The sequence below is a fragment of the Mytilus galloprovincialis genome, chromosome 5 (assembly GCF_965363235.1).
Source record: "Mytilus galloprovincialis chromosome 5, xbMytGall1.hap1.1, whole genome shotgun sequence".
NCBI lineage: Eukaryota > Metazoa > Mollusca > Bivalvia > Mytilida > Mytilidae > Mytilus > Mytilus galloprovincialis.
This window is the reverse complement of record NC_134842.1, coordinates 96634849-96706937: the sequence shown is the minus strand read 5'-3', so window position 1 is coordinate 96706937 and position 72089 is coordinate 96634849. Positions and strand designations below refer to the sequence as shown.

General features: G+C 32.3%; 5 protein-coding genes and 1 long non-coding RNA gene across 6 annotated transcripts in view; 2 read left to right on the top strand and 4 right to left on the bottom strand.

Moving 5' to 3' along the window:
- LOC143076810 (ubiquitin-conjugating enzyme E2-17 kDa-like) overlaps positions 1 to 9943 on the bottom strand; it is a 10030-nt gene extending 87 nt beyond the window's left edge. The window contains exons 1-6 of the mRNA XM_076252685.1: positions 9876 to 9943; positions 7279 to 7342; positions 4324 to 4355; positions 2815 to 2892; positions 1320 to 1431; positions 1 to 224 (exon numbers count right to left, since the gene is read on the bottom strand). The exon at positions 1 to 224 is cut by the window's left edge and continues 87 nt beyond it. Coding sequence (XP_076108800.1) covers positions 85 to 224; positions 1320 to 1431; positions 2815 to 2892; positions 4324 to 4355; positions 7279 to 7342; positions 9876 to 9899 — 450 coding nt within the window. The 5' untranslated portion in view covers positions 9900 to 9943 and the 3' untranslated portion in view covers positions 1 to 84. The remainder of the gene's footprint in view (positions 225 to 1319; positions 1432 to 2814; positions 2893 to 4323; positions 4356 to 7278; positions 7343 to 9875) is intronic.
- Positions 9944 to 15117: 5174 nt separating this feature from the next.
- LOC143076812 (uncharacterized) lies at positions 15118 to 25065 on the bottom strand. Its single transcript, XM_076252687.1, has 6 exons — positions 24989 to 25065; positions 23113 to 23176; positions 21140 to 21171; positions 20447 to 20533; positions 17045 to 17153; positions 15118 to 15398 (listed from the first exon to the last, which is right to left on the bottom strand). The coding sequence occupies exons 1-6, from the start codon at positions 25010 to 25012 to the stop codon at positions 15271 to 15273; spliced, it is 444 nt and encodes a 147-aa protein (XP_076108802.1). The 5' UTR covers positions 25013 to 25065; the 3' UTR covers positions 15118 to 15270.
- Positions 25066 to 31374: 6309 nt separating this feature from the next.
- Positions 31375 to 33163, bottom strand: LOC143074869 (uncharacterized). The gene is made up of 3 exons (XR_012978137.1): positions 33098 to 33163; positions 31898 to 31929; positions 31375 to 31460 (listed from the first exon to the last, which is right to left on the bottom strand). It is a non-coding gene; the product is annotated as an uncharacterized LOC143074869 (long non-coding RNA).
- Positions 33164 to 38249: 5086 nt separating this feature from the next.
- Positions 38250 to 46359, bottom strand: LOC143076807 (ubiquitin-conjugating enzyme E2-17 kDa-like). The gene is made up of 6 exons (XM_076252681.1): positions 46081 to 46359; positions 44158 to 44221; positions 42221 to 42252; positions 40935 to 41012; positions 39223 to 39331; positions 38250 to 38532 (listed from the first exon to the last, which is right to left on the bottom strand). The coding sequence occupies exons 1-6, from the start codon at positions 46102 to 46104 to the stop codon at positions 38393 to 38395; spliced, it is 447 nt and encodes a 148-aa protein (XP_076108796.1). The 5' UTR covers positions 46105 to 46359; the 3' UTR covers positions 38250 to 38392.
- A 7556-nt stretch (positions 46360 to 53915) lies between these two features.
- LOC143074216 (toll-like receptor 4) lies at positions 53916 to 56072 on the top strand. Its single transcript, XM_076249765.1, has one exon. It carries the CDS (start codon positions 54147 to 54149, stop codon positions 56070 to 56072), a length of 1926 nt encoding a protein of 641 aa, XP_076105880.1. The 5' UTR covers positions 53916 to 54146.
- Positions 56073 to 67779: 11707 nt separating this feature from the next.
- Positions 67780 to 71310, top strand: LOC143074868 (toll-like receptor 4). Its single transcript, XM_076250095.1, has one exon. It carries the CDS (start codon positions 67810 to 67812, stop codon positions 70378 to 70380), a length of 2571 nt encoding a protein of 856 aa, XP_076106210.1. The 5' UTR covers positions 67780 to 67809; the 3' UTR covers positions 70381 to 71310.
- The last annotated feature ends 779 nt before the right edge of the window (positions 71311 to 72089 follow it).

Here is a 72089-nt window from a genome sequence, read left to right as displayed (position 1 = left end):
CCTAAAACAAACAGTAAGATATGTCGATGTTTCGTAATACAAAATTAAAGGAAAACGATTTATATAACATATGTGATGACCATGTCACATGGCAGCAATTCGTGTACATTCTGCTGCTTTTTCATTGTATTTTTGTCTATTTAATTTATATAAATCTGCAGCTTCTTTGTTCAATCGACAATCAGGATGTGGAGAAGCTAACAACTCTGCTACACATTCTAAATCTGCAATAGAAAATGAAGTCATAAACAAATGTAATAATACAATATATTTTAGATATATCTCAAATAAACACCACGCGCTTGCATATGTTACAACCAACGAACTAGTACTGCAAGGGCTATTTAATGTTATTTCATATCCAAACAGTCAAATCTTTTCACAACCTGTTTAAACTCGGAGTGATCTAGAGCACGACGTAAGTAAAAATAGAAATAACAAGATGTGGTATGAGTGCCAATGAGACAACTCTCCATCAAAGTCACAATATGTAAAAAGTAAAGAATTATAGGTCAAAGTACAGCATTAACCATTGGGCTCATACTAAACAGCAGGCTATAATGGACCCCAAAACAGGATTTAAGACAAATGACAAACAATAGTGTTTACTGTAGACACAACAAAGACAATTGAAAATTAAAGTACAAAATATAGCACTTAAAATTTTAACCAAAGCAGTCACGTTGAATAAGATCGACTGGGGAAATGTGGTGATTATGCAACTTATTACTTATGCTTGGGTAATTTATATTGTCTCTCTTGTCTAACTATAAGACAACAAAAAATTCTTAAACTGCCGACATATTGACATTCCCTGACACTAAGCCCGACCGATTTAGTACGTTTAAAATGAAAACTCGGGTTTCAGGAAAATAAAAGACATGTCTGTTACTAGAAAAAAAAACCCAGATACACTTGAAAGGAAAAGAAGAGGACACACAGCACTGTAAACTTCATAACAAATCTAGTGGCGAACTAAAGTGATCCGGAAGTGTTTGCATTAAGTCCTGCTTTTCTGGCAGCATTTATCGTTTTGCTTATGGCAACTTAAAATTCGATGATAAATGTATTCTATGATTCAACCATCGAGTAAACGGGAGAGCGATTTCGGGCTGCGACTTTTGGAACAAAGCAGTGGTGATCTGTGACAAATATATTTCATAACCGTCATGGAGACAGCAAAAGTTCAAATGTATCTTGTTTTCGAAATCCTGTTTGTCCCCTTGGTATTTGCGACTTTATGTTTTACATTGTTTATACGTCTCTCTTAGATTTCTTTTAGAACTATAAACAAATTTAAGCAATAAACATAATCTTACATTTTGATATATTATACGCTGGTGACCATGGTGTCAGTATGCGCAGATGTAGACAACAGATTCCCCCATTTTCAGTAATATTTGGATGGTATATTTTTGTTGTAAAAAATACCTGAAAGTCACAAAAAAAGATCAATCAAATCGCAGTAACCGAAAACGCAACGTTCCTTAGCATCAGTTCATATATATATATATATATATATATATATATATATACAACTCGTCTAAACATCAACCCAACAATGTTAGATCTGTAAATTTGCTTTCGCAAATTTTTGTTTCTTCCCTCGCCGGGATTCGAACCCATGCTACTGTGATATCGTGACACCAAATCGCCTGCACTGCAGCCGTCCCGCTAGACCACACGACCACCTGGGCTCTCATAAAAAGAGCTTTCGCTGTCCGTGTGTTACCTTTCCTCGTCAGTTTTAATCTAGCGGCGTACTGCAGTACATGATATATTAAGGCATGAAGATGTTATTGTTACATATCTGCTAAATTATCTATAGTAAAGGATCCTACAAATTAATGTAATATACAGTCACAGAAAATAATTATATTTATAAGTACGTCTGAGTCAGTGACAACTCTACAATAGATGTATCCATCGGATCGCCATCAATGATGGTGATACATGGCTGTGTACATAATGTATATACAACTCGTCTAAACATCAACCCAACAATGTTAGATCTGTAAATTTGCTTTCGCAAATTTTTGGTTCTTATATATATACAAAATTCTTTTTCTCCCTACAATTTTCACAACACTAAGGTGTATTAACTATGAATAACTGGTTAGAAGTATTACAATACAGATTGATGCATGAATGGCCCGTTTTTGTGAAAACAATATGTATCAATTTATGCTTGTTTTACTACTTTGAAAAGAATAATTTTACTATCAATTTTACTTTCGCTGTTTTTGATGCTTTCTTAAAACCACCTATTTATCATTCAACTCTTTCAAGCATTGGGGAGGGGAGTAGATTTTTTTCCTGACGGAAATAATCATTCATAAATAAAATTAGAATATGACTGAAAAATGGAAGAAACTGGGTTGTTTTTTTGCCTAAATTCAGATCGTATTCGATGAAATCGTCAAAAATCTACTGCATCATTTTCAATATCACCGTAATTCTGTAATGGAGCTAAGTGTTTGATTAATGTCCATCGTCAACTTTTATTAATTCATAATCAGACAATTACAATTCTGTTTGTAGGTTATTGAATTTTTCATTTATTAATGCGTATTTGTTTGATATTTTTAATGGTATGAATGCTAATAAATAAATTGTTTCTATATCTTTCCCAATAACTGTTTTCTTAGTCACAATCAAGATTCTTCCTAATAACTCACAACGAGAAAACATTTCTATTTTTATCATTTGAATTTAGTCAATGGTACAATTCCCATTTTTTTTTAAATAGAAAAAGATGCTTATATCGGAATATTTTCATCCATAGCATAACAATATTACAATAAACATATCTACCTTTGGAGGTTTGAAAGGATAATCTCTTGGAATATCTATGACTACACAAAATACCCCTCCAGCGTATGGACTTCTGTCCTGAAGAGAATTATTATAATTAAGATCATTATTATAGTCCTAAATCATTTTGTAACAAATGTATGAATACTTGATTTCCAAGAATGCAAAAAACTTCTGTGTCTTATTGACACGCTGAGAATATAGTTTTACTGACACAATTTCATTAATTTGTGAATTACCTATACTGTATACTTACTGGTCCTGATATCATGCCTTTCCAAGTTGAATAAAGGCAACCGTAGTATTCCGCTGTTCGAAACTCATAAATCGATAGAAAAAAAATCCGGGTTACAAACTAAAACTGTGGGAAACGCAATAAAAATAAGAGAACAACGACACACCATTAAAATGTAACACACACAGAAACGAACTAAGCATTAGACAAAATCCGATGACAATAACAAATATAACATCAAAACTAAATACATGAATTTGGGATAGAAAAGTACCGTGACACGTCTTATAGTAATGTGAATTCACACTCAAATATAAGAAAAAAACAAACGACACAACAGAAACACAACTTTAAAATGTAACACACAGAAACGAACTATAATATTACAATGGCCATATTCCTGATTTGGTACAGGGCATTTTTTAAAAGACAAAATGTTGGGTAGAACCTAGTTTTGTGGCATGCCAAACCTCCCGCTTTAATGGCAATGTTAAATATAACATTAAAATGACAACATAACATTACAGGACTACAATACAAATAAATAGGAGAACATAATGGACAAAGAAACACACGAATAATAGCTAACAAAAGGCACCAGGTTTAAAATTTAATACGTCAGAAGTGCGTTTCGTCCACACAAGACTTACTAGTGACGCCCAGATACAAAAGTTCGAAAGCAAAAACAAGTACAAAGTTGAACAGCACTGAGGACCAAATGTTCAAAAAAGTTGTCAAAAATACGTCTTGGGTTTTCTGCTTGGAATAAGAACATCCTTATTATTTAGAACAATTTATACTTTTGCAAACAGTAAATTTTATAAAATGACTATATAAAAAATATACATGATAAAACTGAAGTATTAACTAATTACAGAAAAAAACCCGATACATTATATTACACAAAACAACATAATTCAACACAAAAAAATAGACACACGCGAGTTGGTCAAGGCCTCAACGCAAAAAGTGAAAAAAGTGACGTCACATTTGAAATTGTAAAAAAGCACAAAAAAATGACGTCATATTTGAAATTCTAAAACAGCACACAAAAACTGACGTCACATTTGAATGACTAAAACTATTTCTCAAACATAAGATAGAATTAGGATTGATTTAATAAGATTATATTTGAACTAAATAATGATATTCCATTTAATAACAATGAAAATTGCAATACTTATTATTTTTGCATAGCAATATAATATTTCCTACAGAAAGTAACCAAAAATATATTTATATAATTTTGTGAATTACCTATACTGTATACTTACTGGTCCTGATATCATGCCATTCCAAGTTAACACTGAAACATACAAAATACCTGCTGGTTTAATAGTTTGTTTCAATACATATACTATACTTTTAATATTATTTATAGCTTCTTATCATAATTGATTGTTATTCTTATTATAGTTGATTTTTATGCTCCATGTTTCAACTTTCGACTGTGTTGATGTATTACTACATAGCTTCGTCCTGTCGGAATTAGCACGCTGAATAACACACGTGCAACAATTTTTGAGGGATTTGTAGAAGGTCTGATGCAAGACAAAATTTCCTCAATCGAACAAATCCTCTTTTTTAATGGCAGTTGGGGTCGATCTACTATGAAAGAGGACACTGACTAACTTCTAGACTATAAGATTACAGAAACATGTTTGTTATAATTTGTTTGCTTGAAACTTACAGAAGATTGCACTTTTCTCCACACAATTACAGACCTTTCTTTCTCGTCATCGGTCAATTGGTTCTATAGAACTAATAACAAACCTACGTCTATTTATACATCAATTTAACAAATTCCTTGAAGCAAAAGTATTTTTTGCTACTATAATGTAATACTTGAAACATATGTTTGATGGTGCAAGCTATTTTAAAGTCATATGAAACGAGTGACCGGTTAAAAATAATATTTATCAAATGCTTCAACACATGCATACATATATAATAAACTTAGGCTATATGCACGATTTTATCAATTTGTTTTCGCATAAATTTCGTATAATCGTCAAAAAATATTTCAATCGGACAGTGTTGTTGCGAAAATATGTCAGCGAAATGTTCGTGTTTAGAAGCCGAAGTGTAACGATTGTCATCCATTTGTAAACAATCAACAAAGAAGCATATATATTCAGGTAAGCACGTGTACAATAGTATAGTTTATCTTGATGACGGAGCGATGATAACGTTTTGCGTATTGCGATCAACGGATTATTACGAGAAAGGTCACGCTGCATACGGAAAACATGTCGGTGAATTTTTTACTGGAAGCAAGCAATTAAAAAAAGTAAACTTCTTCTAGATTTGGACAGATTACAGAATTTTCTAGAGCAAAAGTTATATGTACATAAGTTTTATAATTAAAACTAGCCATTTAGTTATAAAAGGAATATGCATTATTTTTTTTAAAACTTGAAGTATCATATGAGTTAAACAGTATAAATTTATTCGTATAAAAACAACGAACTAGCTGATTTAAAAACTGGAAATTTTCGACGACATTGGGATTTTCTCAAAATTGAGACTGTGTAAGTTTTTTATTTTTAAAATGAAATGAAATTTGCTGTTTTCATAATTCAAAAGTCGAATTTCTGAAGATGTTTTAAATATTTTTATAGGAGCTATAAAATATAAATGGTAGAGTCCATATTTATTCAATTGTAAAGTCCAATATAGGTTTTAGTATTACTCAATTTTGATAGAGCTCTTTATCATAAACCAAGACTAAATAACATATGATTTTTACTGTATGATAATACCATTAAATTACCGTTCATTCCATATTTTTCAAAATGGTGCTTAGCGGGCTGATATGAAAAGTTTAGCACATGCTTCGATTGTTATCACATGCCTTTCCGTAACGGTATCCCATGGCATTCCGGCGATACTCGGTAAATTCCGGAAAATACACCTCAATGCTACGTTTTCAGTGAAAAACATTACAAAATAGTGTACAAAACAATTATTTGGAAACTGGAAAGTACATTTCGTAAAATAATTAAAAAAAAAAACAACAAAAAAAAAATCCAACAAATTATTAAATAAATGCATTGTATAAAAGTTTCAAACATAATTTAGATAGTTACTTTAGAAAAAGATCACTTTTCCAACCAGTCTTCATTATGTATGTTGTTGAAATATTTGTTTTGTCGATTCGTCTATATTAAAAAAACGTTTCTTCTCTTCTGAGGAAAATGATACAACTATTTGTTATCGAATGTACTAAATTTGGGGTCTGACGTCCGTGAACTTTTCACTCTTTGAACTTCCATTTGAGAACCACGTACATGTAAAAGGATCAATATACGAATCAGTTATTTTTCTACATTATTGAAGCATATGATAAAAAGATCATAACATATCATTTTTCATATCGCATGTATTATCAGCCCTCGGTCAATATCAGCCCTCGAGCCACTTTTATGATGTTTTTTTGTCAAAAATGAAAGAGGCCACACCCGTGTTCATCCTCAACCTTTATATATATTATGTATTATCATCAAATATAACTTACATTTCAATATTATGAATGAACACGAATGCGGCCACTTTCATTTAAGACGGAAACAGTCTAAAATTTAACTAAAATGCTACAATTGTGAAGATTTCAGTAATTTAGCATGACTTAATGATGCTAGTACCCGATATATGTGCATTGTATTGTCAAAAAACAGCACATATTTATGTGACAGAAGCATTCTACTTTTAAAAAATATCTAAACGATTACATTTTCACAATTTTCTAAAACTGCTATATTTTGGGACCAAAAAGGGGTCTTACTGAACCTACTCCTTTGACGGAAATGATTCTTCTATTTTTGTTTCGTACAGTTAAAATTTAATCATGTAATTAAATTATAAATAGGAAAGTAGGAATTATCGGGCAAACTTTTATATGGCACTGCATGGATAAAACCGGAGTAATTCCGAATGTCATAGAAAACATATCTGTCCCTATCAAATAATCTTTCATTTTAAAATGACAGTTAAAATTGCCACGATTTTAATCTCGGATTGCCTCTATAATGAGACCTACCAGTCGTATTTATTGTGAATTTGTTTTCGTCCTGAACATCGATAGACACTTCATTGTTTTGTTTTTACTTTAATAAAAGTTCCAAAAAAATATTCAATTACATACAAGTTGAATCAACCCGCCCTTCTATTGTTAATATGCTTGCAGTATGCAGCGTTTGTTGTGATCACGGCCATATTTGTAAACTTACTCTCATCGTCAATTGGACCTGCAGAAATGCCTGGTGGAGGATTTTGGGAAATGTCTAAAAACTCCTATAAAGTAAAAATTTCACAATAGATAATTGTAATGCAAGTTTGTGGTTAAACCGTCTCTATTATCAATTTTGATTTGCAAGGATAAGAAACTACACACTTCTGTAAACATGTTTATGACGAAATTGCGCTAAGTTACGCGGATATCAGAATGATTAAAGCATGAATCTTTGCACAGTGTTAGTTATGAATATCCAGTATGGACGCCAATTTAACGATAGCCGACATAAGATGTTGAGATTACAATACCATACACTTAATGAGAACTACCAATATTCTATAGTTCAGTACCTTTGAAGGTTATCAAATGGAAGCCCAGGTTAAGTTATAGGCTTTCTAATATTACAAGGTTTTCAGTATTTTTGTTCACGATTATTCCCACAATTTAAAGACCCTACCAAATCAAAAAATCAAAAATGCAAAAAAAAAAAGTTCTTTCAATTATTAACAAAAACCGAGTTAGATATCGATGTCAAAACTTGTCCAAACGTTCAAACATTTACTTTATTTATCATCAGTACAAGGACATCATTCATACACATAAATGAACGTGTAGACATCGTTTTCATCTTTCATGGCAATATTCTATACAAAACAAAAATGTCGTCATTCACATCAAAGCTAGCCAAAAACTTTAATAAGACTGATTCAAAAGGGAAATAGTTACGATACTGTTGTAAGGTCATTAAATATGGCATATTTTTATATTGGTATTGATTCACTGGTATATTCTTTGCATCGGAAATGAAATTATTTATTCAAAATATAGTTGTTGGCATGTTACGGGTTCTGATCTTTTCGTATATTTTATGATGGTATGATAATAACCCCCTTACGGGAGGAATATCGCTTGATTTTCATATGAATAGTCTATCAATTAGTTGTATTAAGTTTTTTTTTGTTAACGGAGGAAAAAAACTGGAAAATTTTTCTATTGCAGATTATCCTGATTTAGGAATAAAATGTCATATATATCAACCTAACATCAACATGCTATCATTAGCTTCAAAGGTATTGGTTTTTATAAATGCTATGATGTATTTATGAATTTTACCTAGTAGACTTCCATTTTCACTACATCTTTTTCGGAAGTTAATACTTATACTAACATAAAATATGAGGACCTCTATGAAGACCTTATTTATTTGCTTTCAAAACCTTGAATAATTCTACTGATAAAATCGCAGATTAATGGACTATAAACCTCTATTCTAAACATTTGTGCATAAATCAACAAACTTTTGACAAAATGTAATATTTCAAATATTGTTGTGATTTACGCTACAGAATAATCAAGATTTTTGTAATATTAAACTCAAATACAGTGCTGATTCATTAAGACCATCAATTTTTTTTTAACAAATGTACCTTAGAGAAGAGAAAAGGTCAAAGGTGATACTCTGAAATTTTCTGTTTTTTTCTCCACATGTATAAAAATTCTGCCGTTTCATAAATAGCTTTAACATATCTGGGATGCCTTGTATATACTTATTACATTTATAAATGAAATGAACTTCGACAAAATTAATACTTTTTATTTCAAGCTTTTCTCAGTCACATTTATACATTTATGTTCAAATTTGAATTGGTATGGTATTGTTTTCCGTTTCGATGATATTCTTTTTTACATAAAACTTGGTATACTAGGCTTTTAAGACGCCTTATACAAAATTCACAGAAGAAATACAATGTCAAAAGGAAAAAATATATAATGATAAAATTCATAAGTTCTGGAAAATCTATAAATCCGAAATTTCCATGTTTTCAAAACTGAAGCAACAGTAATGGAATTAGGCGAGCCAGAGTCTGTTTTTATCTTTTGGATGATTTACACCAGATGATTATTAGTGAAATGATTACAGGAGTTCAAGTTTTTGATATTCATGATTTTTAGTTTAAATAAGTTGGGTAGAAGTAATATTTTCAATATTTTAAAGTTTTCTTCTTTTAAATTTTCCGTGTTTTGGTGTTCATTAGAAAGCTTCAAAATTGTTCCATAAAATGATAACAATCAAAATAATGAGTAATATAATAATTAGGTAAAAACATCCCATGAGGCAACAAATTGAAAAATCTTCATCATGAGTTTTTGTATTTCATGTATTTGGGAACAACGAATACATCTGTTTTAGAATTTTGTCTTTTTTGCATCGGTAAGGGGTATATCTTTCAATAGCATGTTGAAAGACTTCTTGAGTGTATTCACATTATATCGTTTTCTTAGTAGGGTGTTTTCAACTTCAAAAAGTATACGAAAGATGGATCGTTTTGTTGTAAATTACATAAATAATTTTACATCTATTTTTTAGTCTGTAGTGGTTGTATTTGTCATGTATTTCATTTTTCATTTTTGGAGCATTTTAGCTTCATAGTTTGCATGTCAAAATATTCACACAATCTTATTCTCTTGACGAGGTAGAGCTTGACATATTGTATATACACTTGGTTATAGTTCAAGGCTGTATATTAGCCATATTAGTTTATTTATTATTTGTGTCGTTTGGTTTCTGTCTAATTGACACTGATTCCTTACCTTGTTCAGTCTTAGTATCGACATTTTGTGCGATATACTATAACTATATTTTAAACTTCCTTGATCAAGTCTTTATCTTGATTATCAAACGTTTAGACTACATTATTCTTTATTCAAAGTCAGATCTGTATTATAGTACAAAGTATTCATTCAACTGTTCAAGGTAAATGCAAATTACAGTAACCGATTAGCTTATAGCATGTATAATGTTATAATGTATTTAAAATTAGATTATAAAATCGCCGGTGGTAATTTTAGTATGTAACTTGGATTTAAAACAAAAGAAGTACAAACAAATTTAAATGAAGTTTCAAATCATTACATATTGACTTCATATTGAAAAATTGTGAAATGAAAAAAATGTAATGTTTTCACCTTTTATCAGAACCCATCAACATCATTCAAATCAGTTTTCTAAATAGCTTTCTTGGATGCATTTTATCATCCATAGATTATTTACTTTCAATTTCGGTCATTTTTTTCTTGTTTAGGAAAACCTGCGGCAGATATTTTCAGGTTTGTTTGAGACATGTGATTTGTTCATATGGGATCCATTAGTAGTTTCCATTGGAAACTATCAGACCTTTCATATGGAGTCTGAGAGTTCTTACTGCATGTTCTCCTAATGGATAGGTAGCCTCTTTCCGTGATCCTTTTCAGTAGGATTTTCGGTTTTCCTCTACCATTGATGCAGCAGGGCATTTTGCAGTTTCGGTTTTGATATGTATTTTGTCCTAACAGATTCCTCGTTATAACCTTGGACGTTTTTTGCCAAGGCATTTGTTGGCATCCGGGGTGACCCTGTTCCATTTTATTGATAAACACACAGATATTTAAAAAAAAATTGGTACATAAGAAATCTGTTAGAGTTTTGCACTTTTTTTACTTTGAGGACTGAGCGAATCAGGTGAGTGTGTGAGAAAGTATGTTTTATTTTATTTCATTACATTGCATTATGTTTGGGGAAGGTTAACTTTCTGGTAAAAAAACCCGTCACGGCCTGTTTGGTAGGCAAATGCTCACTATAATCTGTCCCGATACAGGCTCCAAATGTCGTCCTTTATACGCCATAACTCATGGTGGTGCTCCTTATAACAGAGGCTCATACGGAAAAGTAGGAGGGGGGGCTTGACAATAAAGGGGTCTAAGGTCCTACCCAGACTTAATAAAACGTCATCAGTGTCTTACCAGAAAGTTGATAAATCAGGGTGATTTCAAAGTATGTGTGGTCCATTTTTTAAATATTTCATCGGAAGATACCACGACAAATATTGATAAATATTCATTATGAACTTCACAAATAATACTTCATGGTCATGAAGTATAGGTTCTGGGTACTGACGTTGTTTATCATTAGTTCAGTCAATCTAGCATAAATTTGACCCTTAACCTGAAAGTAATTGCAACAGAAGATTTTTAAGTTTTAATCTTTAGCATTATACCCCAACTATACACAGAAAAAAGTCCCATAAAATCTAACTTGAGGAAGACTAAAAAAATCACCATTTAAAATTCCTATGGAGATTTGCATTGAAAAGGGAGATAACTCTTGCAAAAAAAGGCTGAAATATCAAAAAAAATTGATACAAAATTATTACTTTACCGCTTCTATTCATCAGAATGTATTGATTCTTGATTTTTTAGCGGTCTTTAGAGTATAACAAACAACTCTAAAGTTGTTTTCATATATTTTATCAAGCTATAATCTAGATTTCGTAATTCATTAGTTGACAATTTATTGAATTTTTCAACATGTCAAGGTAAAGAACCTGAAATTTAATCAAAATAATTAAACATGTAATCTTCTTTTTGTGGTTTAAAGTTTCTTTAGATAAGTTAGTTGCTGAAAAATATGATATACAGATATAAACAATACCAAATTTTCACATTATTTTCTCTAAATGGTCACAAAGCTTCATATTTGCAATTTCTTTAATAAAAAATGCATGAAAAAAATAAAACTATCCACAATACTTCGGTTTTGTACATTTCATGAGCAGAAGATTGTATAATTTAGTCAAATACAAACTTATAACCCAATCAAAGTATCATACTTTACATAAATTTCAAGAAAAACAACAAAAAACTGACCAAAGAACACTCATTTTTGCAAGAGTTATCTCCCCTTCCAATGTTAATTTCCATAGGAAATTAAAAATGCTGATTTTGAGTTTTCCTCAAGTTAGATTTTATGGGACTTTTTTCTGTGTATATAAAGGACATAATGCTATAGATTAGAACTAAAACATTTTCTGTTGCAATTACTTTAAGGTTAAAACTTAGTTTGACTGGACTACATCTTTATAACGTTTTATAGTGTTTCTCTACATTTTCACTACATCTTTTTCGGAAGTTAATACTTATACTAACATAAAATATGAGGACCTCTATGAAAACCTTATTTATTTGCTTTCAAAACCTTAAATAATTCTACTGATAAAAAAGCAGATTAATGGACTCGAAACCCCTATTCTAAACATTTGTGCATAAATCAACAAACTTTTGATAAAATGTAATATTTCAAATATTGTTGTGATTTACGCTACAGAATAATCTAAGATTTTTGTAATATTAAACTCAAGTACAGTACTGATTCATTAAGACCATCAAATTTTTTTTTAACAAATGTACCTTAGAGAAGAGAAAAGGTCAAAGGGGATAATCTGAAATCGTCTGTTTTTTTCTCCACATTTATAAAAATTCTGCCGTTTCATAAATAGCTTTCAAATATCTGGGATGCCTTGAATATACTTATTACATTTATAAATGAAAAGAAACTTCAACAAAATTAATACTTTTTATTTCAAGCTTTTCTCACTTATACATTTATGTTCAAATTTGAATTGGTATGGTATTGTTTTCCGTTTCGATGAGATTTTTTTTATATAAAGCTTGTTATACTAGGCTTTTAAGACGCCTTATACAAAATTCACCGAAGAAATACAATGTCAAAAGGAAAAAAAATAATGATAAAATTCATAAGTTCTGGAAAATCTATAAATCCGAAATTTCCATGTTTTCAAAACTGAAGCAACAGTAATGGAATTAGGCGAGCCAGAGTCTGTTTTTATCTTTTGGATGATTTATACCAGATGATTATTAGTGAAATGATTACAGGAGTTCATTTTTTTGATATTCATGATATTTAGGTGTTCATTAGAAAGCTTTAAAATTGTTCCATTTAAGGAACGAAATTCCATGTAATATTTTTTCTGTCTATGAAGAAATAACATAAAAAATTTGGTGCACACTGAATAAAAAGTTGATGACGTCACGGTCACATGACTAAATTATGACTATGGGCTCATAACAAAATAACGTCAGCCAATCAGAAGACGCGCTACATCCAAAATTAAATTATAAAATGATAACAATCAAAATAATGAGTAATATAATAATTAGGTAAAAACATCCCATGAGGCAACAAATTGAAAAATCTTCATCATGAGTTTTTATATTTCATGTATTTGGGAACAGCGAATACATCTGTTTTAGAATTTTGTCGATTTTGCATCGGTAAGGGGTATATCTTTCAATAGCTAGAATAATAGACAATGCTGAGAAATTGTTACTTTTTAGAAAGCTATATCCCTAGGCTTTTATTTAATACCCTAGCACGCTAATATGTACTGTACTCTAGCATGTTGAAAGACTTCTTGAGTGTATTCACATTATATCGTTTTCTTAGAAGGGAGTTGTCAACTTCAAAAAGTATACGAAAGATGGATCGTTTTGTTGTAAAGTACATAAATAATCTTATATCTATTTTTGGTAAACACCTGTAGTGGTTGTATTTGTCATGTATTTAATTTTTCATTTTTGAAGCATTTTAGCTTCATAGTTTGCATGTCAAAATATTCACACAATCTTATTCTCTTGAAGAGGTAGTTTGCCATATTGTATATACACTTGGTTATAGTTCAAGGCTGTATATTATCCTATATTAGTTTATTTATTATTTGTGTCGTTTGGTTTCTATCTAATTGACACTGATTCCTTACCTTGTTCAGTCTTAGCATCGACATTTTGTGCGATATACTATTACTATATTTAAACTTCCTTGCTCAAGTCTTTATCTTGATTATCAAACGTTTCTACAGTATTCTTTATTCAAAGTCGACTGACGTCAGATCTGTATTATCACTGGTATTAAAGAGATAATCGTAACTGAAATTACGATTATCCCAATATGGCGACAGTAGATATAGGTAAAATATTTACACTCATTTTTCTTAAATCTAGCATGTTTTTGTCAATAGTTACTCAGCTGCAAGGTTTATGTTGTTAATTTCTGTGTCATTTTGGTTTCTTGTGGAGAGTTGTCTCATTGGCAATCATACCATATCTTCCTTTTTTATAGTCTTGGTATAAAGCTGGCATTTAAGGTAGCGCCTTCCTCATATTAATATCTCATTTTTTTTTAGAAAATGTGGTTTGAGTGCCAATGAGACAACTCTCCAACCAAGTCCCAATGTATAAAAGTAAACCATTATAGGTAAAACTACGGTCTTCAACACGGGGACTTGGTTCACATCGAACAGCAAACTATAAAGGATCCCAAAATTGACTAGTGTAAAACCATGCTAACGGGAAAACCAACGATCTAATCTATATAAAAAAGGAAAAACAAACGACAACTTCTGAACATCAGATTCCTGACTAGGAATAGGTGCAAAAAACTGCAGCGGGCTTAAACGTTTAAATAGGTACAAACCTTCACCATTTTCTGAAACAATAGTGTAACAGTACAACATAAAAAGACGCACTTTAAATTATTAATTGAAATGAACAAAAGATGGACAAAGGGTAAACCATCCTTATGAAATTGAAGAGTATTTTATCAACGAAAAAGTTTTAATCACGTAGCTGTCATTGTTAGATGAAAGTTAAGTGTATCAACTGTATTTAAGATTTGACGGGATAGATACTCAACATAGTCACCAAACATGCCAAACGTTGAAATATTTATCGTCAGGACATCATATAGATTACTTTTAAACAAATCCTGCGCTTTGAAAGGGAGGAAAGAGAAAATAAAAGTTACCTGATTTAGATGTAAGAGATTTTATTTGGTTTCCTATGAGAAAAATACTACATGATACCAAATAACTTAGAAGTTTAAAATTTATTCTCTAACATAGGGGTATGAAAGTCACACAGAGCAAAATAGGTAAAGTTAGCAACTACATGTATAAGTCACAATTCAAGCCCATCAACATACAACAATAAAAATAAGAACAACTTTTGTTAAACATAAAATTTATAATCATATATTGATATGACAGCTTTCTCAGCACAATAAACATATCAAATACACTTAATAGATGTACAAACATAATCTGAGACGCGCATTACAAATTTAAAGGAACACAATTGATATAAAATATTATAATATTCATTTAACATCGGCATGTTTTCGTGTCCATTTAGCCGCCGTTTTATTGTACATGAATGCTTCCAATAAACTCAACTGTCCACCATTAGGATCTGGAGAATCCAATAATGTTTTTATACATAGTAATACTGGAAAATAAAATAAATCATACAACACCATACAAAATGTGTATAAATAATCTCATCCTAGACACCAGGATTAAATTTTGTATTTACACCGACACGCGTTTCTTCTACAAAAGACTCACCAGTGACGCCCAAATTCAAATGATAAAAAGGCCAAATAAAGTACGAAGTTGAAGAGCATCGATACAGTGTTAGTGGTTCTGTAACGCCCCTTTATAAAAACAACACGGTGTTGAGGAAAAATCGTAAAGGTTTCAACAGAAAAAGTTAAAGTCATATGAAACGAGTGAGTGGTGAAAAATAATGTTTATCCAATTCTTGAACCAGTGCATGTATATATCATAAACTTCGTCCTCTGTTTCACGAATTTCATCATTTTGTACGCGAATATATCGTTTAATCGTCAATTTTTTTTCTCTTTGTCTTATAGTAAACAAATAACAAAAAGCATATGTATTGAGTACGTGTTTCACATGTACAATCAGGTAATTGTTTATTGTAATGACAGATCCATGCGTATTGCGATCACCGGATTTTTACAAGGAGGGTTACGCTCAGGTCACAATGCATACGGAAAATATGTCGGCGAGTTGCTTCCTGGAAGGAATCAATTAAAAATAAGTAAACTTCTTTTAAATTTTCCTCAGAAAAAAGTATTTGTACATAAGTTGTATAATGAAAATTATCTATTTAGTTATGAAAAACATATGCATATTTTTTTTTTGATTTGAGGTTTCTTATGACTTTAATGAATGATCGAAATAAATCCTTTAGAGACATTTGAAGCTAAAAAGTTGCTTTTATTGGCATATGTTTTTGTATAGACCAATGGAAGCAGGCTCACTTTGGTAGTATGTACAAATATTAAAATTTGTTTACAATTTTTTTATTCATCATTCTTTTTTTTTTATATCAGCAACAAAATAATAAAAATAAAACCAAATAAGACTACTGCCTGTTGATGCTTCAAGCATAACATCAACTCATGTAAAGGCTTAAATGCCCGAAATTACACTATGTCGTACCATGGTTTTTAGATCGGCATTCAAACGCACACTTTTGAAATTACCAATATTTGGTCACTCGAGCTCAAGGTCAATTCAATCATAAAGGGAAACAATAAAAGGCGTTTGTAAATACTTTCGAAAAGGCTTTATGTTAAGTATATCCCGTGGTCTAAACGCTTAGATTTCATATCAAGATTTATTAGAGAGAAAATATTTATATTATCCTATTGGTCCCTATATTACATAATGCGCTGCAGTGGTAGCGATCTTTGATTTCTAACATTACAAACTATGTATAGAAAATAACACATTCTGTCAATTTTGTGGCCCTTTATAGCTTGCTGTTCGATGTAAGCCGTGACCTATAATATACCTATATACACATTGTGACTTGATGGAGAGTTGTCTCCTTGGCACTCATACCACATATTTTTTATCTATCATATTTACAATTAGACTGTCTGTTTTGTAATATGTTATTCTATACCTTTGTGTGATATTGTGTTTCAATGAAGATCGTCTATAACAAACAAAAATCACAGATATATACGAATATATCTATCAGAAAATAGTAATGTTTTGATCACATGGTAAAGTCCCCCCCAAAATAACCAGAATGTTAAATTAGATTTACCATCTTACATTTTGATATAGTAAAATCTGGTGACCACGGTGAACTAAGTCTATTTAAAAACAATTTCCCTGTGCTCTGTTCAACAACTGGATGGTAAATATCTGTGAGAAATTTAACCTATAATCATAAAATATATATCAGGAAACATAATTCATCCCTTAATATTCTGGAACAAAAGGTATAAATGATGATATACATATTATTGCTTTATTTCATGTTCTCTGCTCATTTAAACATGGATAAGCATTAAGATCCTTATCAAGGATAAAAATGAAAATAACGGGGATACCGTATAGCGAGTTATTTTCGCGGGGTGCAAATTTTCGCTTATTTTCGCGGACAGAACTAAATCGCCAAAATAAATTCCGCAAAATTAAAGGTGTACATACAAAGGTATTAATAAAAGTTTTTAATTCGCCAAAATAATAACCGCCAAAATATTTCGTATACCTTGTTCAATGAAAATCGCGAAATTTTACACCCGCGAAAATAACCCGCTATACGGTATTAACAAAGTGAACTAAGGTTCGTATATTAGAATCATATTTGTATGACTGCAACATTCATGTGTAACCTCTCAATTATGACAGTTTATGTTTAATGAATTAAGATATCAAAGACGACTGTATTCAGCTTTTTTTCTCTGTATTCCCGTTTCATGCATCATTCAATGGTTTAATTATTCAGATCTCGACTTTCTTTGCTGAAAAAAAACGCAAACCTTTACTCTTTACAATAAAAAAAGGACTTGTATTTTTATCGAGAAAGTGAACGTTTTGGCCTTTAGATATCATTTTTTTTTTCATTGCGAAAATCATTTCAGGAAATAATCTTATCACATTTGAAAATCATGTATTACGTAGTCTAGCCTTCTAGTTATTAGATTGGTATCTGTTATGATTTTTTATTTTTATAAAAAAAGATACAAATTAATGAGATAAGCAAAACAAAAAATCGGATAAATTCCAACGAAGTGAGACCGCTTTCAGTCATGAAGCTTTCGTGATTCTTTTCGTATATCATTATTACTGTACAGTTGGGGAATCCTTCATCAAAATGCAAAGATTATATCCGACCGTATGGAATAACTGTTACTCCAGTTGTTTTAAAATCATTTCTCTTCTTTATTTAATCGGTTTGTGAAATAATTCATCTCTTGCAAATTCAATTATGTTTCCCATTTTGCATTGACGGTATAACTTTTGCATATAAATGAAATCCAAAACACGAAAATTATGTCTCACCAATCGGGTGTTGTTCTTACTCGTTTATTTACAATATTAAAAAAAAGATTACGAATGATTTTCATGAGAAAACTCTTCACAATAGACAAAATGACACAAAAATTAACAATGATAGGTCACCATACGGTCTTCAAAAATGAGCAAAGCACATACCACATACTAGTCATATATCAAAGGCCCAAAAATGAAAAATGTTTATCAATTAAAACTAGAAAACTTAATTACCTAATTACTGTTAAAAAGAATTGAACGAAAATACAATACAATCATTTAATACTAAATTACCAATGTTGTTCATATCTTATATCAATAAAATGCTCCACAGCGCACAGCTGATTACGACAGCAGAGGTTGAACTCTGAACAGTTGAGGCAAGTATGGACATAACATTCAAGCTTGATACAGCTCGGAATTTGGATTGTTATTAAATTTTTGACAAAGCTAAAGTTTCTGACACAGAATAAATTGGGTCTATAAGAATTCATACCTATTATGGTTGAATAATAACATCAGATGTATGTTTCATTATAAAACGTTATTTTGATTGGCTACACTGCACTCTCGTGTTAATTCTTAATCAACTGCATTACTCAATAAAATTTATCATTTATGATGACACGAGGTCCCACAATAACGTGCACAGGGAAATTAAATAGAAACTTGATAAAAATCGTTTTTTTCTCATTATCCTAGCTAAAACATGTAATTATAAAAGAAGGACGAAAGATACCAAAGGGACAGTCAAACTCATAAATCCAAAACAAACTGACAACGCCATGGCCAAAAATGAAAAAGACAAACAGAAAAACAATAGTACACATGACACAACATAGAAAACTAAAGAATAAAGAACACGAACCCCACCAAAAACTAGGGGTGATCTCAGGTGCTACGGAAGGGTAAGCAGATCCTGCTCCACATGTGGCACCCGTCGTGTTGCTTATGTGATTACAAATCCGGTAAATAGTCTAATTCGGTAGGTCACATTCATGAAAGGGAAGGGGATTGTAGTTACAACGTAAGGAACATATCCGATATCATTTGTGAAACGGTTATTCCATAACGGTCAACCAACTCGTGATGGCGTCCGTAAAATTTACGAAGGGATGATTTCAACTTCACCATTTGGAACTCTTGGTTTAATAGCTTCCTTGTGAGCAGTAACCCTCTATCAAGAAAATAATGATAGGAAATGCAAGCACGGGAATATCGTATCAATTGGGAGATATATACCCGGTATACAGGTGCTGCTGGAATGTTGGTACTTAGAAATGGAAAGTTCACAATTGGAAAGCTGAAATCATCTCTTTTGTCGTAAAGTTTTGTTTTCAACCGACCTTCATTGTCAATTTCTAGATGTAAGTCAAGATATGAAGCCGACTTAACTGTATCTGTAGTATCCTTTATCTCCAATTAGATGGGATAGATGCGTTCCACATAGTCACCAAATTTTGAATTGTTTAGTGAAAGAACGTCATCTATATAGCGGAAAGTAGAGTTAAAGGATATTGCTAACTTCTTATCTTTCTTCCTAAGAAGTTCCTGCATGAATTCAGCCTCATAATATTAAAGAAACAAGTCGGCAAGTAGAGGGGCACAGTTTGTTCCCATTGGGATGCCGACAGTCTGTTGAAAAACACGTCCTCCGAACGTTACAAATATGTTGTCAATCAAGAAATCAAGCATCTTGATAATATCGGTTTCAGAGAATTTTTTGTTTGAATCAGAGTGATTCTTTAGAAAGTATGATTTATCCCTCCCTAAGACAAGATACATCTATCTACGTTGGCCATTCTTTTTTATGAAGCAAAGTAATACCAACTCTTTCAATTTGTCTTTTAGTTTGGAATGTGGAATACTTGTGTAAAGAGTAGAAAAGTCAAATGTTTGAGTACTGTTACAAGATGAAAGATAGTTAGATTGTATGTACTCTAAAAGATCTTTGGAATTTTTAAGTATCCACATCTGATTCACGCCACCTCTAGAATAGGCAGTTTCACAATAACTTTGAATAAGTATTGAATGCTTCTTCTTCTACCTTCATAGGGTTGTAAAAGCGTTGACCGTATGCATATTTTTAGAAAGAAAAATGTACTTCGTTCAACGCTTTTACACCCCAATGAAGTTTTTAAAAGAACCTTCAATTATTAAATAAAACAAACTCACCGTTGGGGGTTTCCAAGGGTAGTCAGAGGGAAACGTCATTTGTAAGAAGAAAACTCCTCCCGCGTAAGGACTGTTTATATCATCATACTACAAATAAGATACATTAACTGTAATCAACATAGTAATAAATTCCACAGTTAAGTGTTTGCAAACTTGATATTTTAAACTTTAATTAGAAAGGTTTCCATTCTTGAATTATTTAATTTTAGATGTAACACGTCTTCTGATTTGCTGACAGTGTTTTGTCTATCAGCTCATAGATAAAATTTTGTCATGTGAGGGTGATGCCATCAACGTTTTTTCATGATTGACTCCAGTCTAAAATGAAATTTAGAATTTAAAAGTCATAAGGAATGACTGTCTATTCAAAATAACGTTTTAAAATGCAGGTTATTTATTGGGCACCACATTTGTGATGTTATTTCTTCATAGACTGAAAGAAATATTACAGCCATTTCTTAACTAATATCGTACAGACTTCTCCATCGATAATCAAGCAATACTGATGTTGCATCTACACAATGCATGTTTTTTTTAAAGTGAAATTATCATCTTGGTATTTCTCTTATGTATTTTATTTCCATAAGACAATAAATGCATAGAAGTTATCCAATATGACATTTATAAATGTATAAACAAGTACTATAACGATTTATTTTATTTAAACTTATTTTAGACAAATTCTATACTCACTGGCCCTGCGATCATGGCTTCCCATTCAAATACTGAAAAGAAGAAATGCAGAATTAATACTTTTATCGTTGGGCTGAGGGTCTCTTTTTGTGATATTTATATGACTATTCATTAAATAAGTTGAAAAACTGTGGTTAATTTCAATTCAATACAGATTCTTTAAGAAAGGTGATCATATAATTGGCCGTTTCAGAATCTAAAGAATCATGGGTTATTTCATTGTTCGTAACCCAAATAAAAATAAAGTCACGTCATTGGTTAACATTCCATTGTTTACGAAATTTTCAGGACGTTTTGGTGTACGCTTTTCAAAATATTACCCAGAATGCATTAGAATCTGAAACGGCAGAAGAATTTGTGTAATAAATAAAGATTTATTGGATACTCAGAATCAGAGACAATTCAGATACTACAAAAATGTCTAGAACTCTATTAATAAAATTAACGGTACCAATTTTCTTGCACCAGATGCGCATTTCGACAATACATGTCTCTTCAGCGATGCTCGTGGCCAAAATATTTGAAATCCAAAGCTTATATAAAAGATGAAGAGCTATAATCCAAAAGGTCCAAAAAGTATAGCCAAATCCTTGAAAGAAATCAGAGCTTTGCATGAGGGAGATACATTCCTTAATTTATAATAATTTCTAATATTTTGTAACAGCAAATTTTAATAACACAAAAAATCCGTATTTTCATGCCAGTACCGAAGTACTGGCTACTGGGCTGGTAATACCCTCGGGGACTAATAGTCCACCATCAGAGGCATTAAGTTGTTCAGAGTAAAATCTACACATATTAGTTATATCAAATATCATGCTATTACATCTAATCACCATTTGTCTGATTAAATTTATCATAACTTATCCTAGTAGCTCCAGATTCAGCAAATATTCATTTTATCATTATCGCAACCATGTCTGTTCCAATCAATGAACGTATTTTGTACGCGGTCGTGTTATGCACGTACGAATAATCAATTATTTTGTAGTGTTATGTTGTTCTGTCGTAAATTCATGGGAAGTGTCCATAGTCCAGCGGATATCAGAATAATTGATCACTTTACCATTGTTAATTTGTGGTTCACATATGTAATGTACGTTCATATTATTTGTCTATGTATTTCTCTGTCCTTGGAGCTTATATGTTTATTTGTACTGTATTTACGTCACGTATTGTTGTCATTTTAGCGGTATTTTAAACACCGCCATATAAGTTCGAAATAATAAGCAAAAATTCGGGAAAACAAGCCACACATTGTGTTTGAAGTCCTAATACCTTTCTGAAGTAATATTATAATAGTCCCAGTCATATTAGAACTTTTGTGACTCGAAACAGTTTGGAAATGAATGTGTCAATCAGAGATTTTATTGTTTGAGCCGTTAAATTGCCCATTAGGTGTCTTTTTTTTTATATATGTGTCGAGAAGTTGATGTTTTAGAGACCGTTTTGCTGCGTATGAACAATCAAGAATAGATTCAAATGAACAATTTATAGAAGAGAGTTGAAAGATACCAGAGGGACATTCAAATTCATTAGTCGAAAAGCATCTGATAACCCCATGGCTGAAAAAGAACAAAAACAAACAAAAACAAACAAAAACAAACAAAAACAAACAAAAACAAACAAAACTCAACATTAAAAACTAAAGACTGAGCAACACGAACAGCACCAGAAACCAGGGATGATGATATGGACGGGTAGGCAAATTCTGTTACACTATGTGTTGATTATGTAATAAATTAAATTCTGTAGGTCACATTAAAAAAAGTGGACGGTTTTGTAGTTGCTACTTTTGATAAATAACCGTTATCATCTGTGAAAAACAGGTCGTGCATCTGGCGTACTAAATTATAATTCTGGTACCAGTACCTTTGATACTATTATATGATACTAGGATCAGACTAAGTTAATCTAGAAACCCTCTCAAAAGTATGTTGTCTATAATAATGAAAATAAAGACTCTAACTTACTGTTATCCTCTAAGGGGCCGGCTGAACAACCTTGAGGAGGATCTTTAGAAATTTCTATAAATTCCTTGAAGACATATTGCACATCATATTAACAAAGTATACAATTATTGAAGTAGAGTTACAGCAAGAAGAGCGTGCACGGTTGGACAGGAAAACGATTCTACATCGCTCACCATTCCAAAAAAATAAATATAAATGGTTGTCATCAAATAGTCCATTTATATGTATGTTAGCGTTTGTTTTTTTGTTGCAGTTCAGTGTTTTCTGTTTTTGTTGATATTTTCCCCTCGGTTATGGTTTGTGATCGGGATTGGGTTTCGACTAATCAATTTATGACTATTAAACTGCCGTATACTACTGTTGCCTTTGTATGCAAGGATAAACAAACAATCGAAAATAACATATTGTTTTTGAGTGTAAAATGACATCTTTGAATGCGTATTCTAATGATCTCAGTGCTATAAGAATTTGTGTATACGTTTGTTTTACAATTATTGTTTTATTAAATCGTTTGTTGTTTTCAATATAGTTGAAACGATCTGTAAATTCAAAATGTGATATACTATCTTATATTCCTGTCTTTTAAGAGCAAAATTTCCTACAAGGAGTTTTTTTTACTGGACATATTTGTCAATATATATAAAAGGGGGTTTTGTTCATTGTATAATTACTTACATTTTATAATCGAATTACCTCCATTTGTATACATTCAAGAAAAATTTAGTATTCCCAAATGATATTGAAATCATACAAGGATGAAGGTCAGAAAGCAATCGATATAATTGTTAGAATTGATACACAATATTCCAAGTTGTAGATATAATTGAGAGTATTCATGAAAAAGGAAACTATATCGCATTCGGATAAACTTTATTGTATCCCTTAAAATTCTTGCCACTTCAGCTAGCGTTCTGTTGTTCGTTATTTTTCTCTTATAGTTGATGTGTGTCCATCGGTTTTATTTTGTAACCCGAAATCATTTTTTCTCAAACACCCATTTTTTAATTGATGAGGTTGTGCATTTAATTAAAAGTGTATATTATATTTACTTTTTAAAAGTGTACAAAAATAGAAAAAAATATAAGATAAGTCTGGAAAGTTTTTGACGTTGCAAAAAGTCATACTAGATGGAAGCACTTTTTTATTTCAGTTGTGTTTAAGTGTTCTTAAGTCTAGTAACTACATCATCTTAAATCCGTTTGTTTCCTGTGTAATTACTGCTTACTACTAACAGTTAACAAATACGTAATTTAACAATCACGTTTAATAAGTGGTGTGTTCTTGTTCGTCGACCCACTTAATTTAATATGATAGTCTGAAATACATGTACTTCCTCATTGTGTCTTTGTTACACATGTACACGCTTACACATTTATAAATAGAAATAGATTAATGACAGAAATATCTTTTAAATTGTACAGGCTAATATTATACAGATTAGTTATCATATATCTCTCAAATATCATGGTTTTTCATTTTATCAACCGTTTTTATCTTATTCTATATACAAACGTGTTTTTATTTTTTAAAGTTTCTGCCACTGCAAAAACAAAGGTGTTTGAAATAAAAAGGCAAAATATCCAAAAAGTAATCAAAAACAACAAACCCTACATAATGTGTGTTTTTTTTTAAATTTTATCAGTGGATTGTCAGTTTATTATCGATTTGGTTTCTTTCGCCCCTCTTTCCCCACCCGTTTAAATGTATTATTATTTAATAAATATCTTTAAAATGTTGACCGTCTTTCATACACAATTGATATATACGGTACTACATGATGAAAGAAATTGTAAGTTGGTAGTATAGTGTTTTTGTTTTTTTAGTAGAATGAAAAAGTGATGTTGTTTACAATCATTATGTGATAACGTTAACTTACCCTTTGTAATCGAAATTTCGCCATTTGTTTACATGAAATTTTTCTGAGAAACAAAATTAATCATGATTCAAATCGTATCAAATTGTATCAAATCAAGAATCAGGAATTCCCCGGTATTATTTTTAGAATAGGTATATACATATTTCATTAGTAAATCAGATTCACAGTAATATTAAAAACAAAGGGGGAAAGACCGAAACGCGATTGGTACTTTTCTCAGTCGGAATTTTTCTCTCTCACGCAAACACATTTTTTTTAAATTAAAACTATAATGTATAAGGGGAATATGCATTCCAAAGGCAAGAGGGTGTTTGTAAAGATTAAATTAACGACAAGATAATAAAGAATTTTCAGCCCTAGAAAATGCAGGAATATTTGTGTACAAAGGTAACGTTATTTTATGTATGGCAAAAAACAAAGCCGGACTAGAAACAGGTATAAATGGGTATTTCCTTCCCTAAAAACCTACATCCCCAACTTCTCGGCCGAATATCAAGAAGTCTTTCTTCATCATGTTCAACGAAGGTATTCTTCATGCGCAGATTACTTATTAATGATTTAAAAAAAGAATACACCCGCAAGGTGATAACATGATTACAATCGCTTTTACTATTCTTTTTAGGTATCTACATATGTATACTGTGGTTTGTTTTTTCAATTGGCCGTTTCAGAATCTAAAGCATCATGGGTAATTTCATTGTTCGTACCCCAAAGTGAAAATAACGTTACGTCATTGGTTGAATTTTCATTGTTTATAAGGTTTTAAACCAATCAAAACGCTTTGATGTACGCTTTTGAAAGTATTACTACCCAGGATGCAGTAGATTCTGAAACGGACAATTGGTCATTTTTTTCCGTTTCACTTAATGGTGTTGTAAGTTTGTCATCGGCTCATAAGTTAGAATATCCCTAAGCTGTTTTCGGTCTCTCTTACTAATAATGCCTACGTTATAGGGAACACAGTAGTAATAATTTCCCCAGTATTAGGTTGGCCATTTGTGTACCCAAGGCAGATGAAGAAGGTCAACTTAGAAGAGCATAGATTGGATGGCCGAAGTGAATACCAGTTTTTCAAAAGTCAATAAACCTCATATATACCGAAACAAAAGACAGCAATTGTTTTATTACATATTCTGTGAGAAATGTATGTAATTGTTATTGTTTACAAAAGACAATTGTACATCAAACATGTTTTATTAAAATTATGCCCGTATTCCATTACAATAAACACGGCAATAGTATTTATATCAACAAGATAAAAAAAAAAATAATAATATAATTTCTTTCGTGTGAACGTAGTGAATAAGAGTGAAATTATTTTCTCTTGTTTGTTCATGATGTATGTAGGTGTCGTGCTTATCGCACGGTCATTTTTTCCGCCAAAACGGGGGTTTTGGTCATTCAGCACGACAGCGCCGAACCGTCAAAACACATTTATCTAAAGTTTAATTCTTAGGTAAGTTGGTAAATTTTTTGTAATGTCGGACCCTGAAGAGAGGGAAACCCCAGAACAGGAGGTGTCTCTTAGAGACGTTATGAAAGCTGTTAAAACCCAGGGTGAATTTAACGAAAAACTTAGGAAAGACATTTCCGAATTAAAACATGAAGTTCACGGGTCTACCGTTGCAGTTGCTTCCCAGGTTAAAAGTTAAAAACTGAATCTCAATATATTTGGAATTATGAGGGAAATAAGGTTCAATTTCTACTAAATACTGAATTTTTAGAAGACCTGACACAAGCTATTTGGGCCATTGATAATTCAAAGACCGACTACGCACGGGAAACTATTACTGAAGTAATTGACAAGATTAAAAGACGAATTAAAAACTTGTCAAGATTGCCGATAGTAGTGAAGGGGGTTGGGAGACTGTTAGGCAATATGAAAGTAATCCAGTGGCCAGTAACTCCGACGATGAGAGCAAATTAAATAAAGCTGATAGTAGGGCGATACGTAAACGTAATGCAAAAGGAAAAAAGTCAACCCAGCACGAGCGGATATCAACGACAAAATAGACAAGGTGCATGTTATGGTTGTGGATCGTTCCAGCACTGGAGAAGCCAGTGTCCCTTCAATCCCAGAACTATTCAGCCAAAATCGAAATAGTACAGACTTTATAAAAGATGAGTATAATTGTAGCATAGATTATTTAATTGAAAATAATACAACTAAAGTATCTTCGAAAAGTGACTCGGATAATCTCACTAATGATTACTACGAGTATGAACAGGGACAGGCACATATTTTTGTGAAGGACAGGCTTAAAAGTCACTATTCTTTTTGGAAAAATATTGGTTGTTATGATTATATTTTAGATACTATTTTGAATGGTTACAAAATTCCTTTTTACAGTACCCCTCCTTTTTTATGTTTAAAAAACAATCCATCGGCAATCATCCATAGCGAGTTTGTTACCGAAGCTATACATGATCTTCTTATAAGGGGTTTGATTGAGGAATGTGAATTTCAACCTCGTGTTGTAAATCCTCTTACAGTTTCAGCGTCGGACGGTAGGAAAAAAAGCCTTATTTTAGACCTCCGTCATGTTAACAAACATCTTTGGAAATCAAGTGTAAAATTTGAAGATGTTCGCATAGCCATGCAGTTTATCACAAACAATTCTTTTTGTTTCCAGTTTGATATTGCGTCGGCATATCACCATGTTAATATTTTTATGCCACATACAGAATTATTACAGAATAAACACGGCAATAGTATTTATATCAACAAGATAAAAAAAAATAATACTAATGTTTTTAACGTATTACACCGCTTATAAAAAAAAGTAAGACTTGTCTAAGTTTCGTTTTACAAAATGAAACTTAAACGATGTATATAAAAAAAAACTGTTGACCATATTACATAGCATATACTCGTGTCCATTCCGCTGCTTTTTCATCGTATTTTTCCTATCTGATATATATAAATGTGCAGCTTCTGATTCATGTGAATTATAAGGAAAGGGAGAACTCATTAACGCTGTTATACTTAGTAATACTGAAATAGAAAGTGAAATCATGAATGAAATGTTAAACAAATACTGTATTTTAGATATATTCCAAGTTGAAGTTATTCGCATTTTGGTTTAACATTTATCAAGAGGACTATTCAATATTATAATTTATAAGTTATTACATATATTCATACAATTTCGAAATATGACGTCCTTATTTCCCTTTGTAAACAAAGTCGTGTTTTTAATAAGCACGAAAAGAGAGAGAGAGAGAGAGAGAGAGAGAGAGAGAGAGAGAGAGAGAGAGAGAGAGAGAGAGAGAGAGAGAGAGAGAGAGAGAGAGAGAGAGAGAGTCATAACTTAAAACTTACAAAGCAAATAAGACAGTGAACAAAACATTACATAGTAACAAATTCATGGAGCACCCTGACGCCCTGCAGAACAGGGACTGCTTCACTATATACACTCGCCGTGAAACTTTTGGTCAATACATTGATGAGTCACACCAGTAGAAGAGAGGCGAAGGAAACCATAGGATCATACGAAAAATACTTTATTTATGAATGGTCATGTCTAAGTCGTTTAACCCTTACTCATGGACATAAGTACTTTCTTAAACCCGAAACCTGACCAAATAGGGAGTTGTAGATGAAACATGTGTTTTTAGAACTTATACTAGTAGAAACATCAGCATTTTCAAATAAGACCTGGATAAGAGTACAAAATATAGAACTGATTACAAGAGTAAAACGAAAAACATTTAAACACACCAAAAAATGATCCGATAGGGTAAGCTGTTAGTCCTGTTCCACTAACGACACTAGATGTCGTTTCGTAAATGACACTCGACTTTTGATTTCGTTTTTCTTTGGTTATTGGATACACATATGTGTAATGTGACATTTCGTAAAATGATTTCTGTTTTGTGACATGTAATCATGTAAAATGTTAAGCGTTAAAATTTATCCAGTATGTTGTTTCAAATACGCTAATTCATCATAAAGCAGACATCATATAATATTATACAATTTAATGATAAAAATTTATTAAAAAAGTTTTGTTTCCTATGTTGAAACTTAATCAACATGTTTAAACCCATCATATTCTTTATGTGACTTTCCAACGTCAGAGGCTCCCGCAGGGTCAAAAACTAACTGCGACATCTGGGATTTTTAGAGGCGACTTCCGACCTGAGGGCCTTCTAAAAACGACCTGCGACCTGTAAAATTTGGAACAAAACCTACCTCCGACCGACTTCCGTCCTCTGTGTTGATAAAAACGACCTTCGACCTGTACATTTCCCTTAAAAACGACCCTCGACGAATTTAAAAGCGACCTTGCGACCTGAGGGGGGTACCCTGTGGGAGCCTCACGTCAATACCCTGTTCATACAATTTCGAAATATGACGTCCTTATTTCCCTTTGTAAACAAAGTCGTGTTTTTAATAAGCACGAAAAGAGAGAGAGAGAGAGAGAGAGAGAGAGAGAGAGAGAGAGAGAGAGAGAGTCATAACTTAAAACTTACAAAGCAAATAAGACAGTGAACAAAACATTACATAGTAACAAATTCATGGAGCACCCTGACGCCCTGCAGAACAGGGACTGCTTCACTATATACACTCGCCGTGAAACTTTTGGTCAATACATTGATGAGTCACACCAGTAGAAGAGAGGCGAAGGAAACCATAGGATCATACGAAAAATACTTTATTTATGAATGGTCATGTCTAAGTCGTTTAACCCTTACTCATGGACATAAGTACTTTCTTAAACCCGAAACCTGACCAAATAGGGAGTTGTAGATGAAACATGTGTTTTTAGAACTTATACTAGTAGAAACATCAGCATTTTCAAATAAGACCTGGATAAGAGTACAAAATATAGAACTGATTACAAGAGTAAAACGAAAAACATTTAAACACACCAAAAAATGATCCGATAGGGTAAGCTGTTAGTCCTGTTCCACTAACGACACTAGATGTCGTTTCGTAAATGACACTCGACTTTTGATTTCGTTTTTCTTTGGTTATTGGATACACATATGTGTAATGTGACATTTCGTAAAATGATTTCTGTTTTGTGACATGTAATCATGTAAAATGTTAAGCGTTAAAATTTATCCAGTATGTTGTTTCAAATACGCTAATTCATCATAAAGCAGACATCATATAATATTATACAATTTAATGATAAAAATTTATTAAAAAAGTTTTGTTTCCTATGTTGAAACTTAATCAACATGTTTAAACCCATCATATTCTTTATGTGACTTTCCAACGTCAGAGGCTCCCGCAGGGTCAAAAACTAACTGCGACATCTGGGATTTTTAGAGGCGACTTCCGACCTGAGGGCCTTCTAAAAACGACCTGCGACCTGTAAAATTTGGAACAAAACCTACCTCCGACCGACTTCCGTCCTCTGTGTTGATAAAAACGACCTTCGACCTGTACATTTCCCTTAAAAACGACCCTCGACGAATTTAAAAGCGACCTTGCGACCTGAGGGGGGTACCCTGTGGGAGCCTCACGTCAATACCCTGTACCTTCAGTTGTTGCCGTTGGTTGCTGCCTGTCATATTTGTATTTCTTTTATAACTTTTTCACAGATAAGGCTGTTTTTTTCTCTCTCGTTTAAATTCATAAACATACCTGTTACGTAGGTGTCTTTAGCTGACTATGCGATATTGGATTTGCAAGTTTTTGACGGCCGTACGGCAACATTATAGTTGTTTAAATTTGTTAAATTGGGACCCTGTTTGCTAGTTGTCGCTTTGGCAATCATTTAATGAATGGCTATTATCTATTTTGAATTTATTGAACCATAAAATCAAAATAAGTTATTGCCATTCATTATAAATAAATTTCTATCAAAAATAAAGCTCAAAGAACTTTTTACATTATTTATGTTTACAATAACAACGTACACACATGTTGGCGTATGCATACATAACGTCAGTGTGGGCGTGTCGCCATAAAAATTGACAACATTGAAAATAAAACTAATAATTATAACCAATCAGAAGACAGTAAATACACCAAATTTATTCATTTTACATTATTTTAATTTTATATCTTACTTGCTGATATACTTATAGCTGGTGACCAATAAGAATGCAGTATATCCAAATATACTTCTCCTGAGTTTCGATCAATGTTTGGATGATAAATTTTTGTGGTAAATTTCAACTACAATCAGAAAAAGAAGATACCAGACAATTTAAAGAACTTTTACTAAAAACTAAAGGTAGCATATCTTCTATAATTTTCACAATACATGTTTATTGTTACCATAATAAAAGGCAGTTTTGATTAAAAATTTGTCATTTTGATATTTTCTAATACATTTAGGCAAACCACTTTAATATTGAAAAATGCAAGTTGAATATCATATTAAAAAGACATCTACATTCATTAAACGAATAAAAGTAGAATAAGCAATCTTACATTTGGTGGTTTCATAGGATAACCACGAGGAATCAATATAAGTAAGAAGAATACTCCTCCATAGTATGGACTTTCATCCTGTAACAATAAATTAAAACTGGGTCGATGCCACTAATGGTGGAGTTTTTATTCGTCTAGTGTATCACCAGACAAGTAATTAGCACTTCTATGTTGACATGAATTATCACTGATATGGTCAAAATTATGAACTAAATGTAAGCAAAACTTTGAATTTTTGAAATACTAAACAAACGCTTTTTTTTACTTCAGGAATAGATTACCGTAGCCGAATTTGGCAAAACTAAAAAAGAGAAAAGAGAATTTGTGGTCCTCAATGCTCTTCAACTTCCTATTTTGATTTCGTCCCGTTCAAAAGCCGCTTATGAGTCTTTTGTAGACGAAACGCGCGTCTGCCACAAATACCAAATGCCAATCCTGGTATCTTTGATGAGTTTATTTCCTTGACCAATAAATCATTTAAGATTAAACTTATATATGATAAAGGCTATACTCACTGGTCCCGCTATCGATCCTTGCCACGTGCATACTGAAAATACAAAACACAGGTTTAATATTTTGTCGTTGGGTTTATGTCTCATTGACGTGTACACAAAAATATCATTTTATTCATGGTACTTACTTTTACCCAGATATTTGTACATTTATTTACAAGTTTCATTGAAAAAGTAAAATCACAAAAATACTGAACTCCGAGGAAAATTCAAATGGCAAATCAGATGATAAAACACATCAAAACACAGTTCCCTTATACATGTTATATGCAAACTGTATGTAATCTTTATTCAAAACAGATTCTAGCCAGAAGGTAGACAATTCATACGTTATAATTGAAGAATTTATGAGAGAAATAAATCCAATCGTTTAATGCGAAACAGTTCTGATATCGGAACACAAACAAAGTTTAAACAAAAAGTTTATAAATGTTTTTTTTTTAAACTCTCATTACAGTCATTTGGCTCAACCTTGGGTATATATGCAACATCTGAATAATATTGATAAGATTGTCGTTGGTCATCTCAAAAAGGTTTATTGAAAGACTTTGTTAATTTCATTGATATGCACCCTTAGTTTTTAGCGAGAATGTTCCATTTCACTCCTCTGCACTGTAAAAGGAAAGTCATTAAGATCAAAGGAACATTTCGTAAAATACTGTCAATTTATCTTTTTTCGTGGGTATAAATTTTCGTGGATTGAGGAAAATTTATATTCTTGTGCATAATTGATTTCGTGGTTTTGTAAATCTCTGCATACAAAGCCTATAGAAAATGTTTAATTCATTGAACATTTCAATTCGTGGTTCAACTGTACTAATGAAACCCACGAAAGTTGATATCCAACGAATAATAATGAATCCACAGTAGCGATAATTAAGGAATGACTGTTATATTTTTTCTGTTTATGAAGAAATAACATAAAAAAATTGGTGCATACTGAATAACGCGCGTAGTGGGTTAATTTACAGTGAGCACCACATTTTTTTTATGTTATTTCGAATAGACAGAAAAAAATATTACAGTCATTTCTTCTGATTTAATTCTTATTTCGATTTTAAATCGTAGAAAAACGTTGACGACGTCACAGTCACATGAATAAATTATGACTATGGGCTGATAACAAAATAACGTCAGCCAATCGGAAGACGCGTAACATCCAAATTAAATTATTATTTTATAATTATTAGAAATCTAGCTTACTATCCTCGCCGACTATTCCTGCCGAGCAACCTGGAGGAGGAAATCTTGAAATGTCGAAAAGTTCCTGAAAGAATATTTGCACATCTTATTAATGCAAAATAAGTATATCAATAAATGAAAACAGTTAGAACACTGTATAAATGAAAGAGCAACCTAGTTACCGTTATATACTATTAAATAGAAACACAAAAAATATAAAGAATCGTAAATTGAGGGCAAGAAATCGTCTAAAATGCCTGTACCAAGTCAGGAATATGACAGTTGTTATCCATTCGGTTGATGTGTTTGGACTTTGATTTTGCCTTTTGATTTTGGACTTTCCTTTTTGAATTTTCCTCGGAGTTCGGTATTTTTGTGTTTTTACTTTCTAATAAAGGGTATACGTATAGGTCATTAAGCATGTCTGAAGAAATTGTATTGTTGATATTTACTGATGTTTAAAAGTTTTTGTCTGAAATGTCTGATGTATTCGTCCCAGATACTTCGTATTTTGTTTGATAAACTGAATCGAATTCGCAGATTTTAAGTACTCAAACGAGAAATCAGAAATTTTATCAAGGTTGACAAAAAATGCACCGTGACTGCGAAAAGAAAAAAACTAAATTTGAATTCCTGTATTTTTTTCACGGTAAGTTTCTGAGTTTACTCGAAGAATTAGAACAATTAAAAACAAGTGATGTGAACTGTCTGTTTCTATATGGCCTTGTTAAAGATTCTCGAATAGCTGTATTGGCACTCGACTCACCAAGTATCTGGCCAAATACAGTTAACCTTGCATATATAAAAGAAGCAGCTAGTTAATAGCACTATATTAGGATTTTCGAGATTATAAACAAAAACAAAAAAAATCAGTCCAAAATCGTCATTAAAGGGCAGTAGTCCTCCGAAGGTTTAGGTCATAATTTACATTTTTTTCTAACTGTTTATCTATGACCCTTTCTGTTTTTTAAATTTTTTGTCTTTTCGTTGAATGTTTTAAGATAATATGCTAATGGTTTTTAATGGGACTAGGAATCATATTTTTATGTCCTGAGCAATTTCGCACCCTGTGAAAATTTCTCACTTTATTGTAGATTTTTGGACGTTAGACATTACCGAAATTCTATGTTATTTAGCCTTGTCATTATATATTAGGAAATGACATATAGTAATACAATGTCTTGTGATTGTTGTATGTCAATGCAATCAACGGTGTCTAATGAAACTGACATATAACTTGATTGGTGTCTATTACATGTATGTTTTCTGTTATACATATGCATATCTGGGGCCTGTTTATCGAAGCTCTCTTAGGATTAGGACGTGTCCTAAGACCAACTTAGGACTCATCTTAGTCCTAAATGGGTTTATCAAACATGTCGCAACTTAAGAAAATCCTAGGAATTGTCCTAACTTTAGGATACCAATTTAGGTGTCTTAGGACGGTCCTAACTTTAGGATACATTAGAATTTCGTCTTTTGTTCATTTTCACGCGTATTATTTTTAAAGCAGTAGTAAAAATAGTTGAAATTCTCCGTAATGATATGAATAATGCACGAGATTTGCATTTGAACTGTTAAGCTGGGGTCACACATTCACGATTTTTACTACCGTTCTTGACAGAACCATTCCCGATTAAAATTTATCAAAAGTATGATCAAGATCCTGTGAATCGTGGATGGAAATTCAAACTTAAATTAAAATTTGTAAAAAAAATAATTTGATCACGACAACAATCAGATAGTGTTCAGGAAGCACCGATATTCAACCGTTTCTAAGCGAATAAGTCCCGATAATCCCGTTCTGAATCCGCTTCTAATCCGATTTGTATTTTTCGCCAGGTAAAATTCGACCGAGTCTGTCACGACTGCGTCCCGACTCTACCGAATGTTATCCGACTGAGATCAGACAGTGACCAGACAGTGAACCGACGCTGACGGAAGTTATTTGTTCGAAAACTGTCGGCATGTTCGGGATGATCAGGTACTGTCGGAACGTAATCCTATCCCGGTCCGCTCTATCGCATTGCAAACGGCTTTGTCTGGTCTCAGTCGTATTGTATTCTGTAGTTGTCGGGACTCTGACGTGGGTATCATTGACGAATTTCGTATTAATAACGGGACTGTTTCGGAACGGTTTCGGCAAAAAACGGTTCGCAATCGACAAGATCTGGATGCAATCTTGACTCAATCGGCAGAAAAACAGCTATGAAAAATTACTCCGGATCATTCCCGTTCTACAGGACACCGTCCAGAATACACAAGACATTGTTAGGAATTCGATCCGATACAGCAGAATCTGTCACGACATAGCCACGATTGTAATCCGATTAGACAAAATCGGCTGAGTTGCCCCGAATGTTACGGGACGCACCTAACTGTCGGGATGCTTTGCCGAACTATTCGGACCCTTCCCGATCCGTAGGAATCTGTTACGAACTAAAACGAATGCGTTCAGACAATGATAGGACATTCCAGATAATTGAGGATACCAATCCGACTTTTTCACTTTTCGTATCGTATTGCTGTCTGATCTCAAACGGGAGCAATAATCGGCAATGTGTGAACCCCGATTCTAATAGGACAAATACGGCAATTTTTTGGATCGAAGCGCTCTAGGTGGAGGCCATTTTTTGCCGTTCCCATAAATTAACGCACTTTTAGATTGGCGTAAAAGAACAGACCAAACAGAATAAGTGACATGCTCAAACTATTCACAAAACTTATTTATATACATTTGGATGAATTTTAATGATAACTTATATATTTGTTCTATGCATATAAAAAAAGGGGGGTTATATCACATTTTAGCATCGTTTGTTAACGTTTCCTTGTTTTGATGATTTTCGGTATCAAAAGCGTGTATTTTCCCGTAAAATGCTTAAATTATAACGTCATCATTCTATGACGTCGGGTACTTCATTCATAAAAAACATATGACGTGGGAGTACAATCGGAACAGCCAATGCAATATATTCATATTTTACCACGGGTGTGTACTCAAAGCGTTTGAAGGACGTCATGTTAGAATAGATTCTAATCAACCATATTTGAAATAAAATAATTGATAAAATACATGTATGATATCATAATTATTATTTTTTTCATATTGGGTTTGTATTTTCTTTTCCGCCAATACTTAAGACATCAGTTAGGACGTCCTAGCTAAGATATTCCTAAGATAGCTTTGATGTGCATGCTGAGACGTGTCGTAAGTCGGTCCTAACTTTATCCTAACTTCTGTCCTAAGAAATTCTTAGGACCGATCTTAGGACAGTTTCGATAAACAGGCCCCAGGTTTCGTTAACTATGTTTAATTAATTACCTTTTTCAATCGACTCTCCGCCATTTGTAAATATTTTCGGTAGCTAAGGCGTAAGCATGACCCAACAAATATTAAGAAAAAATAATTTAAAGATCAGAATCAGTTTTATATTTAGAATACATAAATGTTATATAACATTTTTTCAATTGTTGTTAATCAAATTGATATATTGAAAAAAAATATGGATGTTAAGCGAACCGTGCATAGATTGCTTGATAGACCATGAAATATTGCTTACGTTGTACGTTATTGTTCTTATATATCTATTTAATATTAAAGGAACGAATTTTCAGGATTTTCTCGAAATCGGGTATGTCAGATTGAAAGATATATAGCTTATATTCTGCGGGTTAAGCTAGAATTAGAATACAAATTTTATAAGCATTTTTTATTTTAAAAACTATTGCATTTATTTACAAATTAATTTTGTATGCAATTATGAAAATAACAATTGACAACCATAGTAAATTCTGATATGTCGTTTACGTCACAAATACTCATATTAAGTACTTAGATTTAAGGACGTTTCCAGTGGTGTTTTTCTGTTGCTAAGTATGATAATTACAACCTATCAAAAATGACTCACAAATAACTTATTTTTTATTTCAATGATACGCTGTAATGCTATTGGTGTTGGTGGTGTCTTCTTTTGCATTGACCAAGTTCAACAATTTTGGAACTTAACAGTAGATCCTGATAGAAAAAAAATACAGGAGGATGTGGGATAAAGGTTAATGGAACAGAGAGTAATTGGCAAAAATATAAAGCATAGAGCAAATGGACCAAACAAAGAAAGAATCGAGATTAATGAGTTGATTATATATTAAGAATAAGAAAAAGGACAAAAAATGTAAAGCATAGAGAAAAAAGGAATAAAACAAATGAATACAAAAAAGAGGACCCCCCTCCCCAACGATAACCTAATACATGATGGTAATGAATAGTCTGGCCACATAAAGGAGGGAGCAGATATACATAAAAGCTTAAATAATTTTTTGCCGGCAAAAAACAAACAAAGCTAGCACCAAAATGGGTGAATATTCCGTTCTCCCCACAAACAAACGTATATTTCTACCCCTCCCTTCACGGCTGAATATCAAATGGTTGTTTCTTAGATATCCTGAAGGTGTCCTTCATATCTGCATTTGCGCAGATTGCTTTTTATTGATATCAAAGATGGATGCACGGTTATTTAATTGTTTTCCCTGTAAGAATTATCATCTACTTACCATGACATGTTAATAATAATTGCAGTTTTAAAATGCCTACAGTGAACAACATATGAACTAACAGAAAAGGATGGCCGAGTGGTCTGAAACTTCATATACAACGATCACTAACCTGTAAACCCTGAGGTTGAAAGTTAGAACCCCGCACTCGGCAGGTGCATTTGACGATGATCTTAATTGCAGGATTGCCATTTTTCCCGGCCGACTATTGATGTTCATTTTGGCACTCCGGCTTATTCTAACTCGGGAATAGATAACGTTAAATGCATTTGGCAAAACCGTTCTGATTATTTATTTGGTACCTTTATAAACCAGATGATTCGAGCGTCGCTGAAGAGTTTTCTGGCATGAACAATTTTAATCCTGGTACCTTTGATGGTATTTTTATTCCACTAATAAAAACTTGCAGCCACGATATTGCCAAAATGGCTAAAAGAGGCATTAATCATCAACAATCAAATAAATATAAATATACATACACATTCTTATTGAATTCGATCAAAAGACCACAGAAAGAAGACTGCGAGTTTTGTAAAAATTAAACGCAATATGCATGAAATATTAAATGTTCTACAATTTCTATTTCAAACACACAAAACAAATAATTAAGTCCATGATATCTTCGTTAACGAACATTTATTCGTTAAAAAAACGGAGTAATTTAACAATATAAAACGTTCTTAAATAAACGACAGTAAAATAATAAAGTTTCGTTATACAAAATTCAAGGTACTAGTCTATAACACATTTAAGTTGACCACATTACGTGGCATATTTTCGTGTCCATTCCATCGCTGTTTTATTGTATTTTTTCACATCTAATTTATAAAGTTTTGCAGCTTCCGGAACAAGCGGATCGTCAGGATTTGGACTTGTTAATAAAGATGTTATACACAGTAATACTGAAATGGGAAAAAAAACAACATATTTATTAAAAAAGCAATTGCATGTGTATATTTGAATTATGCAAGTTACAGCAATACAGGTACGTGTATTGGTCAAATATTCCCTGTTACCATTTGGCAATTATTAAGTAACTGAGTTTTTCAGTTCCTCCTGGCAAAGTTGACATTTATTTTTCTATTCAGTGTAGGTCTTTTCGGTCGTTCATATAAATGCTAAATTTCTACGTTTAGATTCCACCATTGCTTTCCAATGTTTAGGTTTGAGCATTCTTGGGAAAAGATATTCACTGTCCCAGGTTAGGGGAGAGTTGGTGCCTTCAAACATATTTAATTCCTTTATGTGCTTATCCAAAGTTAGGAACCTATACTTAAGTGGTTGTTGGTGGTTCCTGTCTGTCATACATATTTTTCGTAAATTGTTTTATTACAAATTATACCATTAGTTTTCTTAATTGAGTTATTTCATATTTTTGAATCTTTGATGGAGAATCATACGGTATGTTTTTTCTCATTGTTGAAGGTCGTAATATTGCTCATACTTATGAACATCCACTTCCATTTGAACTATTAGTATGAATTGCTTGTTCCTTTGGCATTTTCGACTTTAGGTTTTACATTTTTAATATATGTTTCGAAGATTTCTTAAAGAACTATAAAAAATAAATCAAACAATAAACACAATCTTACATTTTGATATAGTTAAAGCTGGAGACCATTGTGATCGCAGTAAATCTAAACAGATTTCTCCTGAATTACCATTAATATTTGGATGGTATATTTTTGTGGTAAATTTTACCTGAAAATCATAAAGATACATCTACTTATCGAAATATAACATTAGACATTAGACATTAGGCATTATTTTATTTTTCCAATCATGGGCCCTTGTCAGGCAAGATACAAAAACATCATAAAACAATGATTATATAAACATTAGTGAAATACACAATAAGTAATACACAAATAATAAATTGATAATATGAGCAATGTAGGACATAATTATAGTAAGAGACATTGAGTGCAATGAGGCCGATTTAATATTAAAAGGATATGATATTAAGTTTATTTTAAAATATGGAAACTAAAAAATAGCAAAAATAGAACCGGGAATATAGTATCTCAATCTGCAGTAGTTCTCCTCATGACCAGTGCACAGTAGTGAGGGACTTCATCACAACAATGCAAAGGTCATCAAGGGGGGATCCTTCAGAACTAGCTACAGATACATGAGATTACTCCAATAGTGATTCTCCTCATGACTAATGCACAATAGCAAGGGTTAACATTGCTACTGGACAATATTCATCAAGGGACGGTGCTCTAGAACTCACTATGGAGAAAATATAAAGTTCAAATTACAAGTAGTAGAGGGAAATAAATCTCATTAAAACTTTTCATATTTCTTAATGAACATGCATAATTCTGATAATAAATTCTTATCTTCATTATTCATTAACCATATCAGTTTTTGTTTAGGCAAGAAATGCAACCCTCTTTATCATTAACATATAAATTTACACGTTCTTTCTATAAATTTCATCACTCATTAAAAGCAGCTCTGAATGACGGTTTTTACGTGTTGTTGCCGGATTATATATCTATTGCTTTTTGCTAGTTTTATACTTTTTTTCTAATGTTATATCAACGTTGCGTTTGATTATTCATTTGTTTTTCTGAAACCATTATAAAAAAAATCACTAGGTTCTCATCAACCTTTTGAAATACTGCGTCTAAGAAGGGGGTGATGTTCGGAATGGAAAGTGTCCAATCTTATTGCAGGAAATCGCTATAAATCGACCACGCCCTGATTGCAGTCACTAATGGAGGTTTGTTATTCGTTTACAAACTCCGAAACAATATTAGTGGTGACATATGGCTACGGAAGTATGAACCGAACTATAGTGATGTATTGAGTTTGATTCTTTTATTGAATAATGCGTCATCCAATGTCAAATCCGTATGACGATTGATCCAATAAGTGTTTGCTAAACATTGAGTGGCTATTTTGTATATTAGTATTCCGATATTTTACTATCATTAGGTTTTACACTTATCTATCATTAATGCTCATGTTTAGGATAACATAAATTCTGTTTTGATTTTAAAGATACATATTTGAATTAAAAGAATCCAGGAATTTGAATTAAAAGAGTACAGGGGTAGTGTGTTCATGTCAATGAGATAACAAATCAACAACCTATAGGGTGTATTTAAATATTTACAACGAGCGCATTCAAAATTACAAAACACGATTCGTCTTAATAACTGTTATCTGAAAATCATAGACATTTTTATCATTTGAATTTAATAGTCACGTGGTGCAATTCTTACCTAATATTCTAAAAAGTGACCCGGATATGTTGAATCTACAGAATAATTTTGTTACAATAAATACATACCTTTGGGGGTTTGAAAGGGTAATCACTGGGAAACATTATTCGTACGAAAAATACCCCTCCAGCGTATGGACTTTTGTCCTGAAACATAAACAGATCATTATTGTTTTTGTTGTTTATGATATTTTAGACATTTTGTAACAAATGAATGTTGCAATACCGAGACAACGCAATTGTCGCTTCTGTGAACATCTTTAATGTAACATTTCAGCAACACAAAAACGTGAAAAACAACTACAGTCTGCTTTGGGTCGTTAATATACATTACATAGGGTTTTTAATAGGTCTATCTCTTAATCGTCCAAAGTTTAAAAAATACCGTTTTATGTGTATGTAATGTCGCTGTTCTCGTTGGTTGATGTCTGTCATATTTGTTTCTCGTAAATTGAATGCAATAAGCTAAATTGTTAGTTTCCTTTTTATTTTTTTTCCTTTTTATAGTGTCGGGGTCTATTACAGTCAACTATACGGTTTGAGTTTTTTCTCATTGTTGAAGTACGTACGATGACCTATAATTGATTAGCTCTACAGCATTTGAACTCTGATATCGGCCATCATAATTCATCTTACTTTCATATTTTGCTATGACGACAGCGTGCAATGATGAAAAGATGAAAAGCACACATTCCCGTATTTTTTCTTCAAACGAAAGATACTTATAGAAATACGCACGTTGAATTATAAAAAGTAAAAGCAGACCCAAATCACACACACACACACAGTCTCGAAAAACTTCTGCTTTTGAAATGCATCAGTAATGCAACAATGCGAAGGTAGACGATTCTAATTATGTTAAAATATCGTCATTGTTAGATAGTGGTAAATCAAACAAAAAAAACCAAAAAAAAACGACGAAATGAAGTAGGCCTTTTTAACATTTCGGTTCATATTACGTTAGAAAATAAATATATTTATAGATTATCGTTGGTTATCTCAACGAGATTGCTTTTCTCGCTTGAGCTGGTACAGCGAAAGTGAGAAAAGGAATCGAGTTGAGATGACCAATGATAATCTGTTTATCGCTATTTTACCTATGACGACGTTGTCAATTTCAATGTCAATTTCGTTAGCAACGGCACGTGGCCTCCTTAGTTTCCAGCAATAATTTTTCCATATCAAGCGAGAAGCATGATATGAAAATTATCACAAAAAAAGATCAAAGGAAAAATGCACAAAATAGCGATAATCATATATATTTTCTGATCTATCTTATGTACACGCAGTGAGTATCGTTTTATTAAGACAATTTTACTATTTTCTGACTTTCCCTATATTGTACATATACTTACTGGACCTGAAATCATGCCCTCCCAAGTGAACACTGAAAAATACAAAATTCATGTTTATAATTTTGTTTTAATATAAAAAAGAAGATGTGGCATGATTGCCAATGAAACAACATTCTATCAATACATATTATAGAAACACACACCTACTATTAAAGAGGACATTGACAAACTTCTAAACTATAAGACTATAGAAAAGTTAAAATTGAGAATGGAAATGGGGAATGTGTCAAAGAGACAACAACCCGACCAAATAAAAAAACAACAGCAGAAGGTCACCAACAGGTCTTCAATGTAGCGAGAAATTTCCGCACCCGGAGGCGTCCTTCAGCTGGCACCTAAACAAATATATACTAGTTAAGTGATAATGAACGCCATACTAATTTCCAAATTGTACACAAGAAACTAAAATTAAAATAATACAAGACTAACAAAGGCCAGAGGCTCCTGACTTGGGACAGGCGCAAACATGCGGCGGGGTTAAACATGTTTGTGAGATCTCAACCCTCCCCCTATACCTCTAACCAATGTAGAAAAGTAAACGCATAACAATACGCACATTCAGTTCAAGAGAAGTCCGAGTCTGATGTCAGAAGATGTAACCAAAGAAAAATAAACTAAATGACAATAATACATAAATAACAACAGACTACTAGCAGTTAACTGACATGCCAGCTCCAGACTTCAATTATACTGACTGAAAGATTATGATTTCATCATATGAACATCAGGCACAATCCTTCCCGTTAGGGGTTTAGTATCATACCATCATAACATATATGAGAAGAACATAACCCGTGTCATTCCAACAACTGTTTTTAGAATAAATGTGTTTAGTTCCGATGCAAAGACCTTATCAGTTACTCAATATTAACGCCAAAATATGCAAGCCTTAATGACTTGACAACAGTATCGTAATTATATCCCTTCTTAATAAGTCTATTCAAAGGTTTTGTTAGTTTCTGAGGTGAATACTGACACCTTTGTGCTTTATAAAGAATATTTCCATAAAAAAAATGGATGTCAAATACCTGTACGTATAAGAAGTCTGCATGTTGAGCTATATTTACGATTGGTGTCCTTATACCGATACCTTGTTTGTTTTATTTTATTTTATTTTATTTTTGTTTTGTTTGTTTTTTTTATTATTTTTTTTTTGCTTGTCACTTTGAGATATTTGCACCTCTCGAAACGAAAGTCTACCTAAGCCTCTGTAGAACTATATATCAGATATATCTTGAACAGTGAATTCTAGTACATGAACAGGTTAACTTGAATCAAATGAATTAGAATTGTGTAGGGTTTAGTTCTTTTAATTTCAAAATTGACTCAAACCATGCAGCTGCGTTAGGTCTATTTGAAAGTTTTCGAAATACTGTGCTTCACAATTTTAGTCCGGACGCATGCGTTAAAGACGATAATGGAACATTGAACATATTGTTTCAAATATTTTTTCACTGGTTTATTTCTGTAACTTAGTACATTGCATTATAAATAAACGCAAAAAAATCACATTTAAACAGATTATATAGTAAAGGGTGAATTTATTCATTTATCCATTGTTACAGAAATTAAACACAACATAGAAATATGCTTGTACCTAAAAATCAAAAACAGTTCTACATATTTGACACGGAACATGTAATATTGTATTGCATTTATTTTATTATATAGTCTTCCAAGTAAAACATACATTAATTGATTCACTTTTTTCTCAACATTGCTTTTAGTTTGTAAAGTCTAATATATGGGTTATAGTATTACATCATTTCATCTGTAAGAACTCCGATTATCGAACCACGTTGAAAAATTATTTTTGTTTAACGTTTCGTCCTTATCTTATTTGTAGTCGTGATGACATTAATTTGAAGTCCATTGTGGTACCACAATACACGTCAAGACTTAATCTATAAATATCTAAAATGAGTTTTGAAACTTACTGTCATCGTTAATTGGACCTGCAGAAATACCTGGCGGTGGACATTTTGAAATGTCTATAAGTTCCTAAAAAGTAAAATTTCACATTAGTTCAAGTATAAGTGAGCAATCATATAATTAAAAAAAGGGGGTATTGTTTTCTTTCCAAGAAAATTTTTTGTTAATTTGTTTTTCAACACCTATCAATCAAGATTTTTTCAAAATTTAACACTATAAGGTATAGGGGGAATCTGCATTCAGAATATTTGTCTTTGTCATCTGCATAATCAGAATACATTTTTACATCATATTGGGGATCAGAATATTTGTTTAGGAAAAAACATAACCCCTCCCCCTTGAAATTAAATGGCTGTTCTCTAACAAATACACTTATCATTGATACCGGGATTAAATGTTATACGCCAGACGGACGTTTCGCCTACAAAAGACTAATTAGGGAAGCTCGAATCAAAAATGTTAAAAATCCAAATAAATTACGAAGCAACGTCCGGTCAGAATGAGAACTTTAAATCCGATGCCTCGTGTAGAGGGAGTCACGCTGTCTGCCGGTTAAGAACCAATGCAACAACTTTTTGTGGGTTCCGTAGACGACCTGTTGCAAGACAAATTTTCTGTCTCATTCTTAGATATACCATCATTTTCCATTGATAGTCATTTTTTCCCGACCTCTATTACTAAACCTGCCTATTTTATTTAATGTTAATTTGCTCTCGTCTTGAACATGCATGAAATATTTGCCAAGGAATGTTAACAAGCAACAAATAAACAATCATTAATAAGCCAGTAACAAAAAATTGTGTACAGTACTACTTTGTTTTGCATGTGTTCGCCATTTACATACATCATGCTCAACTGTCAGTTTTTAATTGAACAAATTACTTCCGTTATCAGGTTTGTGAGGACCTTGAACTAAATGAAAAAGGAAGGTCTCACGTTTCGGAGAAATCATTATACATTTTCTGTAAATCACAATCATTTCCTTTTACTATAGGATGAGCATTTTATATGTTACCTTAATGACATTAAACTTGAATGCATAATTTTGTATTATAATATTTTACTTTTTATTTTAAATTTTGCGGTCCGAATATCAATTATGATTAGACCAACTAGAAAATATTGGACATGTATCGTGTTTTGTAGACTTTCCCAGGAAAAGCGAAACCGTTTCAAATGGTTAAGTCCTACTATCTAAATAGTATTATATCCTTTTACATGCTTTTTGGTTTACATCTTTTTAATAATAATAATGACAATTTTCATACTGTAACATCATTTTTATTTGTAAAAATATATACATACAGGAGGGAGGGTAGGGGGGGGGGGGGGGTCCTGATCCCAAAATCCCGAGCTTAAAAACACGGAATCCCGAAATCCCGGACTTAAAATTCCCGAATTCCCGAGGTCCCGAAAATCGAAAAAAGGATTCCCGGACCCCGAAAGGGTCCATCCCGAAATCCCGAGCTTAAAAACACCCGATCCCGGAGTCCCGATAAAGGTCCTATCCCTTCTCATACAGGTATGAAAAACAAACATATTATAATACAAGACACACAAACATACAAACACGCATCTATATATTGTCTATATATAATGCCAATAGACCAAAGGACACCGAAATTAACATATGTAGGTCACCGTACGGTCTTCAACAATGAGCAAATCTTAACCATATAGTCTAAGCAAAATGTGTCATATTATTCATAATATTTAAAATAGTATGCATGTTTAATTTATACATGTGATATTCGCAGCATTTTTATATTTTAGACACGTTAGAAAAGTTTGAGCTTGACGTATTGTATATACACCTGGCTATTGTTAAAGGTTGTATTTGAGCCTATGATTGTCTATTGGTTATTTGTGTCGTTTGGTTGCTGTCTAATTGACATCCTAACCAGTTCATGACTGATTAAAACGCTTACCTTATTCAATCTTTTTGTCGCCATTTTGTGAAGGTTGAATTTTTACTATAACAATAATTTAAACTTCCGTAATGATCAAGTCTTTGTCAAACAATATATACGCAGCGTTTCTACAATATCTTTTTACGAAAACTATTACATGTATAATGACGTATGGTTTTTATTTAGTAATTTTAGTCAATTGGAACTTTCTAGGTAATCTATTCAATCTTCTGATAGGGTAATTTAGGAAAACACCGGTGTTATTTTTAGAATACAGTAATTAATCGATTTAATAAATCAGATGTATATAAAGTTCATTTAAAAACAAACATTTCATACACGACTGAGCAGAAAAATAATAATAACCCTTTTAGAAAATATTTATTTATAAAGTTATTAGTCACACATTTATCATGTGCAGTCTACCTTGATCAATAAATTCTAAAAATATTCATTTATTTATAGAAAGCAATAATTTCTGAAGGAACACTTCATAATACTTTAATATATCTCTAAAAAGTTCCAAAATCTTTAAAATCATCTAAAAATAATCTTGACGAATCATTATATCTACAGGAATACTGTTGTTTACCAACCGGCAACACGAGAGGGGGAGGTATCTCACGATAAAAACCCTCTTTCAGTTGTGCTTAAGATTTAAACAGAACAAAATAAAACGGCCTAACCAGGTTACTTTATATATTTGTAGCAAAAACAAAATTTTCGGTCAGTATAAGTCAATGTTAATCAATGCAATTGTTTTGTTCTAAAAAAAAAAACCGACTTCTGATGGAAAGTTAATGAAAGTTGGATCAGGATAAAATGTTTGCTTTACAACAGGTATCTTACGTAATTCCTAACCCTGTCTTCACGAGACATCTTATATAGCGCTTGAGCATGTATGGTTGTGCATTTGTACACCCAACACAGCCAAATGTACACTTCTGAAAACAATATATTAAAATTGAAAATAAGTCAAGGTACAAGTAAGCAGATCTGACATAAAAAAAAATACCGTAAAACTGGATTTGGATCAAACAATTGTTCATGCTCGTACTATCCCTGTCAATATCTACATTCATGTCGTTTGGTATCGGGTAGGTAATTGTTTCATTTGCAATCGTATCACATCTCCTTTAATTTATAGTTCCTATAATGGTCAACTATTTTTTTTTAATCTGTTAGGTTTATGCGGGTCTATATTTTAGGGTCTGCGGAATATAAAAACGGACAATGGACCAACAATGCAGATAAATCAGCTTAAGAAATAATGAAGGGAAAAAATAGGTTGATATCTCACAATTCTTGCTTCACAAACTTTAACACGATTAAGATGTATTTATTGCTTTTTGGGAGAGAAAAAAAAATCTTATAATTGCAATGATTGAACTTGAAATTCATTGGCTACAGAAAAATAAGGATTATTTGTAAGCATTTTATAATTGCATGTTACCTATAGCTTTGAAGTTAATTACCAAAACTTTCATGTAAAGGACTTTACGGAATGGATTCTACTCATTTTGGCAACCGTACGGTTGGTCATTGGTGTATAGTTGTCTCATCGGCACTATGCCACATCTCTTTATATAGATGTTACATCAAAATCGATTTGATTTGAGCTAGAAATGATGACAGAGATAAAAATAAATTAAAAATACGAGTGGACAGAAAACAAGCTTAATTTTTATAAACACGGGTCCATCATTATTGCGTAATTGTGTTGATAAGTTTCTGTCCTATAAAATGGATATTCCAATGCCGAACACGGAATTACAAATACTATGTTAAAAATAGACTGACAAAATAAACAAAGAAGAAGAAGATAATTGGTATCTATACTATTAAACGAGAAGACCTCATTTTGGGTGTCGCTTCTCTTCTTTCCACAATAAATTAATCAACACGATTCTGTGTCCTATAGGTACAGTGCATATTGCAATTTGTCATCCATTTATATGATTATTCAGATTGAGTTATTTTTGGAGAAAAACAAGAAAAAAGGTATCCGGATATTGTCCCGTCATTGGACGAAATTTTAAGTCAGATTAGACTTCCGGTTTACGTTTTTCTGTATACTTTGAACATACATATACAAAGAATAAAAGTGTATTTTCAGAATTCTATGTGCTATCATTTTCAAGTTAACTATCCACGGCAGTCACAGAGTTTATTAAATAGAGAGGGTCTGTATACTATATCAATGACCACTATGGGTCGATTAGTAAACTTAGAATTGAAAGTAAATACACTATATTTATATAGTAATGAACATAATATACAGATAAGCGCTAAAAATATTCATGTGAACATTTGATACCTTTTCTGAAATGCTCCAGTCATTAAATCTTTTACAAAATTCATTGATTACAAAAAAAAGAAGATGTGGTATGATTGCCATGTTGAGACAACTCTCCACAAGAGACCAATATGACACAGATATTAACAACTATAGGTTACCGTACGACCTTCAACAACGAGCAAAGCAATTTCAAGTCAGATTATACTTCCGGTTTACGTTTTTCTGTATACTTTGAACATACATATACAAAGAATAAAAGTGTATTTTCAGAATTCTATCTGCTATCATTTTCAAGTTTACTATCCACGGCAGTCACAGAGTTTATTAAATAGAGAGGGTCTGTATACTATATCAATGACCACTATGGATCGATTAGTAAACTTAGAATTGAAAGTAAATACACTATATTTATATAGTAATGAATGTTCATAATATACAGATAAGCGCTAAAAATATTCATGTGAACATTTGATACCTTTTCTGAAATTCTCCAGTCATTAAATCTTTTACAAAATTCATTGATTACAAAAAAAAGAAGATGTGGTATGATTGCCATGTTGAGACAACTCTCCACAAGAGACCAATATGACACAGATATTAACAACTATAGGTTACCGTACGACCTTCAACAACGAGCAAAGCCCATACCGCATACTCAGATTTAAAAGGTCCCGAACTGACAATGTAAAACAATTCAAACCAGAAAACTAGAGGCCTTATTTATGTACAAAAAAATGAACAAAAAACAAATATGTAACACATAAACAAACAACAACCACTGAATTCCAGGCTCCTTACTTGAATGTTCATAACATACTAAATGTATGTTCATATTGAAATTGACATTGAAATTGACAGAAAACCAAAAAATGGGAATATTGGAAATAAAGGAAGAGGGATAAAAAAAGAGCATTTTCCTGTCCCCCGGCAATAAGAGGAGGGATATGACCTTTATCTGGACTCCGGGATCGGCTGTTTTTAAACTCGGGATTTCGGGATTGACCCTTTCGGGATCCGGGAATTCCTTTTTTTGAATTTCGGGACCTCGGGATTTCGTTTTTTAAGCCCGGGATTTCGGGATTTCATGTTTTAAAGCCCGGGAAGGCGGCATTTCGGGATCAGGACCCCTCCTATCCCCCTCCAATAACCTATGACTTATGATATTTTTGCTGAAATTTTCCAGTTCTTTAATATTTTACAAAATTCTTCCAACAACACTTTACATACTTTAAACTACGCTCTGAATGCTTCAACACTTTACATACTTTAAACTACGCTCTGAATGCCCGCGATTTCGCGGGTGTGTTCTAGTAATAAGTTTATTCTAAATATAAAAAAAATACAGGTAATGTCCTAAATTAGATTTTACATCTGTGTCGATCTTTCACCTTTAATACTGGAAGAGATCCAGGTTTTTAACCAAATCAATATTGGAAACTATACAAATTCATATACATTACTTGTATCTCAATTGTTTGTAAAACAAATTGAAAGGTCTTTCCTGTATAAGTGGTGTTTTTGTAATGTACTCTTTACGCACTTTCAATTGATACACGACAAACATACCTTCTGAAAATTTTCACTTTTTACACTTTATGACCCCATCCGCCTAAATTTTCTGAGATCCAAAGTATGATAATTGTGATGTAGACTTGATAACCATTCATTTGATATGCGACAACACCATATTCCAGAAAGTTAGATTTTTTTTGCACTTAATAACCCCATCCACCTCATTTTTGGAGGTCAGGAATTTGATATGTCAAATGTACACATCATGACCTTTCATTTGATATTTAACAACCTTACCTTAGAAGACAATCTATTTTTAGCACTCAATTACCCAACCCAGCCCATTTTGGGGGACGTCAACTTGATATTTGAAATGTATGCTTTGTGGACTTTCATTTGATATGCGACAACCTATCAACTGAGAAGTTTGATTTTTTTGCACTAAATGATCCCACCCTGCCCACCGGGATGAAAAGGGGGTTTAAAATTTTCATTTTTGAGTAGAGCTCATTAAGACCTTCAGTTGGATATATCAAATGACCTCATTTTGCAAAGCGCCAAAAATGACGCAATATCAATTATATAAATAGAACTTATACAACTTACAAAGTCTATGAGAAACATAAAAATTTCAATATAAAAAAAATAAAAAATAATGGAATGTTTTTGTTATTTGGTCAAACATATAACTATGTTAAAATCTTCAATATATAAAACATTTTAGGTAGTAACCTGTTGTTGATTCAGGAATTCTGGCCTCCGCTTGCAAAATTTCAAATTAAATTTTTCTCTAAAACGACAGCAGATTTGTCAAATCTGTTAAGTGATAAATGAAGTGCTGTTAAAGGACAACATTGTAAAAACACTTCCAAGGTTCATCAAGGTAACAAAGAATCATCAAATTTATGATGCAATACCAAACTTGAGAACCGGAAGTCGTAGAGACGTGGGACTATCATCATTCAACTCAAGACTACTTGGCCTTTTGAATATGACAAGGTCAAGGTCATAGTACACTTTGAAGGTCAAGTTAAAAATCTTTGCAGTTTATGGCAGGTTGATATCTGTTACCTTTTAAAAGATATACACATGTTACTATAGTATAAAGAATTATGTTGATGTAACTTTTGAACAGACGGTCGGACATTTATGGGCTTATCGTATAAAATGTAGAGCTCGTCTAGAGAAACAATTTACATGCTGTTAATATGCAGCAAAATCGTATTGTTTTTGCACTCGGTGACCTTTGACCTTGGTAGCATATTAAAGGTCACATGAATTAAAGATTATTGATGAAGATTCCAAGTCTCTATGACTTTTAGTTCTCGAAATAGAATTTTTCAAAAATTATTTATAATTTTTAAAGGGAAATACAAAATGTATCCCTTATGAGGCTTAGTAACAAATGAATTTTTTATGTTTATAACCATTGCCATATGTTCTTGTACATGCTGCCATTTACAAATCGATTCTATCTCTAATACTTTTAAAGAAAAATGCAAATAAAAGAAATTGCTTCAAGGGGACATAACTTTCAAAGGGGATGATGAAATCTTACGCAGCCTCATATGGTAACACATCATGATGAGATCTACATATTGTCCAGATAAGGTCATGATATCTTTAAAACAACGAGGGGGAGGGGGGGCATGTCGAAAAAAAAAGAATAATAAAAGAGAGATAACTTCTACAGTGGATGATGAAATCCTACAGAGCCTCATCTGGTAATACGTCATGATAAGATCTACCGATAGTCCATATTTGGTTTTGATAACTCCAATAGAAACATGGAAAAATGAAAAAAAAAACATGAGAAAAACAATAAGATATTTCCTCGCGTAGAGGAAAGACCTTTATTACGCCATATACAAAAAGTGATTTGACTTAGTTTTATAAAACATGGTAGTATCACCTCATTGAAAAATACCTATCGTGTTATAATTAAATGGAAGGGTTTACGGATACGCCAATAAAGGTTTAATATATATTCGAACGGATACGCGTCGCTCATATCATTTTGTATATGTAACCATGGCAAACGGTTTTTACTTTTAATTTGGTGGGTATTTTTTCATGTACCAAATGTGTAAATAATTAATGCAAGTCAGACGCGCATTTCGTGTACTAAAAGGACTCTTCAGTGTCACTTGAATAAAACAAAAGATTTGAAGGGTAAATAAAATACGAAGTTGGAGAGCATTGAGGATTCGAAATTCCAAACAGTTTTGTCAAATACATCTATGGTAAAACATCCTTAGTATTTCTGTATTTTAACTGCAGTTGTCTATCGTACAGACGTCTAAGAGCTTATTACGAACTAGATAAAAATAAAAACGCAAAACCCAAACATGTACCAAGTCAGGAATCTGACAGTTGTTTACACATTCGTTTGGTGTATTTGAGCTTATGATTTTGCCATTTGATTAAGGATATTCCATTTTGAATTTTCCACGGAGTTCGTACTAGAGTGTTAAAAGAAAATACGAGGTATATGCACAGAAGATTGTAAAATCATAAACTAGTTTCACATTGAATGAAACTTACTGTTAACTCGAAGTTTCAACAGTACATTTTAAATACCTAATTGATGGATTGCTTTTTGGTTGCTTTCCGTCCAGCGATTAAATAACTGATATTTGTACAGAATCAACCCGGCAAAACAAACTTTTAGCTCTATACTCTGTTTCACAAGCTTTTATAAATATTTTGCTGTATGACAACGTTTCACAAGGAAATGGAAACAAAAACAAAAATATCGAAAAAAGTGAAAAAATTAAAATCTAGTTCTCATTATAGGAAACAATGCTTTTTATTATTGCATTAATATCATTTAGATTTAAATGAAAAAAGTTTCTTGTTCCGTGTTTAATTATCATTGTCACTTATCATAACTACGTGGGAACAAAAATGAAAAAGTTTTTAGCTATATATATATATATATATATGCTTACTTCACCATTGTACATCATAGTTTGTTTTGAATACTTAGATAGCGTAAGTACTTTGTAAGAATAATTATAAATAGATACGCATTAGTTTTACGTATTCTTTCTTGGAACATCGAAAAACTAGTGTTAAAAAGATTTCATAAGATTCTTACTCTCAAATTAGACAAACCATTTTTCAAGTCTGTCGCATCCGAAAAATTGTTTAAAAAAAATTACATTATTATAAAAAAAAATGTGCGTGATAACAGTTTGTTAGGGAATTCGATGTTTGCTATACCACTGCTCATTTCAACGTATGTGGAGCTATATGTTCAAACGAGACCTGAAGAGAATTGTACATTAACAGACGATAAACTTTGTCCGATAGATTTGCAATCTTTGTTATCAACTTATCCAAGGAAAAATGAAGAAAGTTATGTTATAAATCATGTCAATGCTAAATAAGAACTGACTACAGTGCTAATAACTTCAACAAACATTTTTATCAAACCTAAGCATATATGAATTTAGACTACACGGATATAAAGAATGGCATACACTGTATATTAAAGGTATATGCTTCAGTTTCAAAGATATCGTAATGAAAGTAAACAAATTATTTTGAAATTAGTTGAAAATTTTAGATATTTGACGTTCAATACTCATCATTTTTATTTTCAGTTCATTTTTACCATTTCATATACGTTTTCGTTGAAAAAATGTCCAACAAAGTTTCAGTCTACTGTATTGCTATCCTTATCATCGCCACAAAAACGGTTAAGGCTTCAATGAGAAATGATCCGTGTCATTTTGAGAGAAAATGTTCATGCTTATATACGAGAGAAACGGTGACTGCCAACTGTTCTGCGAAAGGCATACAACATATTCCAACTATTCCTACAACGGTGACAAACATATCGTTTTATAACAATTTGATTTATAGCGTTGATAAGGAGGCATTTAAAATGAACTATAACCTTATATACTTGGATTTGTCTTATAATTTCATTGGAACTCTGTATCCAAGTTCTTTTCAAGGTCTTTCGAAACTGGAGACATTAGTTATGAGTAATAACCCTATCAATCATACCGCTTTGTCAATTTATGTTCTCAAGCCATTAGTATCCCTGCTGCATCTAACGCTTAAAAGAAATTTCGACCAGCCGTTTTTGCTCCATGTTGCACCGTTGGTAAGTCTTCAAACTTTAAAAATTGATGCTGTATCAAATGGAAATGAACCATTTGGTGTCGGATATGAGAAACTGTATTTTCTACAAGAATTGGATTTGTCTGGATTAACTGGTTACTGTATTTTAAAGGCTATAACACAAAATACATTTAAATATATGCCCTATATTGAAAGATTGGATTTGAGTAAGTGTCAAATTAATACCATTTCAATTGGTTCCTTTACGATATTGGTGCATTTGAAGTATCTTGACTTGTCTGACAACAGATGCCTTAAATTTAGAGGACTAGCAAATGTAACACGTGAACTTCCATCAACTTCAATAGAAATTCTTAGAATAAATAAAATGCATCAAACTTTTGATTTGAACACAATAATGACTAAATGTCAGGTTGAACCACTGCGTTGTACAAACCTAACAGAGATGCAGTTGGCAGGCAACCGTTTGCAGATAATAGAATCGGGTGCTTTACAATATCTCCCCAAAACACTGAAAAAAATTTCAATCGCTGACAACGAGTTCAGTTTTGGAGAATACATAAAGGATGTAAGTGACGTGACTGTCGAAGAAGTAAACGCGTCGTACATGGGATTGTCCCATTACTTGATGGACCCAGATGAAATATGTGAACATAGACAACCTGGTTATTCGCCTTGCAATGAATCTACGGATTTCTACAGAGAATTCAAAATAAAAAGAAACATTGAAGATCTTCACAGACAGAACGCTTTCCTATCTTTGTTTGGTTTTGTGCCTATCCCAATGAAACTTAGAAAATTTCACTTTAGAGAATGTAAGTTGAGATATTATATCCCTGAAATGAATTTTGAAAATAATATAGTTGAATTTATAGATATTTCATTTAATGCTTTTTATGACTGGCAGGGTCCCATCACGAATTTAAGATATTTGACATTCTTGGATATATCTAACAATTTTTGTTCAAAGGTATCAACAGAATTCTTTGAATACGGTACAAACCTTACAACTCTATTAATACAAAACAACTTATTAGGTTTCGTTTTACCAAAGGACATTAATGGGAAAATATTAGCAAAAGTTACAAAATTAAAAGTTCTTAATCTGGCAGACAACAGAATTCCAAGTTTACCAAAAGCAATCTTCAATAGTCAAACAGAGATTCGGATTTTAAATTTGAGCGGGAATATGTTTGAAAATTTAATATTTAAAATAGATCACATGACCAAACTGTCGTATTTAGATCTATCTGACAACAGATTGTCAACATTGGCCTCCTCTTTTACCAAACAGTTAGACATCCTTTCAAAAAATGTCCCTAACTTAACTGTTAACCTGCTCGGTAATCCTATTAAATGCACGTGCGAATCAATACAGTTAATTCAGTGGATTGCATCTACAAATGTTCATGTACTAGATATGATCAAACAAAACTGTCAATCACATCAGATCAATCTAAATAGTTCGAAGCTCATTTATGACATTTTGAAGAAGAAATGTTCCTCTTACACGACAACCATTGTCACCGTAGTATCTTGGCTGGTCATCTTTGGAATAGTCATAATTGCAGGAATTGCTTATCGGTATAGATGGAAGCTTCGGTATGCATATTATATTGTTAAAGGCAAACACCACGGTCAAATCAAACCTTTTAGAACAGATGACGATTTCGTGTTTGATGCATTTATTTCTTACGCTGACGATGATGGCCCGTTTGTCTATACAAAATTCCTTAAACATTTAGAGGAGGATCGAAATATACGTTGTTGTATTCACAAAAGAGACTTTTTGGCTGGAAATGACATCGCAACTAACATAACATCCGCCATTCATAATAGCCGTAAAACGGTCATAATAATGTCACAGCATTTTCTCGAATCTGATTGGTGTTTATTCGAATTCAATATGGCAAAAATGGAGAGTATATATGCAAGAAGTAAAGAAAACATTATTATGCTCGTGTTTCTTGAACAAATGTCATCAAAAGATCTACCGTTGAATATTTTAGAACTTGTACAATCAAAATCTTACATAGAATACCCGAACGACGAATATGGTGATGTCGTATTCTGGGATAAACTCAAGGAGGCATTGTCAGTCTAAAGTCTACGTGCTTATATATACTGCATTGATCAAATTAACTTTTAGTGTGGTTTAGTAAATCATCACTGGGCTCTTGTATTATATGCTAAATTAAACCAAACATTGCCTGTCTATTTTATCACTAGTGATCCAATTACATTTAATCAAATCGTCATTTTGAAATCGATACTACGTACTTAAAATGAACATCATGTGTAAATTGATTCTACTTTGCCTGGTGGAGATGAATCCTGGGTCTAATATCAAACATTGTCTAAGGACTAAAAGATGTCTCTGGATGGTCTTACAGTACTTATTATAAAAATAAGATGTGGTATGATTGCCAATGAGACAACTGTCCACAAGAGACTTAAAAAGTAAAATCACAAAAATACTGAACTCAGAGGAAAATCAATTAGGAAAGTCCATAATCACATGGCAAAATCAAATAACAAAACGCATCAAAAACGAATGGACAAGAACTGTCATATTCCTGACTTGGTACAGGCATTTTCAAATGTAGAAAATGGTGGATTAAACCTGGTTCTATAGCGCTAACCCTTTCACTTTAATAACAGTCTCACCAAATTCCGTTATATTTACATGATGCGTTAAATAAACAGTCACAATTAATAAAATAATGGGCACATCAGTCATCATCGTATAACAATTTTAAAAGGGTACAATTTAACCGAACACAAAAACATCTTCTATCTACGAACACATTAATTGATTTGAGTGTCTGACGTCAGAAAATTTTATACGTCACATAAATTTGTCGTTCAATGTGCATACAAACAGTTTTAAATTTTACATAGGCAATGTAAGCATACAGGGTTAAAAAAATCAAAAGTATGTAAGAATAAATTACAGAAATAGACCGATATTCAAACTAGTCCAAAAGTTATAGGTAGAATTTATGAGAATCCAAAAATAGTTAATACCACTACGTGATTGAATGATTTTGACGTTTGTGGTTCAAGGTATATAGTAATTCATAATAGAAATATATCATAATGACATATAATAGACCAATATGATACTGACGGGATCATTTAAAGTACAGAGTCACGTAATAAGAACAAAAGAAATACAAAAAGTCGCATATACAAAATAAACCACAAAAAATGAAAGCCAATACAAACACATTGACGAGATGTATAAGTACCGAGCCACGTCAAACTGATATCACATAAAACCATTCAACAGTAAAAGTAATATTAATAATAGAACAAAGACAAATGAAGGAACAATAAAACATGTTGTTAAGAAACAACATCAGTACGCAGAATCTATACATCAAGACTATCGTGTATTATTTGAGAAGTTGATACGGAATATTTATCAACAAGGTCTTGATACCTTCCGAAGAACATTTTTAGAAAAAGGACGAGACGTTCTTTGACATATCCCTGGTTCATCAACTTTCTACTCAGACACTGATGACGTTTTACAAAGTCTGAGTAGGAGCTGCAAGCTCTTGAATATCGAATAAGTTGGGAAATATATATCCCGTATGCAGGTGAAGTTGGTATATTGCTACTAAGGTGGGGAAAATTTATAATTTCAAAATAAAATCGTCTCGTTTGTCTTTGATTCTGGTACTGAGATGACTGTGTAAGTCAAATTCGAGATATAAGTCTAAAAATGAGGCGGAGGAAGCTGTGTCTGTTGTTTCTTTAATCTCTAGTTCTGGGGGATATATCAATGGAACCCAATCAGAAAAGTTCGGATTGTTTATGGAAAGAACATCATCAATATATCTGAAAGTGAAATTAAATAATCTGGCTTCTTTGATCCTCTTGTTTTGACAAGTGTCTGGAGGAACTCCGATTCATATGAAAATAAGAAGAGGTCGGCAAGAAGAGGCGCACAGTTTGTTCCCATAGGAATGCCGACAATTTGTTGGAAAAGTCTACCTCCAAACTCAACAAATATGTTGTCGATAAGAAACTCCAGCATACTGACCACTTGTTCTTCTGTGTAGCATGTTTTACCTTTTTGTTTCTCACTATTAACGAAATATGCCTTATGAAATCCCAAAGTAATAAATTTATAGCTTATGCTACCATTTTTATGTTGAAAGGCATTGTGGATAATTTCTTTTAGGCGATCTTTCAATTTTACATGGGGAATGGTGGTATACAGGGTTGAAAAATCAAAAGTTTTGATGGAACTAGTTTCAGAAAAAGACCGAGGTTTAAAATTGTCTAGAAGTTCTTTAAAATTTTTAAGAATCCACATATGGTTAATACCACTACGCGAGTAAACAGTTTCACAGTACTTCTGAAGACCCTCTTTCACTGCGGACAGAATTTTAGTCAATTTAATGGACAATTCTTTAGTTGAACATGAAGATGAGCCAGCAATATATCGTTGCTTGTACAGAATTTTGTGAAGCTTTGGTATCCAATACAAACAAGGTAAGTCCTCCGATTTGGTGTTCAATGTAATGTTTATTGAAGCCATGAAGGAGTTATGATTTGCTAAAATCTCATCCTTGTCAAATGATATGTGTTTGTATGTGGGATTACCTGAGTGCTCCGTTATACCCAATTCTTTTACAAGACATTCGTAGTAATACGATTTACATACAAAGACAATATTATTTGAAGCTTTGTCCGCAGGAACAACAACATACTTATCATGAAGAAATGATAGACATTTCATGGCCTCTTTGTCTCTGAAAACGGACTTTGGTCGATCGTTCACACAGTTTTTCAACTTGTGAATGCTACGTTTTATCAGAGATCTGATAGTTTTAACCCATTCTGATAAAGTGTCCTGTTCAACTTCTTCTCGCTTAGCCCATGCCCTGGCGTAGTCCTCAATAGAATCCATAATTATTTTGAAGTTATGGTTCCAATTGATGTGTTGGGGTTCTCTAAACTTAGGACCATGAGAAATCACCTTTCGGAGATTTTCATGTTGAATTATGTTTAGATCCCCAGTTATAACATGACCAGAGGGGCTGTAATTATAAGGCGAGTAGGAACATTCACATGTCGGAGGGTTTTTAAATATTGTTCTAAGTCAAGATCCTGCAATGCCTGTTTATAGTTGAATATTTTAGGTGCAATGACACAGACATTAAAAACTAAGTCGGTTTTGCAAAATGGTTCTAACTAAGGAAATGTATTAAAGTTCACAAAGTTAGGACTACACAAAAAAAAATGATGGCCTCAGGATAATCATAAATTAAGACATCGTCTCCCTCTCATGACTTATTCCTTATATATTGACGGATTATCATAATGATTTATCAACAATGAACATTCGATGTATTTCTAGCACAGATCCACGATTTTATCCTTTAACCTTACCATAACCGATAGGGTGACAACTTAAATTCAACTCACTTGTACACAACCAAAAAAATGTCATAATTTTATATTTTTTTTATCTCCATTTCGTATTTGAATTCTCATATGTATATTGATGTATTATTAATAGATTAGCTAGTTTATAGATTACACCTATTCTTAATATTCATTTTATAAATCATTTTGTAATTATTGAATATCAATAATACGATGAATAATTCATAGGAAACATATACATATACTACATTTACATGAATTTTTCCATCAACATCAACGCATAAATCCTAGTAAACTTTATTTGAAACATGTTAAAAAACATGTTATCTATTCTTGTAGATATTACTCTACAATACTTATCCGAAACGGATATTATATCTTCGATAATAGTTATCAAAGGTTCCAGGATTATAATTTTGTACGCCAGACGCGCGTATCGTCTACATCAGACTCCTCAGTTACACTCATATCAAAATAGTTGTAAAGCCAAACAAGTACAAAGTTGAACTTCATTTAGAATTCATAATTCCAAAAAGTTGTTCCAAATACGGATTGGTAAATAAATGCCTGAGATAAGAAAATCCATAGTCTTTCGAAACATTCAAAGTTTTATTTACAGGAAATTTATAAAAATGACCACATAATTGATATCTATTGCAACACCGAAGTGCTGACTACTGGGCTAGTGATACCCTTAGGGACGAAACGTCCACCAGCTGTGGCATCGACCCAATGGAGTAAATATTTATCTAAAGTACCAGGATTGTAATTTGTACGCCAGACGTGCGTTTCGTCTACAAAAGACTCATCAGTGACGCTCATATCAAAATATTTATAAAGCCAAACAAGTACAATATTGATGAAGAGCATTGAGGATCCAAAATTCCAAAACGTTGTGATTGATTATTTGATTTTTTTTTGTATTTTAACGCCACTTTTAAGTACCGCATTTAGGCTATTTCGTGGCAACCAGTTTTCAGTGGTGGAGGAAGCCGGAGGGCCCGGAGAAAAACCATCGACCTTCGATAGAAAAACTGACAATCCTAGTCAATTAAGATTGGAGTCGCACCACACGAGCGGGGTTCGAACTCACAACCTCAGTGTTGACTGGCTAGTGATAACAGTAGTAACTACCTTTTCTCTAGATAACGTTTTATCCAAATATGTAACTACTAGACCACACGTCCACCGAGGTCCCTCCAAAAAGTAGTTCAAAATACGGCTAAGGTAACCTCTGTCTAGAATAAGAAAATCCGTAGTTTTTCGAAATAATCAAAGTGAAAAAAATTGATGGAAATGTCATCTAGCAATCGGATTAAAATCTTATGGGTACCATGTACAAAATCATACGAAAGTTTGTTTGTCAAAGATAAATTCAATTTGTTATAACATCAATTAAATATTTTGTTCTAGTAAATGCTAGTGTTCTAATTCTATTTCAATTACTTTGTAACGATAATTTTTATGGACGTTGACAAATATTTTGAGTTGTTAGATTCCACGGTCTATCAGTACACAACGAAGAAAGCCACCATTTTGAATTCCGTTTTTTTTTTGTGGCATGTAATTTCTTAAAAAAAATAAACGAGAAAGTGACACTTTCGGCATCAAAATCTTTTTTTGAAACATTGAAACCACTCTGAATCGTCTGAAAAGTTAGTATTCATGTTTGATATCCAGAGTAAACATATGACGTCACATTGTTAAGATGCTGAAGACGATAAAACAGTTTCGCGGACTTTTTCATATACATGATATATGCCATTTTTAAGCCAAAATATTTCTTAAATGACATTTATTTTAATATGCTGCATTAGAATGGAGATAACTGTATTGTATTTTACGCTTGGCCTTCGTAAAACTTGATTTTAATGTTGCAAATATCCATTTACGTATCTCCGCTCCGCGTCGCTATCTGAACTCAACTTGCGACAGTAAAATCTACGTTTTACGAAAGTCAAGCGTAAAATACAATACAGTTATCTCCTAAATCTAACTATGGTATTCTTTTCTTATATCGTTTCAAGTCTCTAATCATCTGAAAATGAAGGTCACGTTATTGCTACAGAGATCTTCCTATTCGTTTATAGTTTAAGCGCATGGCCAATTCTAAATTCATTCATTAATTAGGAAGAACAGTTTTTAAGTCTTTTAGTCTCTTTATTTCAATGCACAAAACTACAAATGCAGGTGTTTTGAAAGGTTTTAAGGCGTACTTCCGATTATGCGATCATAAATGGTGATAAATGTCAAAATAAAAAAATTTCAATAAATGTTTGCAATAGTTAAAAAAAAAGATAAGAGGGTCATGTTAAACTAACATAAATATTCAATCGGGAAGTTAATCTATGTATTATTTTTCGTGTACAAATTCCTTCATTTTTGGTTAAAACGAATGCGTTTTGATTTAATACTAAGTAAACCACCACTCATTAAAAACAAATATTACGAGAGGCAAATACTCTTAGATCAAGAATTACGAAAAGTTACAGTCGTAAGATATTTTTGTGTAAAGAGCCATTGGTCGTACACCTTTTCGAACTTGTCAATATCTACCTAAAAGTGGCTAAATCTAGTCTTCGTTCTCAAAACTCATATACTGATGTTGAAATAATTCAGGAACACACTTTATCATGTTTATACACAAAATTAAAACAAAGCACAAGGAACACCATAACAGAAGTTTTACAGACTACACCTGATAACAAAAGCAAGTGAGAAAATACGAAAGCATATCAGTGATTGATTATTTAACGTGACTCAAACCTTTCTTGTTGATAGATATTGACAAGTTCGAAAAGGTGTGCACAATATTGAAACAAAGTACCTAAAAGTGGCTAAATCTAGTCTTCGTTCTCAAAACTCATATACTGATGTTGAAATAATTCAGGAACATAGATAAAGATTATAAAACAATGTTGTCTGCTATATTTTTATCAATTTTACCTATTATGTGTGTTTGTTTTGTTCACGCATCTTTGTCAATACATTGCAATCTGATGCGACTGTCATACTAGTGAAAGGTTTTGTTAGGTATAAAACCAGGTTCAATCCACCATTTTTTAAATCGGAAAATGCCTGTTCCAAGTCAGGAAGATGACAGTTTTTATCCATTCATTTTTTGTGTTTGTGCCTTTGATAATGCACTTAATAAGGAACCTTCCGTTTTGAATTTTCCTCGGAGTTCAGTACTTTTAGTGATTTTACTTTTAACTGGCCATGCGTTATCATACTTAAAAATGTTATAGCCAATAATTGAACAAAATCCAGTTTAAAAACTTGAACTGTTTTGAAAAATAAATGATTTTCTACTATAGGAATAGATTACCGTAGCTAAAAAGACAGAATCGTTTGAATTAATATTTTATACGAGATTACGATCAAATTACAGACCAAACGAATTTTCTGGTTGAAGATCCAAGACAGAAAAAACTTGCCGTTAGTGCATTTAAACATTGACAGGGTGTATCGGTCAACTAACTTGTGTTGGTGATCTGATATAATGAAAATGTTGAGTTGAAGATAAGCGAAAAAAATTGGCTTGATTTGTATATTATCGTATAAAATGATTTATATTAACTAACATTTCTTGGAACACGGTTGGTTAAAAGCAATCGAGTGGAAACCGTGTATATTCCATATTATGTTAGTAGAAGGGGCTGATTGAAACACACAGTTAGTGATGGAGTTACGTCCCTTTAGTTAAACAATACAGTGTTGAGGAAAAACTATGCTGAACGATTGAAATAAATTCTTAAAACACATTTAGAACTGGCAAGTTGTTATTATTGGCATTTGTTTTCTGATAGAGCAGTAGGAATAGGTTCTTAAAACAAACGGCATTGAAGACTTGATCACTGTGATATGCCGCTAGTCTAAATACCAATTGTTAAGATTGTCGGTAAGATAAATGCGCTCTCACCCCTTATGGAATTTACTGATCTCATATATATCGTATGTGGTCACTAGCGCACTATTTGTTTTCCATTCATTTTTTATACTTTAAGTAGGCTGTTAGTTTTCTCGTTTGAATTATTTTACATTGTCATTTCGGGGCCTTTAATAGCTGACTATGCGGTATGGGCTTTGTTCATTGTTGAAGGTCGTACGATGACCTATAGTTGATAATCTATGTGTTATTTTGGTCTCTTGTGGAGAGTTGTCTCATTGACCATGTTGACAATCATACCACATCTTCCTTTTTTTTTATATGTAACTCATAATGTTGATGATAGTGTCATGTAACACCACAACGTGAAGTTTAAAATCTTATGACATAAGATTAACATGAATAACCTTTTACACATAAACAAACCTTAAAAACTTCTTTTTTCGCCTAATATGGGAATGCAAACAAATATCGAAAACAGTAAAAGCATTAATCTCATTACAGGAAACAAGGTATTTTTTATCTTCAAATATAAATCCTATTAGATTTAAATGAATCTGTTTCATTTTCCGTGTAAAATGCGTCATATATGATATAAATTTCAGCGATATAAAATGAGACCTGATTTTGAAAATGAAAACATTTTCAGCAAAATACTTGTATGATTTTATTCATTTAATGCTATGGATAGCTGAATAAAGTAAGTGTGAATATTTATGATAAATTAGCTAAAGATACATTATGGTCAACATACTGCCACCATCAACAGAAATGTGATAAAACAATATGATTGAAAGAATATAATCTTTTTGATTGTTGGCTCGTATCGAATTGTTCTATACCTTATTTAAACATTGTTGTATACTGATTTTTATTCATTATTAAATATTTACTTATCACTTTTACATATTTTCAACCACAGAAGTTGGTAGCTTTTAAAAAAAAAAGACCGTCATCATCCACAAACATTTCATAATGATATTACTCAAACAAGATTCAGGCAAATAGAACATCAATATAAACAAGTTAAAAATTGTAATTGAATATTTTTATTTTAAATTTATTTGAGACTTTTCGTATACTTCGTTCCGATTGTTACAAGTTATATACGCCATTGTGTAGATACTCTTACATTAAAATGTTTTTGTATTTGCATGTGTTTCGGGCATCGGATATTTTATGTACCGAACTGCAAAAGTTTGTTTGTTCAAAAAATGTGTTTGAAGCTCGTTATCGTATATTTGATATATCTGTTGATATTCGGCTTACCAGAGAAATGATTGGACCCAGTGGTTGAGGAAGGTCAACTTCCTGAGAAATTTTTATAAAAAAAGGGAAAGTAATCTCTATTTCGCCGATCAGAATAATGATATGAACATACGAGGCTACTTTTTTTTTTTTTATACAAAAAGTGATTTTGGAAGGTTTTTCTAACGGATATGTCGGAAATCATGGGTATTGCAAGCCAAAATTCTATTTTCTTAAAATGTCTTTTTGAGTTTTGTTTCGTTAGTTTGTTTCATTTAGTTTTTCTCATTATCTCATTTTTCCCTAAAAATACATAATGCAATCTTATGGTAACAGTATTTAACCTATGTTCAAATCCCACGAATGGACACATAATAGTTATCAAAGGTACCAGGATTATAATTTAGTACGCCAGACGCGCGTTTCGTCTACATAAGACTCATCAGTGACGCTCATATCAAAATATTTATAAAGCCAAACTAGTACAAAGTTGAAGAGCATTTAGGATCCAAATTTCCAAAAAGTTGTGCCAAATACGGCTAAGGTAATCTATTCCTGGGATAACAAATTAAAAAATAACACAAAAACTCGGGGAATATCATATAAAATATAATTAATCAAGCCGTTCTTGATTTCGCTTGATTTGTTTCAAATGTTTTCTTATTTAGTATGATTTTTTTTATTATTGAGGCCGATATGTGATCTAAAAAGCATAATCACAAAAATACTGAACTCCGAGGAAAATTCAAAACGGAAAGTCCCAAATCAAATGTCAAAATCAAAGGATAAAACACATCAAACGAATGGAAAACTACTGGCATGTTTCCGACTTGGTACAGGCATTTTCAAATTTAGAAAATGGTGAATTGAACCTGTCTTTATAGCGCTTAACCCCTCCCTTTTATGACAGTCGCATCAAATTCCGTTATTTTTACAACGACGCGTGAACAAAACAGACATTATCGGTAAAATAGTCAAACAATGGTTATAGCAGTCGTAAGTGTTCCAATCTCAAGACAAACAAACATTCACAAAAAAACACAAAAAGCATCTATCAAATTTAAAAACACATTCCTTGTTTTGCGTGGTGGGCGTCAGAAAATGCAAACGTCACAAAAAAGAAATTTTGTCGTTCAGTGTCTATTTAAAACAATTATAATTTCACATAGGGAATGGTGGTATGCAGGATTATAAAATCAAAAGTTATGTTAAAACTAATTTCAGAAACAGACCGGGATTAAAAATTATCAAGCAATTCTTTGGAATATTAACGAATCCATATATGGTTAATACTACAAGCGAGTGAAATAATTTTGTCGTTTGGCGTTCAAAGGATTGTCAAATTTATAATTAATAATAGAACAATAACATAATGACGGGATCGTTAAAAGTACAGAGTTACGTTGTAAGAAACCAGGAAACACAAAAAACGCATATACAAAACACACTAGCAAAAAATGAAAGATAATACAAACAGTTTGACGGGATGAATAAGTACCGAGCAACGTCGAATGGATATCACATGCAACAGACCAAACAGTAAAAGGAATAGTAATAATTGAAAAAACAACACAAAAGAACAGTGCTTTACCACTACGTCATTTTGTCTCTGTTAGATAGTAGTTTCATTGCCAATCGTACAACATCTCCGTTTTTGGTATTTTGTATTGCATCACATTTGGGCCAAGTTACAATGTTGATGAATAAATATGTAACGATATGCTTTAGGTGGAGGGACATTATAAAGAAACAGCGCTCTTGATGTTCTTTATCATATGATGTGATCACAAATTGTCAACGACAAATTTACAACGACGAACCGAAGTGTTTATACTAGGTTATGTCAACTCGGTGAAGATTTACAAAAAAGTAAAATCACAAAAATACTAAACTCAGAGGAAAATCAATTAGGAAAGTCCATAATCACATGGCAAAATCAAATAACAAAACGCATCAAAAACGAATGGACAAGAACTGTCATATTCCTGACTTGGTACAGGCATTTTCAAATGTAGAAAATGGTGGATTAAACCTGGTTCTATAGCGCTAACCCTCTCACTTTAATAACAGTCTCATCAAATTCTGTTATATTTACATGATGCTTTAAATACTAAAAGTAAACAGTCACAATTAATAAAATAGTCAAAATATGGGTACATCAGTCATCATCGTATAACAATTTTAAAAGGGGACAATTTAACCGAACACAAAAACATCTTCTATCTACGAACACATTTATTGATTTGAGTGTCTGACGTCAGAAAATTTTATACGTCACATAAATTTGTCGTTCAATGTGCATACAAACAGTTTTAAAATTTACACAAGCAATGTAAGCATACAGATTAATAGATTACTCGTTGGATTTACCGAGCGATACTCGAGTACTCGCTTGGTAAAACATTTACAAAATGGAAACATAAACTTATACCCATTTTATGTATAGTGGGTCGTTGCCGTGGGATTGTTTAACACTCAACATCATTATCTATGACTAGATAATAGTCCAAGGAATTGTATACCATCATCAATAGCAGATTTGCATTTGCTACATGTACTAATTATGTAAACTGGTAATAATCTAATCAAGAAATTGATTAATATCTATTCAAAGATTATTGCTCAAACAACAGCAAACGGGAACCTTGAAAATACAATATTTAATTATCAACAAAGGTGTGATGATAAGAACTTACTGATGTCATTAAGCATTTTCTGAGGAGCAATACAGGATGCAACAAACTTTGTTCTGGGACGGAGCAATTTCTCAAATGTGTCAAGAAACAGTCCTGTTGGTGAAAATATATGCTCTGACAGTACAGAGGTGGGGGAATGACAAAGATTAGCTAACGTGTAAGCCTTGGCAAAATGCTAGTGTTCAAATATCCTACATGTATCTTTGTTTGGAGAAATTGTAAATGACAGTTAAACGCACAAATTCAAATATTATTTTAATTTTTATTAATTTTAATTAAAATATAATTTCCCAGAAGCCGCTCTCAATAAAAATATTTTTTGTCTAAACTTAAGAAAGAAACAACAATCTAACAGGAAACCAATTAGTCGAGTATCATTTTGGTAATCGATACTCGAGTACTCGAGTACTCGTTGACATCCCTAGTTTATACCTTAAACCATGCGTTCAAAAAATGTTTCAATAGAAATAGTTCCTATTGTAATGAAAGGAAACATTCAATCTGACCAAATGAAAAAATAAAATGTAATATTATTTTGAAATATGATATTTAAATGTATTTGTTTTCAGGTGTATCTTTATCTTTTTATTGGTCCTGGCGGAAGAATGACGAACAAAGTTATATTTTGTTGCATCACTCTTTGTTTTGTTGCAAAAGAGACGATTGGGACTTCAAACAGAACTTTTCCTTGCCAGTTTGACGATGATTGTGTATGTTCATTAACAAAGCAAAATATGATTAAAGCTGACTGTTCTAAAGAGGCTCTCGATAAAATTCCGAAAATTCCTTCAAATGTGATAAACATTTCGTTTGCAGGAAACAATATTGAATTGGTTGACAATGGCATATTTGAGGCAAACGTACGTCTTCTTCATTTAGACTTGTCCGACAATCTAATTCATCGACTGCATTCAAGATCCTTTCTAGGTCTTTCGAAACTGGAGACATTGATTTTCAGTAACAACCGTGCGAGCTTTACCGTTTTTTCGACAGATATTTTCAAGCCATTAAAAGCCTTATTACACCTATCGCTAAAATTTAATTGGGGGTACCCCGACCAGTTTACGCTAAATGTGTCGCCATTGTTGAAGCTCCATACTATAAGAGTTGATGTTATACCTCCTAGTACTAATCCATTTGGTGTTGAATATGAAAATCTACGTTTCCTACAAGAAGTGGACATCTCTGGATTTACGGGATACTGTAAAATAAAAGTTGTTACACCAGATACATTCAAATATATTCCTTATGTCGAACGGCTAGATTTAAGCAAGTGTGGCATTAATGCAATTTTAAGTGGAACCTTTAAACGTTTAGTTCATTTGAAATATCTGGATTTATCTTACAACAGATGTCTTAAATTTAGAGGACTTGCAAATGTCACATATGATCTCCCATCAACCTTATTAGACATTTTACGAATTAACAAAATCCATCAAACTTTTGATCTGAATACTGTTATGACTAAGTGTGTTCTGAAGCCTCTAAAAGGTACTAATATAACACAGATATACCTTAACAGCAATCGGCTGCAGTTATTCGAGAAGGGTGCAATTGATTTTTTCCCTAGAACTTTAAAAATATTATCAGTTGCGGATAACGAATTTAGTTTTTCTGGAGAGTACATTAAAGATATAATTAAATCTACCATTCATGAAGTTAATATATCGTTTATTGGGATGTCACATTACTTGAAGAACCCTGATGAATCATGTGATCATACGCTCATAACTCCTTCACCTTGCAATTATTGCCCCGATACATACAAAAATGATGTGATTGAACGACATGAATTAAACAGTGGTACGAACAACTCCCTGTTTACCTTGTTTGATCATGATATTGTGTATATTCCATTTGAACTGAGGAAAATTCACTTGAGGGAATGCAAGTTACGATACTATCTGCCTGAGATTATCTTTTCAAATAACATGCTGGACTATGTTGATTTTTCTTCAAACACCTTTTTTGACTGGCAAGGTCCACTGGGGAATCTATATCAACTGAAATTCTTTAACTTATCGAGTAACTTCTGTTCCAAAGTCTCTCCTGAGTTCTTTACCGGTATGCCAAACCTTACAACCCTTTTAGTACAAAGCAACTTATTAGGATTTGTAATACCGAGCGATAAAAACGGAGAAATACTATCACCACTTGTTAACCTTCAAGTGCTAGATTTGGCTGACAATAGAATTCCAAGCTTGCCATCAGTCTTCTTTAATGCCCAATCACAATTACGAACGTTAAATTTGGGCGGGAATATGCTTGAAACTGCTATATTCGAAATAAAACATATGACAAAACTTTCACATTTAGACTTATCAAATAATAGACTTTCCGTTCTGGATACATTTTTCACAAAACAATTAGATCACCTTTCAGAAACTGTTCCTGACTTGACTGTTGAGTTATCGGGTAATCCCATTAAATGTATATGCGAAACAATTGATTTTTTTCATTGGTTGTCAACAACAAAGGTTCATGTTCAAAACGTGTTGCACCATGATTGTCGATTTCACTTAATGCCTCTGAATAGTTCAAAGGTCATTTATGACCATTTGAAGAAGACATGTTCCTCTTATACGACAACAATTATCGCTGTAGGATCATGGGTAGCTATGTTCGCCATTGTCATAATTGCTGGCATTGTATATCGGTATAGATGGAAACTTCGTTATGCCTATTATATAGTGAAAGGAAAACATCATGGACAAATCAATCCTGTTGGACTAGATGATAATTTTCAGTACGATGCATTCGTTTCTTACGCTGACGAAGATTGCACATTTGTTCATACGAAATTCATTAAACATTTAGAGGATGACCGAAACATTCGTTGTTGTATTCACAAAAGAGACTTCTTGGCCGGAAATGATATCGCAACTAATATAACATCCGCCATTCATAACAGCCGTAAAACGGTCGTAATATTGTCGCAACATTTTCTACAATCTGATTGGTGTCTATTTGAATTTAATATGGCAAAAATGGAGAGTATCTACTCAAGAAGTAAAGAAAACATCATATTACTTGTGTTCCTTGAACAAATGTCACCAAAAGATCTACCATTGAATATTTTGGAACTTATCCAATCAAAATCGTACATAGAGTATCCGAACGACGAGTACGGGGATGTTGTATTCTGGGATAAACTCAAGGAGACATTGTCTGTCTAATGATGCGTTATCATATTGGATGTATATATATATATATTGCTAGTTGTATGACACTAATATGGTCTCGAACACTTGCCACCTTTGACTTTACATCTCTTACGATGGTATTTTAATCTTAAGAATATGAATATATATTTTGTTTTTGTGAAGTTAACATGTTCTTTAGTATTAGATTTGTAAGATATCCCACGGGATTGATTTAAAAGAGCATAACTTGAATTTATATCGATGGTGTTTACATCTCTTGTGCTGGACTTTAGCTCTTTGGTTAAGATCTGAAGCGCTAAAGTTGTAATTCTGAGCGCAGGACTTTGAATATTCAGCGCATCACATTAAATTTTCAGCGGTTGATTTCACAGTCAGTGCTATTTATGTAGTTTATCTAAATTGCTTGATTTTGTTCCAACAGATCCAACCATCAGAGCTGGAGAATATATCCTCAGCTTAAAACTTTAAATCTTTAGCGCTGTAGTTTATTCTCATTTGCTTGACTTGTGTCTTCCGCGTTGATTTTTTATATCACCAGCGCTTGACTTCAAAACCATTTAAATCTCTATGTGTAACAGACTAACGTGGTCTCGAACATTTTCAAGCACTGCGATTCGAACACAGTCGTTGCGGAGTGTTATTGGTTGTGTGTATATGTTAGCAAACATAGCACCAATAAGAGAAAAAAAGTATACTAGTACCTTTATAGTATACCAAAATACACATCTCAGCTTAAAGTATTGGTTTTTTTTTCATATTGTAAAGTTATTATGGCGTATTAAAATGTTTTGTTTGTTTCGTCTTATAAATGGAATTACCATGGTTTTCACATTGCATGTATAGATGTTTATACTTTAATTGTTGTGTACCATTTTTTTTTTATATTTTACTTTATTGCTGATATGTCCATCCATTTTGTAATTGTTATAAGAAAATTCGTCCACATTTGTCAATTAAATATTATATATATAATGAATTGATAAGATACAAGTTTATATCATGTTGTATAAATGTTCTGCTTTGTATTTCTTAACTGGTCTCTTTTGAAGCAATAAAATTATTTCTTTATTAAAACAGGTTCTAACAAGTTCAATGCAGTTTGATGCACCACACGTTGGTTGAATTAGTCGCGCGAAATTTCCCGCCATATCTATTCGGACCATTATACTAGTACTTCGTAGTTTCCTTTAAAATTAAACTTGGTACTTTCCTTTTAACCTTTTTATATGGAAAATATTCTGCCACTTTACTCTATTGAATACAGTATTAGTCCTATCATGATAATTCAATTTTCGAATTTCAATGTGCTCCAATGGATTAATATCGTAATCAACGAAATGATGTGAAAGAAGTTATATTTTTAATGAATTCATCAAAAGTATCCATTTTTAAATTCTAAAATGCGATTAACTAAAACATGATACGAAGTGAGCGATACTAATAACTTGTTGTCAATTTTTAATCAATTTATCTTGCTAAAATGACTTTACAATTATGGTTATTTGCAGAGATATTCAAATTTGATGAAATTTATACATTCAAATTACTCTGTAATAAAAAGACTGGTTTACTTCTAACATATGGTTAGTTTAAGTATTCAGTATAGGGTGTCACGTGCGTCTTTTTATTTGGCTCTGAAATGTCTTTATCGTCTGCCAGCATGTTGATCTATGAGGGAGGTGCCGAACAGTTTAAAAATTTGAACAACTTTCAAATATCTT

Coding starts and splice junctions, on each gene's coding strand:
- LOC143074868 (XM_076250095.1), top strand. CDS start 67,810: ATGACGAACAAAGTTATATTTTGTTGCATCACTCTTTGTTTTGTTGCA.
- LOC143076812 (XM_076252687.1), bottom strand. CDS start 25,012: ATGGCGAAATTTCGATTACAAAGG. Junction 23,177..24,988: donor CGAAATTTCGATTACAAAGG/GTAAGTTAACGT, acceptor TATGTCTTCAAG/GAATTTATAGAAATTTCTAA. Junction 17,154..20,446: donor ACCCTTGGAAACCCCCAACG/GTGAGTTTGTTT, acceptor TTATGATTATAG/GTTAAATTTCTCACAGATAT.
- LOC143074216 (XM_076249765.1), top strand. CDS start 54,147: ATGCCCTATATTGAAAGATTGGATTTGAGTAAGTGTCAAATTAATACC.
- LOC143076807 (XM_076252681.1), bottom strand. CDS start 46,104: ATGGCGACAAAAAGATTGAATAAG. Junction 42,253..44,157: donor AGGTCCAATTAACGATGACA/GTAAGTTTCAAA, acceptor TGTATTTTTCAG/TGTTCACTTGGGAGGGCATG. Junction 39,332..40,934: donor ACCCTTTCAAACCCCCAAAG/GTATGTATTTAT, acceptor TATGATTTTCAG/GTAAAATTTACCACAAAAAT.